Source organism: Hippoglossus stenolepis, chromosome 3 (genome assembly GCF_022539355.2).
Source record: "Hippoglossus stenolepis isolate QCI-W04-F060 chromosome 3, HSTE1.2, whole genome shotgun sequence".
NCBI classification, from domain to species: Eukaryota; Metazoa; Chordata; class Actinopteri; order Pleuronectiformes; family Pleuronectidae; genus Hippoglossus; species Hippoglossus stenolepis.
The window spans coordinates 25,553,424-25,625,512 of NC_061485.1; the positions used below are offsets into that span (position 1 = coordinate 25,553,424).

Consider the following 72,089-nt stretch of genomic DNA (forward strand, 5'->3'; position numbering starts at 1 on the left):
CACAAAAGCAGTCAAGGATTAGACATGTAGAAAAACATGTACACGTGCTCTATGTTGTTGTCCATCATGCTTGTATTCATTGAGTGGTCCATTTATACTTTGTCACTATTATATTTGATAAAGCTAGAGCACTTTTTCAGTAGATTTACCCTGTCCAGGATGTACCCCGCCTCTCACCAAAGGTCAAGCTCCAACTCCCCCGGCGACCCTCAAAGGTGAAACAATGAATGGATGGTTGGAATAAAATTAGTCTGAAGTTGGTCTAAGTTTTGATGCCTGGTCTTGTCCACAGAATCTATATAAGGTCTTATCTCCAATCACTGAAAGCAATCTTGGTGCAAGTAAGGATTTTACTAGACCTGTGATTCTAACTTAATCATAATTCAATTTAGCCATTTACCATTTGGCTGCAAAATCTAGTTATTGTTTGAATATACAGTCTCATAGTCTCATTGTTTTAAATTTATTTTCTTTTTGATTTAAAATGCTTTTGCTAAACCATATTTTGACATGCACTGATATAGGATAATATCCACAGATAATATTGTAATGACTATTTCAAACATAACTCAGAACTGATTGGTTTGGAGGTCCCGAGGAAAATATTTGGTGTAGTTTCTCTGTTTAGCCTCCTGCACTTCTTTTCAGTTTGTACAAGTTTCAAATAAATGTATTGCTCATATCAAACTCTGTAGTTTGTTTCCCTCAACACCCAGAAACTAACCTGCATCCGTAGCAATAACAGTACCCAGACTTAGGTTCTGTGGTTTATGGTAGTTCCAATTAACGAAAATGTATTCTGAATATATGCACAGTAATAAGAATATGAATAAAAACAATTAAACTGTTTTGACATGGGGCCTTTAAGTAAAATGCAAGACTCAAGATTAGCTCATAAAAAAACCCTGCATTAGTTGATATTGTACTTTAAAGGTTCAGTGTGTAAGATTTAGGGGAAAGGGATCTATTTGCAGAAATTGTATATAAAAAATTCCTGGTGTTTTCACAGTGTGTTTCATCTAAATTGTAAGAATTGTTGTTTTCTTTACCCTTGAATGGGCCCTTTATATTTAAATACTTTATATTTACATTGGGAGCGGGTCCTCTCTACGGAGGCCGCCATGTTTTTTACAGTAGCCCAAACTGGACAAACTAAACACCTTTTGAGTTTTTATGACAACTGAAGGCTTCCACAGGTTCTCTTTCATGTTTCGAAGGGTAGGGTGAGGTGAGGGGTATACAGCTGCAACTTGCAACTTCACCACTAGATGTCACTAGATTCTACACACTGAACCTTTAAAGGTTAAAATTGAGGGAAGAATTTGTCAAGAATAAAGTCACAAAAATCAACTGACGGACAAAGAGACCACTGGCTGGAATAAACATTTTTATTAAGTTATAGTTTTAGAAAAAAATCCAACACAAACTCACAAACAATTATTAACATGCACAATTTTAGTATACAAGACAAAACAGTTACTTTTCAATATGAAAATGCCATTCTACATGTCAGTATCTCACAGAGATCAGTGATTAATACAGCAGTATTAAGGTCAGAGAACACACTATATAAAAGCAATAAGGTTGTCTTTGATGGCCATGTTTAAAAAATATACGCAAGCTATTTACACTGCACCCGACACACTCTTTTCTTGCAACAACTAACACAGAAACCAATCTAACTGAACCGAACATGTGGATATTAGATATGTTGTTCTGTGATCATTTCAACTACTTCAGTTGGTGGCACTTGCCTCACGTCCTTTAGATTGTAGTTGTAATAATTATTAACGCACAAGGCCAGAATCAGTAGTTTTATGCTTTTCTTATGTGAGCAAGAGCAAAGGAAAGAAACATTAGGCTGAACTACAACTAGGCAATGTAAAATAAGAAAGCTTTGAGAAACCACACATTTAAGCACGGTAAATTAATAACCTATATTAGCCAGCCGTTTGGCGGTGAGGTTACCTTATTTGGATATCAATGGAAATATTAACAACACTTGGATCAAGTATTTGCACACACAAGCTACTTTAAGGCCCAGTCACACCAGAAAGTGGCACAGGGAAATTTATCCACACATATTTTGGAAACTAAGCTAGTTTCTGAGCTAGTTATCGAGCACGTGGCTACACGCCAGACAGCTGTAAACATACTAGTGCTAGTCGTGCACAACAGCTTTTTATCTCTATCACCTTTTTATTTACCTATATTATCCTTTTGTATTAGTTCTATCCTGTGCAATTAAATTTTAGTTAAACGTTTTAAATTAAATAAAGAATTATTGAATGGCAACAATAACTCTCCAAACTAGCTAGCTTGAGCTCAGTTTATAAAGGGATATTTAGTTCACACAGTTTATTCCAAAGATGTACTTCTACCATCAAAACATGTCTCATAACGTATTCCTCTATCATGGAGCAGTGTACACATCCATAGAGGAGGGTTCAAAGTATATGGACACATCATTTTTCTGTTCCCTCAACGGAACAACAGTTACAGTTAGCTATGGTAATAACACGAAAAAACGTCACCAACAAAGTTACAGCTCGGCACTAATCGCATCAATTCCATAATTTGGTCATGATGTCCTGGTGTGACTGGGCTGTTATGCAGTTGCAAAGAAAGATACAGGTGTACTACTGCTGGAGCCCAACAGCCCAACAGTGGTTGTGTTTGACTTGTTACTCAAAAGAATCAAGTAGCCAATCAGTTGCAGGTCACTGCTCCAATTCAAAGTCACAATCTACCACTACACTACAAAATACTGGTACAACCTGTGAAAATTGAGCAAATAGAAATGAGATTTCTGGTAAAACCAAAAATACAACAACAAAGAAAAGAATGCCTTTGAAATCTTCTTGTAGCGGAGGGCATCTGAAACATCAATGAATGTAACACAACAGAACAAGTGCAATAGTAACACGGCCATCAGTCAATCAAGCAGCTGAATTGTGACAGCTGTAATAATGGGGCAGGAAAATCAATATCCCATTGACTGGTCTGCAGCAGTCTAATCAACGAGCACAGAGCTTTATGAAACCAGTCAAGGAGCAGATAGGACAGCCTGATTATGTCGGCCGTTTGGACTTTTTACGAGGCCTCTGGGGTCTGCACACCTGTCCAGATGGCTAAGTGAGGACATCCAGTCACCTTGCATCAGTTCCTTGTGCTTTCATTCGACTTTGGGGTTGGGTTCGGGGTACGGAGTGCAAAATACAGACAACGACGACAGCCTCCGAGCTAATGACGGTACACAGCCCCATGTTCCGCAAAGGCACAGTAATGTGTATCAGTTCAGTTGACTTTATCCCTCCACGTCGACATGAACAATGTCAGAACCCCAGTAATCACACCTCGACTGGGTGGCTTTTGACAGACTCATCCACATGATAAAAGGGCGTGGAAATTAGCTCCCTCAGCAGAGCTGCAATGTTTTGTTGTTACTGTTCAGTCTGGTATACGTCCAATAGATGATTATGATGGCGTGGGGGTGTAAAATGACAGCCATGCCTTTCGCTCCATTTCCAGTCAGAGCTCTATTCACCATGGTATTGGCATAATTTATTCTGATGCCTTAATAGTCCATAAATTATGTTACGGATGGAGTCATACATTTATTATACCACAGACCATAAATACTGGGACCCAAATGTCCACCATATATCTCAATCCATCGCGGCTTTCCTCAAGCTTCCAACCCATTTTCTCTTGGGTGCGCCGGTGTACTTGTCTCGATGAAAATTTAATCAATGTACCCTTTCCAATAATGGGCTCCCTCTACATCCTGAGTTTCCTGTCCCTTGTAACTTATTTCTATGGAAACAAAAGAAAACCACGCCGCCTCTGCAACATGTAACTTTCTCCTAAAGTATCTGAAAAAGGACGGAAAGAAAAAAGAATCAAGAGTGAGCTCTAGTGAAGGCACTGTTATCCTGGAGTCCATTGTGCACTCTGCCAGCTGGTCATTTGGAGCGGAGATGGTAGAGGTTCTGTGGTATAATATACGTATCTAGAACACAGGTCATCTAAATGCAGAGGAGGAACAGTACACATGGGATCTGTTTGACATAGTAACATCTCTGTTCTCGGCAATCCCATCTTTTTCACTCGACGAAGAATGCAGGGTGTGATAGGCATTTATTATTTAGTGGAGCATGAGATAGAGAGCAAAATGCCAATCAGAGTATTCTACAGTAGCCTTGAGCTCAGGAGCATGTGGCTCTCCGACAAACCTAATTTTATTTCCGAATGCAGAGATAAGTCAATTTGAGGCAGAGTTGATCAATTTGCTATGCATCTTTCATATATTTGACAAAGCCTGGTAAAACTTTCGAGTCTGTGATGGATGTTACTTTTGGCAAAAGCTGCAAAAATGGGATGTGTGTCAGCTGGTGATGTCATATAGAAATGGTTTAGTTTAAGTTTCATTTTGAGATAATAAAATATGGATGCACCCAATGATTATAGAGTAGTCTTTCTGCAGAGAAGTTGATCTTGAGAAGGTAAGTTCTTGTGAATACAAAATCTTGTTTTTTTTTACATAGGGTTAAAGAAACCATAGAGCAAGCAGCCTCTGTCACCTACTTTGGTATGGACTGTATGTGTAAAATGGGTTTTTAAGGCATTAGTATCTGCAGAGATACCACGAAGATAAGTCATATAGACATCATAACTTCTAAAATGAAACCTTTAGCATGGCGGCACTTATGACACTGGAAGAAATACCAAAAGATATCATGCACGCAAATCATCATCACATCTCTGTCTGATGGTCCTTTTTAAAAGAAGTGGCGTGGTCCCTTTAAGAGTTTGGTGCAGTCCAATCCTTTCCAGTCTTTCCCAGTCCTGCCACTGAAGACCGGGCCTCGTGCCAGTCCAGTGGGGGGTTAGCGTAGGACAGGCTGACTGAAGGGACGGAAAGGGGAGGAGGAGGGGGGGGGTTGGTGCACTCTGTAAGCTCTGATTAGACATCACCAGACGGAGCAGAGCAGTGCACTGATGAGGACTGCAGGGAGGTACAATGGGCTGAGGGGGCTCGCTCCTGAGCCTCGCGCGCCCATGCCTGCAACCAAAGCCAGCACAGCAGCTCGTCAGGAACCAGAAAAACCCTCCGATCAAAAAACATGCACTCTGCTGCGCTAGCCTCTAGATTTCTGACACGTCATCATAAATCAAAACCCAACTGTGCAATTTTTTCCCCCCATATCTACATTATTACTTGCTTTCAACAGGAGAAGCTATTTAAGTATCCTGAGAAGATAAAGTTCGTATCACATCAAAGGGGAGAGTGGCAAACTGAGCCGCCTCACAATTTTGCACCGCAGCAGGATGGGAGCACAGCACTGCTTTATATGCTGCAGCGCTGTGCAGCCAGTCAACAAGGAATAATAACCCAATGGCAGAGATGGATGACACCGCACATGCATTTCTAAAAAGGTCGCTTTTTCTCGCACTTGAAATAAGTCTATTACACATGGTTGGAAAGGATGCAATGAAGCCAAATTAAATATTCTCTTTGAATTATTGAATCCTCAGTCGAGCTTTATCAGGGGTCAGAAAGGAAGCGATTTGAAGAAGGAACGAGAACAGCAAACTCACTTAATTTGTGGATGTGGATGGGTTCGCTGCCCACACCTTCACCGCCCTCGCTCGTGGCCTTGATCTGAATGAGATAGTTGTCGTTGGAGGAAAGGCTGAGCTCCACAGTGGTTTTGTTGGTCAAGATAGTGCTGATGTCGTTGTAGCGATTTCTTTTCAGCAGCACCTGAGGCAGGAGAGGGTGATGCAGGAAAAATAAGCTAATGCAAAAAGTGTCATCCTCGATTCTGAAGATAAAGCTTTGCAGCGAATTAGGACGTACCAAATATCCAGTGACCTTTGACTCTGTCTCCATGGCTACTACGGGATCCCAGTGCAGCGTGAGTGTGGAGCCAATCATGGTCCATTGTATGTTCAGGGGAGCCCTGTCTGGGGCTAGACAAGGAGGCAGAGGTATACATACACCACGGTAAAGGATATGAATCACTATTTTTTAGGCTCTCTCTAGATTACACATGTTAACACAAATAAATTCTTCCCCTGTTATAAATAGCTCCAGTTGGAAAGATTTTGAAAAAGAAAAAAGAAGAACAATAAATTGTGGATTCAGCAGAGAGCCGCACTAATTAAGGCAGTGGCCCTGAGAGCTCAACGTTACTTAGAAAGCACGTGCAAACAGACAAAACAGGAGCAAATGAAGAAAAACAATTTCACCAATCTGACAGAACAGGCGCAGCATGTAGATAGAAGTGTGGCAACGTAAGATGGCACAATTCAAATAGAGAAATGCTGTGTTAAAACAGATAAAAACTAAACCAAATCCAACAATACTGTAGTTATACAGAACTAAACCAATGTGAGTCATAAAATAACCATGGTTTAGTCCAGGTGCCCCCCGTTTTTATGCTGAGCATGAACTTCCCTTGTTCAAATCCTGTCATCTCTCTACGATTGCATCAAAGTGAGGGCATCAAATAAAATTCTCTCTTTATTTTCTTGGGCATTGTCTGTTTGCATGTGATTTTTTGGGAGCTGCAGTGCAGTGGAGCTCTCAGGGCCGTCACAGGACTTTCACAGCTTCATCATACAGTCAGTATGGCAGTAAAATCCCTGGTCACAGGAAAAGAAGCAGAGATACCTGACCCAGCCAGAGGAAGCTGAACCCTACTGCGTTTGCTGTCGTGAAACAGGGTCATCCCACGGTTATGTTTTTGAACTCATATTCACTGAAATCACATAATTTCTAGATTCAAGCTTTAACATCCCTTGTTCGTTTTAAATATCTAAATTGTCGCTGCTGCTGCATTCCGCTCAATCCTAATTTATATGAATTTTTTTTCCCATCCTTCTTTTCTACCAAGGTAAATGGAAGGCTCTCTTGTCAGATTAGATTTTATGAGCGCGGCCAACAAAGCCGAAGAAAAGCTATGCATGTCATGTTGAGGACAGCATGACGTCACCTGAGCGGGGCTGTCATGGTTCATGAACGAGGACCGTTTAGAAATGATTTCAATGCCCGCGGGGGACGCACTCACGTGGTTTCTTTGTGGTGGTGTTGATGGGTGCCGACTGCGGCCCGGGGCCAGCTGTATTGAAAGCAGCCACAGAGAGGTAGTACACTGTGTTCGCTTTCAGCCCTGTGATGTTAACCAGCGTGTAGTTTCCAGATATGCGCACTTTGCCAACAGTGTCAGGCTTGGTGTCGTCTTCCCAGTACACAACCTGTTGGTGAGAACGGAAAACAAAAGAAGACGATGGAAGAAGTCATGAGCCCGGACACAAACAGCCTGATTCTAGTGGTGCATTTCACTGCATTATTGAAATTCATATTCCACCACGAAATCCGAAATGCTGTTTGTATAACAGAAGGAGAGGGAGGGAGCAACGATGAATAATAAATTTTTCACAAGTGGAGTCTCAATTACTGATGCACATCCTCTCAGCCACTCCGGTTATATAAACAAGACATTACTGGGTCATGGGATAAGTGACCCAGGAAGAAAAATTCATGACTATTGCTCATTTTGTTCAATAAAACCAGCTCAGCTCTTAATTTTGTCTGAGGAAAGCGAGACGAGTGTGGATAAATACGTTACAAATATCTCGAAATGCTTTATCGGGACAAACAAATCCCCACTTTCTGCAGTGAAGCAGGATCGTGTGCCGCTCTGTAAAACAAGATGCAGAATTTGCTTTCCTTACGGGCTATAAGCATCCAATTAAGGGCGCAGGTGAAGTCATATTCGATAACGCAAACGGACTAATTCACCACTCGCTTTGGGTCATTGTCAATATTCATGTGTGTGGTATTAAGTGACACAAGAATTAAGTCTGTATAATTCTAATAATTAAATTTGAATGTGAAGTCTACCCTCGAGGATACTCCTCTGCTTTTCCATCTCCCATAAATGACTGTATTTTTTAATTTGTTATCAATTAACGCTATGTGTGATGAGTAAAGTTAACAGTAATGCAATCTTTCTACAAGTAATTAGTGATTACATTAAACTCCAACTGGAATGGATTCGCAGTCCTACCGACGTCTAATGACAGGCTCTGGACATATACTGTTGGTGGCCTATTGAGATTCAGCAGCTTAAATCCACTTCAGAACGCCGTTTGGAGAAACGAGCTCCGTTCTGAAAGGACAACGGAGCCAGCGCTATGGCAACTGGAGAGCTTTGTGCCCAGGGCCAGAGGTGACAGATATTGAAAGAGCACCGGGGGGGGGGGGGGGAAACAGCAAAGCCCTCTTTGCATTCTTGAAAGGATGAGGGATTTTATTTTCCTCTTGTGGGTTTGCTGCTGGTGCGCCAAAGTATTAAGGTCATTTCATGATATTATAGCGCTTAAAATACAATTTCTGCAGAGATACTTGAGAAGATATGGAGGAATATTAGAAGTTTAAAGAAAACTACTCAAAGAAACAATGAAAGGAAGGTTATGAGCGGATAAACAAGCCACAGGGAGAAGCTCAATTATCATGTTATCAAAAAAATAATGGAGAAATGAAAGAAAGAAGAGACTGATTTCTCCTCAGGTTTAACGTACCTCGTATCCAAGCACTCTTTCAGGGACGGCAGGCAGAGTTTCCCAGATCACTTCAATTTGTGCTGCAGACACACTTCTCGCCCTAACCCTCTTCGGAGCTACACTGGGGACTGCAGAAATAGAGCACTGGTGAGAATCCCAAAGACTCATCCCACACCATCACACACACTAATAGCAATAAGAGGAAAGGCACAGAATAGACCTGTAGTTTCACTGAAAAGCTATTTCCCCCGCTCTCTTAATGGGATCTGTGACTGACATAAGGGAAGACTATCTGCCCAGCAAATTCAATTAACAGGATACCTCCCTGACAGCACGGTGTGGTAAGTGTCTGCTAGGATTTCCTGTAATCTACCAGCATGATAACTAATATCAAGTTGACATTCCCAGCTTGAGAGGGGAGGGAAATAACAGCACTGGAGGTACAAAACTCATTTCCTCATTACTATTCAAGGTCATAGTCGTAAGGAGAGAGATTATAGCTTTTTTTTTTAAGCATCGCTCTCTGCTGCTGGGCGGTGGAGTCTGTACCTTCCTCTGCTGAGTACACGGCGCCAATCGAGCTGAAGGGCCCCTCCCCTCGGTTGTTGTATGCCCCCACTTTCACATCGAAAGGCGAGAAGGGCGGGATGGTGTCATTGCGGAAGACGTAGCGTGCCACGCCCGTCGTGGAGATGGCCGCCCGCGTCCACGTGACCGTGCCCACCGGCCTGAAGGCGATGATGTAGCCAAAGCCCTCTCCATTTTGCAGTTCCTCTGGCACAGGCTGGGAGCGAAACACAAAACTATAGTGATATTAAAACACATACAGACAAAGACACAGGCAGGCCCGTCTCTGCACTGTACCTCCGCGAGGGCTTCTGTGATTAGTCACAGCCTCTTTCTTTTTCTCTGTTATCACCCAGAACACTCCGCAATCATCTTTTACCTTATCTTTTTGCTCTCGCTTGGCTATGTAATTGTGGCTAAAGTGCAAAACTCTTCAAAGGAAGTGCTCTCTGTCCCAGCTTTTGGAGCGAGCAATGGCACTCGGAGGCTGAGCCGGAGAAGAGGTGCCTCTCTCTAATGTGGGTCATAAAATTGCTCCGTTCAATTCTGCACAATTAAGCAAAACCATTACCCGGCGATAGAGAGAATAGTAAAATGTGACAGATGACTTACCTCCCATGTTATCACTAATTCAGACTTTGTGCCGCCTCCACCTCCAACATCAGTGGGAGCTGTATCAGGAACTGAGAGGTAAAGCCCAGAGGGGAGCAATTAGAACACAGTTTACAAAGCTCAGCGACAAGCCTCAACTGTACTTGTAGTCTTATGACAAGGCTGCCTGCTGAAGATACCGTCGTCTGTTTTACACCCCACAAATCCCTCACTGTGTGTAAACACAAACACGTCAGAGAGCAGTCAACTACCGATTTTGCCGGAATGTCACTGTACATGAAGATTTGTAATTTTCTGCAAACGACATTCGACTCAACCCACTTCACTCCTGCTCCCACTCGGCTGTTTGTGCGCGGCAGTGTGAAGCTGATAGTGTAGGTGGAGGAGCAGTTGTGCATGTCCTAATAGTCACATTCAAGGTGTCATAACAGCAAATGGGTGAAGCAGCGTTTAGCAGGGTTCAATCCTGAGAACAAGGATCCAGCTTTTCCTCCACTCTCGCCTAAATATGCTCAAATTTCCTGGCAAAAAATACCTATACAGGAACCTGTGAGTTTTAGCATGTGTCTATGCAGCTGTGTGTTTGTGTAATGTAGGCAATGGAACAAACCCTCTGAACCCGTCTCATGGAGGCATGTATTCTGACCTAAGCTATGTCACACAACATCAGGATTTACTGCACATCTTGGCTTTGACATACATTTACTAACATTAAATAAAAAAATGTAAAACTACTTCTGATGTGTCTGGGACTTTTCAGAAACATCATAAATTCCTGTTCATGCACGTTTTCCCCCTCTGACTTTATTTAACACATTCAGCTTCTCTACCACACGTGTGAATCTCCAAATTGAGAGAAGATGCCGTGTGCGTTTTACGCGTCTAATGCTGTGATCACACCAAACCTGAAACAAAGTTTTCGCACAGCGACATTACATACAGAGTCAATGAAAAGATGCAAATAGACGCAAGTTTCACGTATCTCGTGGCGTGACGTGATAGACATGAAGGCGAAATACAGCCAGTAGTCTTCTTCTCCTCTTTTCCAAAAGGGGAACAGGCAAATATTTGTGAGCTGTTTTTACTTGCGTTGCTATGTATGTATTATGCCATGGCAAATTCGCGTTTGGTGTGACTGCACCATAAAACAGCACCGGGACACCACTTCATTTTCAATATCTACCGAAATGGCCACAGAATCAGTATAATCAGCATTCAGTTAAGTCAATATAGTAGACATTAATTTACCTCCAGTGTATGTGGATGGGACAAAAAAAATCTACTTATCCATAAACTTTTATTTTATCATCCATAGTTATATTAAATTCATGGCAAGAAATCCTGGAAAAACCTAGGAAGTAAATTAAAAAAGTTTTACATACTGGCATCCTCAGTCCTGGTCTTGGCCGAGGCCGGGCTGGGCTCCCCCAGGCCCACGGCGTTGCGAGCCACCACCCTGAACTCGTACTCCACCCAGGCATTCAGACCCACCACTGTGGCTGTCAGCATGTTCCCATTCACTACCTCCGGCACTGCAACAGGGAGATGAGATCCTCAGAAAATCAGGCTACCACACAACTGGACTCAAATTGAATGATGAATAAATAAAAGGAGCCCACATGAATATTAACAGAGAGCGACAGGAGGAGAAGTTCGTGCTACCTGTGTCAACAGCCTGCCAGCCCACCGTAAAAGGCGTCCGGGCCTGGATGATGTAGCCTGTGATGGGGCTGCCGTTGTCTCGACCAGGAGTCCAGGAAAGCTGGGCCGTGCTGTCTGTGATCTCCTCCACCGACACCTTGTCCGGGGGACCTGGTGGACCTAAATCAATTAGGCAACAAGGGGGGTGAACATGAGGTTAGCACCAGCTCATAAAGATTCTAGCACCATGTAGCATATCAAGGCCATCGGACTCTCTTTAATTAAGGGCTACGTCCTCGCTCTGTGCGTACTTCATTCACTGCGTGTGTGATGTGCGGGGCTACAAAGTGATTACTGAACATGGGATCACTCGCAGTGGAAAGATAACCTGGATAGGTTCATTCTTGAGGAAAGGCGAAAAAGGGAAGAATCAAAGATGAGTCAATTCACACAGTAAAAGAAAGAAGCAAATGTTTGTAACTGGCTTTACAATGTTGTTTGCTCTGCTGTTCCATTATTCAGATGCTTTCCATGATATTTCGCCGATGTGTAAATGAGCCAATTATAGTCATTTTCTGTGATAAACATTGCCTTCTCAAAGCACCTGGGACAGCTATTACAGTTTGTTAAGGGCATGAATACCAATGCAAATCACCAGGGGAGAGCCCGCACGCTGAGCCGGATACACGGAGCACATACAAACAAAGCTACCTCAGCTGAGCCCCACGAGTCACACATCGCCTGTGAGCGTGCACAGCAACGCTCACTGTATGTAATGTAAACACAAGCTGACATACCTCTGACTGAGGTAACATCCAGTTTTTACTCCCCCTTCACTATATATTTACACAGAAGCCTCAGGGGTTGTGCGCATCTCACTCTGTCAAACTTCTGACTCCTTTCATACTTCGGCAGATGCTTCAGTGTCACATTACTTTACAGTGTATACTTGGGTATTTGTATGTGAGCAAACACAAACAAGCCTTTGAATAGAAATTGCCTCTCTTACCTTTGACAACTAAGATTGCAGAGGTGGACAGGCTCTCCACGTCAGTGTCTATAGCGCAGACGTACTTCCCACCGTGGCTTAGCTGGATGTTACGAATCATCAGATCCCCTGATATACTCTAGAAAAGAATATTATTGGGAAAAACACTGTGAAGTAAAAAAATGTAGTTTTGTTTCATTGTTCCGCTTTTGGCTCTGGGATGCTTTAACATTTATAATATGCTTTGCACAATCCCTTCGACTCATGGCCGCTGTGTGTTGTGTGCATCTCTTCAAACACTAACAACAGACATTGCAGATGTACTTTGCACAAATAATGCCATTGGCTGTCCTTCAGGCGCTACCCGACCAACCAGCCACCCACCCCCCCACAGCCCCCTACAAACAGCTACCGGCTAAACAGAGAACACGCAGAACAAACAAAGTCTGGTTAATTGGCAAGACAATCCTAATTATTTTGTAATTACATAACTCATGCAAGTATAGAGAGTATAACTCTGGGTGTAAAGAGCAAATATTATTTTACACAGGCTGCATGCTTGCGATGGCCATGAGGGAAAATAACAAAACACCAGAACAAATATTATTAACTTTGTAAGGACCAGTTGTATTATTTATGGCTGCATGAAGGACAGTTTTTAAAGGGTAAGGCCAGTTCTGGCACTATGACTGAAGAATACTGTATTTTTCTCTATAAGAATAAATCCCATGAAAAGAGCAAAACCAACAATGCATCAGTCAGTTTCTCAATTTTGAACATCTTCCCTTTACTCACTCCAGCCCGTTGGTTCAAAGTGAAAGACATGCATATTTGAGAATTTAAATACAGTAAATTAAGCTAAATAATGTCCTATAATAACTGGGCAATGTAGTTTTAACCAAATGTTACACAGAAAGGAAAAAAAACTGATCATTGGTTGAGGAGTCTTTTCTTCCATGGATTAATTCACATTTAATCACATTGTGGTGGTGTATTCACAGTACAGATGGTATGCGAGGGGGTGGACTCAGAATAAGCAACAGCGCCCATGTTCATTGTAATGCAGTAACATGTCATCCAGGACAACGGAGTGACTCACTGGAGTTTTCTTGTCGTTGGACAACAATAGAGCGCAACGCTACAGAGGAATAAGCTGTGTCAAGCTTTGAATGGAAAGACAACACAGAGGCTTGAGTCCTCCTGCAGCGGCCGCGGGTTCGGTTCCGACCCGGCCCTTTGCTGTGTGTCTCCCACTGTTCTCTCGCTCCTCATTTCACGCTTACTGTCTGAAAAATATCTTTTTAATGAAAAAGAAAGACAATACTTGTCATGCCGCTTTTCCACTGCAATTTTGAGCTTTTCCCAGACAATTACAGAGGTTTGGTTACCAAAGATGACTTTTAGGATGATTTAACATGCCTTAAATTTTATTTTACAGCACAGTATTTTCTGTGGCATTTGAACATACAAACAGGAGAAATATCAAATGCCAAAGATGACTACAGACATAAAAAGTTCTGTGTGGAACTTGGAACTCCTTCAAAAAGAAAAAGAAACAAAGTTGAGATGAAGTGCAAACTCTGCCAGATGAAGCTATCTAATCTTGAGTCTACCACAGCTATGCCAAGACCTTTAAGGGTTTGCTCTCTACATCTGTGTGTCTCTGTTTGTATTTGTGCACTTAGTACAATAGCAAATGGTTCCTGGTAATTATCGAGTAGTAGTATAAAAGTAGTAACAGTATTTTTTCGTGAAACATCCATCCTCATCACCAACTTTGTCCTTGAAAATGACATATGTACAATGTACCAAGGTAAACAGTGATTTCCAAAGACGCATTAAACTATTCATTCAAACAGAATTATTCAGATCTCATTTTGACTGAGCTTAGGGATCTACCTCCTGAAAGTCACCCCTCGAGTCGGCCTGTCACTAAGCATGTCAGCGGGTGAGAAGGAGTGAGTTGCTTTATAAAGGAGTCACCTGGGGGTTAGCCAGGACTCGCTGCAGTCAAGGCAGATTTCATCACCCCCTCAGTGGCAAGTGGATCATAGCTTCACTCCACAGCAACTGGACAAGAACGCCCGTGGATCTCCAACTCTCTGAAGCTTCTGACAAAGCAGAGTGGAGCTGAATGGCACTTCTATGGAGCCATGGGCTAAAGAGACTCTCCTCCTCCTCTCCCTTTCATCTGCTCTCCTTTCACCTGACAGTTTTTTACGCAGTGTTCGCCATGTCTGATTTCCCCTCCAGTGTCAGCAGCCACCTGGCCGACCTGAGAGCTCGCAACTGAAAGCAAGGCGTTGTGCCTTGGCAAGAAGGAAGTGATGAGGCATATTTGCTTTAATTATGCTAATTCATTCATCAGAGGCTGTTGAGCAGGGGGCTGTTAATCTCTATGGACAGGGGGAACAGTTTCTGTGAAAACTATATCTCATCGTATTCCCAAGCACAGTTCAGTGTCGTTAGTCATTTGCATTCAGATATTATGCCAACCTTTAACATGTGAATGGCACTGATCGGGCTAATGACCTTGGATATGATAAAATACATTATAATATGCAAATATAAAAGACTGAAACTTTATTACGACAAGCTATGAACAAATGGCTTTGCCCTTCATCAAAAGGTACAAATACTCAACAAAGAGTCACCACTTATCATTATTTCAAGACATAAGCATTTCAAATGAACATCTACGGGTGGCGGGCCTGCCCTTGGTGAATGCCAGCCCGCTCATTACTTAATTATTTTGGGGGCTCAAGATTCATAAATAGGTATGCAAATTCAATTATGGCAGAGGGAGATGATAAGAAAATGTTCTCCCTTGAGGTGCGGGAATTAGAAGTTGAAGGGAAGAAAAGTGTAAAGACTTCATTAATGAGGACCGTCCGTATGAATGAAATGGCATTTCACTAATATATTTCTAGGAGTGTAAAACACTGAAGCTCACACAGCTAATTCAAAAACTAAAGATCCCGATTACTGACCGGATAGTGCCATTCATTGAGGGTTTTACAGCATATGAATGAAAGAAATGAAAGATTCTACTTTTTTTGATATAACATTCTGCAGTGAACACAGGGAAACTTTCAAATGGATAAGTCTTGGCATAAATCTCTCTGCTTCGGTATTATCGGTGTCTAAGAAGCCCTCTGCAGGGCAGTAGAGCATACCCTTGCACACCACACAGTATGTCCCAATTAATCCCAGAATAGCCAGAAAGTAGCTGAGTTTAACGCTTGAGATGACTCACCCCGCCCACTCTTTCGAAATGATCGCTGTCTCGCTGGAAGTCGATGAGCTGGCCGTTGAATGCCCACGAGAAAGACACATCCAGCGCTGGATCGCAGGCAATCTGGCAGGGTAGCACGATGCTCTCGCCAACAATAATCTCCATGTTAGTGGGCCTCATGGTGATTCTGGTGGGCTCTGGCCAGACAACAGACGATAGCATGCATGTTAATATCACTGCCACGGGAACCTTTAACACCGCTGTGACCTCTGCAACCGCCATCTCACTCCGACTCACGGCCAAATCAAGGCGCCATCATTAAAATCCCCATGGATGTGTGCTTTTCCTGATTTTTAATAAGCACTTAAATTCCAAACCTGTCCATTAGAAACAATTAATGACATCTCGTCTTCGCAGTTTATGTTCCAGGATCAATTTGGGAGAAAATGTTTAAAACAGGATTACAGAGACGCGAGCACGCTCCCACTTGGAGATGGCGGTGGATTGGAGGCCTCACAGTATGTTGAGTAAAGGTCAAAGTAATTAAATTCTATGCCATTAAATGGTTCAGCTGTCAGTGTACGAGAAGAATAGAAGCTAATGAGAAAAATAAGTCAGGTGGCTACACACACACACACAAATATACACACACTGTAACAGGTAAACCAGAGGGCTGCACGAACATGTTATGTCACTGAATCCACAAATAATGACCTTTAACTAAATCAAGGATAATGTTTTGCTGCTTTGCTGCTATTCTGCATAACATATACCAGCCTTTTTAATTTGATTATAAACTGGGTTATAAATGGATTTTAATGAAGTATACACTGAAGAGCCACAGCATTAATGCTGTTCCTGCAGATCTGTGTATATCCATTGTTTGTTTCAAAAGAGTTTATTCTGAACCATCAGCAGTGTGATTTCCCTTCCAACATCAAACCCAGTTACCTGCTTCAATAGTGATTGGATTGACCGTTTGGTTTAACTGAAAGTAAATTGGTAATTTTCCCATTTTCCAGTCTTCTTCTGCTAAGCTACATAACAAACAACACAGTTTAATTAATCCCAAAGGCAAAAGCCCCCTAAAGAAAAACACAATAAAACACAATTAAAGACTTGCTCAGTTGCATCAAACCTAAAAGTGGAATTTCCGAAAAGAAAAAACATATAACTATACTGAAATATATAAAAGTTAACGTAAATAAACAAATTAATTAGATTGTAGTGTGTGTGTTTTTTAGCTAAGCTCAGTTAGCCCTCTGCCGATGGTCGCGTCACATTTAACATACAGATATGAAAGTGGAGTCTTCTCATTTGCATCTGTAAAATAAATGCATATCACAGTGAGTTTCTTATAATCTGTGAGCAAGTTTCTCATTTTGAATACCTGGAAAACATGAGTGAACAGTTCACAGGCAGCTGGTGAAAGTAAGGTCAGAGGCAAATCTACCATCGTTCTCAGTAAATGCAGTTGAAGAAGACAGAAGAGCTTTGATGGTGTAATGTAAAGTGAGAGGTTAGTGGGATGTGATTTGCTTTAGTAGAAGTTGATGAAGAAGAGCGGCCCTCACCAGTGATGAGCAGCCGCCCAGTGGTGCTTGCTGTCCCAAACTGGTTCTTAGCGATGCAGGTGTAGCTGGCCGCGTCCCGTCTGGTGACATTGGTGATCTTTAATGTTCCGTTGGGAAGCAGAGTAATCCTGAGGGAAGCAGAGCATCTTTTAACTGTACTGACTATAAGACAAAAGAGCTGAGCTTTGCATGCATCCCTCTGTATTCATTGTTTTGTGGTCATATTCAATATCTTCACATTTACCTGCACCAAGGAGGTTTTTTTTTTATCTGTGTTTGTTTATGTGTGTGTTAGTTAGCAGGATTACGCAAAAACCACAGGATAGATTCCCACAAGGGGGAAGGATGCAGTATAGGTCAGGAAAGACCCCATTACATTTTGGTGCAGATCTGGATCAGGGGGTGGATCTCCACATTCTTCTTCACTTTCATCAACATTGTGAGATGAGTGCATTTTTCAACATTTTCGTTAATTTATCAGAGAATAATTCATGGATGGAAAAAATGCATTGAAATCAGGCATTTTTAGAGAAATTGTATTTATGATTGTGTGCCATTTGTTGCAGATACAAATAATAACACCAGGATCTAGTGAATTTAAATGTGGTTTCATAAAGGGACTGTTTGGCCTTGGCGGAGGTATGTGCTCCACTGAGTGCCATTTCTAGTTTTTATTATTCTCCGTGATGCAGTAAGTTTACAGAGTGGAGTTTCTACCAGATTCATGTTCTTCTCAAAAATGTAAAAGCCTCTGAAAAAGCACTTTGACCCGGGTGCTATAAAGCTTTCCTCTAAATCCCAGTAAAATGGGATTCTTTGATGCAGGGTAGCAGCGGGCAGCATGACCCATCACCCCAACTCAGTGGTGAGCTAAACTCACCAACACATTTCTAAATGAGGAAGTATTTTACACACAGCGTCACTGAATAACTCAATGAATAAATGAAATGTGCTGTACGGGCTTTATGTGCTGAAGTCAGAGAGGAAGCTGTGTCATGCTGGGAGGTCACTGACTGACGGGATATCTAATAAAAGCCCAACACATGCTATGATACATAATATAATACAGCACTGCATAAGCACATAGCCCTGTGGCAATATCCCACATCCTCCAAATTTTATGAGAAATAATAATCATGGAATAAACATAATTATAGCTGAATATAATTAAATTGAACAGTAACTAACACTATGCAATGCAGTTGATTTGTACGTGTGTGTTTTATTTGAAAATAGCCATCTTCAGTGAAGAGCATCAGAGTGTGACACACTGATGGTAGGTTGCCCAAGGCAGCTGCACTACTGCGGCCAAAAGTGACAAATAAAGGCAGTGAGTCAGAGGAAGCTCTGAGGTACGATTCACAAATGCGTGCTTCAAAGCAGACATATTCTTGACTTGTGCAAACAGTTGTATTTCTGTATTTTCTGATTCATCCGGGCCGGTTCGAGTTCCTCCACACCAAACTGTGTCTTTGTGGACGAAGGCGTTGTCGTCTTGAAACTGAAAAGGACCTTAACTGTTCGTACAAATGGTTAAAGCAACAACTTTTGCTGAGTCCATGCAATATGGTTTTTGTTGAGAGAAAAAACAAAGCCTATCCATGTGTGTTGAGCTCTGACTGCGTCGTCCCTCTCACTGAACTGGAACACAACTTAACATTTCTTCACAAAGAAATGTGTTGCCCAGTGCAGCACTCATAGAGTTGATTGTAAGGCCTGGTTCATATTGAGGCTGCTCCTCCCCTATAGATCTCTCTGTGCTGACTTTAACAGTTTCTTCATCCTACCGATCAAGTTGCCTTTCGGAACCTATTGCGTTTAGACTGTACAACGATGATTCACATTTAATTACAGCTTCCGTATCAGATCTAATCAATTTATCTTTATTAGCCGCATACATACACACCAGCTTTAAAGATTGCTGTAATTAAATCTCGACCCAGATGTTTTAGCTAATTATGGAACTATGTCTTTCCTCACCATTCAATTTCGTAAAAAAGCCTTGAAAAATCTGTTGAAAACCAGTTATGTAACTAGAAGGGCACTTGGAGAGCACGTACCTCCGCTAAGGCTGACTGGCCACTTTATAATTATATGCATTTACATAAATTGAGATCTGGATCATTATGTGGATCTACAGCAAACTGGGTCTGTTTATAGCTAGCAGCACCCTAAGTAATGTAAGTAAACCCAAAGTAATCCTTTTAGTAATTTAGAATGTTGAAAAACAGATGTCTTTCTGCTGCATTTGATGCCATCAATCATAAGATGTTATTAAACTGATGACTGGAACATGTCATGACTTTAAAGTAACAGCACTAGGGCTGCTTCAATAATCATATTTAGGTCAAACACTGGGAACACTGTTTTCATTGGAGCCACTTTCTGTCAAAGGAATAGTCCAGATTAAAAAAACTGCTGACTGCGAGTTCAGTAGATTATCCAGGTCAACAAGGGACAAGGGGGTGGAGGCAGATATTTCCGAGACTGATATCTAATTACTAATCTAAAGCTCTCTGCATGGATAGACACCACGGAGGGTAATTAGGAACTATGCCTTTCATAATTTAGGTGAAACTACCTTTAAATGATGTGATATTTAGTGACACAAAATGTGAATTCAATTCATTTCCCAAACACTGCTCCAATTTACAGCGTGACTGCATATATGAGAAAACATTCCCCTGCCGGTGTCCCTGTACATCCAGCATTATGCACCTTGAAAGGGTATGTGGGCTTCACATGCACTGTGCTAAATGTCATTCAGCTTGGGAATTTGAACAATTTTCTGCTGCTGCAGCTGCAGCTCCCCATCCTCAGCCGACTAAAGAGAGTCGGTGCTGTTTTGACAAGATGCTCGGCTCGTATTGTTCCCTTTCAGACTTCCTTTTGAATTACCAGCACAGGGAATAATTCAAACAGCACAAAGTTAAGCATTTCTTTAGAACGCTGGGATGTGAGCGTTTGACTTGTTTTTGTTCAGTCTGTCCTGCCTGTGTGTGTGTGTGTGTGTGTGTGTGTGTGTGTGTGTGTGTGTGTGTGTGTGTGTGTGTGTGTGTGCAACAAATTCCAAACGTGCGTGCATGGACTTGCAGCAGGGTTTATTCACCAACCCAGCTTTTCATCGCTCTCCAATCACGTTGATGAAAAGAGTGCAGATGGATTGCTTAAAAGTGTCACTTCTTGCCTCTGATTTTTCTTTTGGATTTCTCCACCATCAATTAGTTGCTCTGTATTTTGTGGAATCTGTTCAGTAGCTCAAATTCAGCTCCTGGTGTATTCAACGAGAAGTCAGACCTAGAAGGACAACAAACCAACTCAAGCACCACTTTCTTCCGCAGTAAGTGGTGCTTGAAGTTTGCTCATTATCTGTGTCATGTCTGCGTTTGGAGTTTTGTGTCTGGTGAGACGTCTCCACTCGCAAATATGCAACAAGGCTTTTGTCTTTGCATCTTCAGTGTTTGCGTGAATCACGTTGTATGTCAAGATAAAGTCGAACATTTAACCTCAGGTTATTACAAGTGCAACAGCCTCGGTTTTACTGCTTTCTAAAAGCAAATCGACTCATCTTCAACAGTGGCTTCATTTGCAAATCTTGTATCTTTGTAAATATTGAATGCATGCAGCGTTGATAAGACCAGTTAGCATCAGAATTCCTCACACCAAGCTCTTTGCACATGAAGGTGCACGGAGTAGTTTAGCCATGTGCAGTTTAAATGATGGCCTTGCTGCCCTTAATTATCCTCATTAAACCTCCATTCTATGCATCTGCACAAATGTCAAATACACTATTCAAACAATTCCGCTCCCAGTGAATGTGAATAAAAGCTGCTTGGACATATATCCTACCTTTCACTTCTCTGCAGGATCTCATTCCCTTTCTTCCACAGGCTAATTGCTGGGGGCGAGGCCTGAGGCCTGCATTCGAGAGTGACTTCGCTGCCTGAGCGAGCTTTTAGCAAGGCCCTCAACGGACTTTTGGAGAAGCTGGGAGGTGAGGCTGTTTGTTGGGGGGGCAGAGAAAGGGTGCGAGATTAAAAAAATATAGGCAACATAAAGCTTTTCAGATCAGACATGCTATTCGGAGATGGACTCCTCTTCAGTGCTCAGTTCAATTTTATCAGAAATGCCCATTGGACCTACCTGCTACCCTTAAACAAAATACACACACTCACACATGCACACACACACACACACACACACAACCTGCAGAGGTGGCAGCCATTATCCATACTCATCATTACATTTTGTCAGCCACCATTTGGACCTAAGTGTCATCGTATGTATCAAGACAGCATTGAATTTCGCATCGAGTCAGTCAGATGGAAGTCATCAAAGCTTTGCAAATAAATCAATACCCCATCTACATGAGAAAGCATGCACAATGCAACAAAGCAAGGCGTTTGTAGTTTCCAAATCAATACGATGAAACGACTGCGAGTAAAATGAGACACTCCATCAGATTCATATTTTTGCTAACGGAGCCCATAGTGACATCAAATGAGGCTGCAGACTGATTGCTGAGGAGCAGGCTCCAGGTTTTTTTTATCTTATCTTAGGAGATGATCAAAAGCACAGACAGATAAGCAGCATAAAAGCACAGCGAGGGAGGCCATCTTACCTAACACCATTAGTTGGGCACTGGAATAAATAATGCCATGTTTGTTTTCAGCCACACACTGATACATCCCAGAGTCTGACACGTTTAGCGCTGCTATAGAAAGGGCCCCGTTTTCGATTTGCACCCGGCCCTGAGGAGGAAAGAGAAACAGTTATGCATATCCATTGCAAGGCCAGTCTATTATGTCCAAAGGCACAGCAGCAATTACTGGTGCACCATGACGGGAGGAGGACAGCAGGAGAGAGAAAAGGAAAAAAAAGCGCAAGGAGCCAAAGTGGCATTGTGGCGTATGTTCAGCTTGGAATGGGGGAAGAGATGAGGGGTGAGGGCGAGCTGAAAAACTGCGAACCTGCATCTTAGATACACAGAGAGGAAGCAATGTTGACAATAACACCAGCAGCAAAAAAAGTGATTTATTCTCTGGGGTTCAGTTGAAAATATAATATAATAAATGGCTTCGATAATTATGTTTTCTGATGATTTTGACCCACTGAGCTAGTTTGAGATCCTTAGTGCCGCAGAGGGAGATGTGGGCTCATCAAAATTGAAAACACTGGTAGGTGGACAGCATTAACTACTTGTGTATTAAAATACGTCCTGAATGTGTCCTGTGACCAGCTGTGAACGGATCTCACTTCCCTGCTCTACAAGCAAAACATCATGACTGTCATTTGTGCTCACAAAGACCAAATTATGTTGTTTTTACGTGTGTCAGAGTGTTGGCGTGAGAAAGAGAGAGAGAGAGAGAGAGAGAGAGAGAGATTTTATCAATTTAAAGTATTAATTATTATGTGGTGGTGGTGGTATTGACATTGTGGCTGTGGCCACAAACAAATAATTGTATGGACACCGAGAAGCGTAAAAATGCATTTGATTCATTTTGAAACTGTAGCGGGTCAAAGGGACGTTAGCTGAGTAGGCGGACCTTCATATACTGTATGGACGAGGACATATTTGTGTTCACACAGCAAAAGGAATGTGGCCACGTGTCCCAGACCACCTCTGACTGTGGTTTCTGTGATAGGATCTCAGGACATATTCAGAACACATTTGAGTGCGTTTAGACCTGAACTTAGCACATGTGATCAAATCGGGACAGATGTTACTACCAGGGTCTGCATGATGGAGAAAAAGGCGAGTTCTCGTGACCTTTTGTCATTCACACAAAGGTGACCACTGAACAATTAGGGTTTATTCCCATCCAACAGCGGAAATTAGCTACAATATAGCTAATGACAGTGTGTCTGTGTCTGTGACCGAACTGTCTCTCTGCAAAAATTACTGGGATTCATATAAATATCTTGTTCAAGTTTAAACATTTATAGCTCAGACAGTTTCCACCGACTTTGTGAAAAATACATGCTGCCTCTAAAATTGTGTCCAAACACTAAATCTTTTGTATTTGTATATATAACCTAGTTAGGAACAAAGTGCATGTTAAAGGCATTAAAATGCACGGAAAACCCATCAGGTCGGCCAGATCACATCTGGAGGTAGACTAGCTTGCACTGTGCCTGGATCTCAACCAGGTTTTAAAAACCATCTGTACAATTGTTCTTGAGGCAAAAAAATAAATCCACCCATCTGTCTCTTCCTGCAAGCTTAAGCAAATCTGGCAAAAGCTACAAGTCGAATCCGAGGCTGGTCAGTCCCTTGCAAAAGTGATTTAAGAATGACTGCAGATTACAATGGTGGGGAGAAGGAACCAAGATAATGTGGCAGATGGATTGGATGTCATCATTCAGATAAAGTTTTCCATCGGGGTGAGATAATGTGGATAATACACACATTCATCTTTACTCATTATGTGTCTCCCCACATACAGTATATTCAGGTCCCTCGTTGTACATTTCACCTGTTTGTACTACAACCAGAAACTGAACAGGTCTTCTTACCTCACCCAGCACCTGCTCCCCATTCTTCAACCAGCTGTAGGACGGTTTAGGCTTTCCATTGGCCTTACACTCCCAGAAGAGGTTTTCCTCGATGGACAAAGCCGTGTCCGTCATTGTCTGGAGCCAGTGAGGTTTAGCTTGAGGGAAATAAAAAGAGATTACCTTTTTAATTACACAGGCAGTGGATTAGTAAAGAGCAGTATCAGAAATCATAATGCTGTTAAAGCAGCCTCGCATTGAATCACCAAAGTTTAAACTTAACAAGTAGGATTAGAAACATAATGAAAAACACAGGTTTGTAAACAGAATTACATATTGACGGGGAGTTAATTGGAAATAATATTAACTCTTTACTTTACAAAGCCATCCTCCATGGCCCATCCTGCAATTTCATGGATTATTATATCTCTCACATTATAGACAAATAGGTTTTCTGTCCAGCAAATGAGATTCAAACTGCTGGTCATATGCACGTTTCCCATCCAAATGTGGAAATCTGTTACAGGAACACATTCATTTCTGCATTCACTCTCATTCAATTTGAAATGCTTCACTAACCATGGAATGAAATACGGCCCCGCGCCGCATTTTTGCCTCGTCGATTCTCTGCCATGCACTCGTACGTCCCCGCGTCTTCCTGCTGGAAATTAGGGATTTCAAGGATGGCGTTTGAATTCTTCATCTTGACTTTGCTGGGGAAAGGGACGCCGCTGGTTCTCCTCCAGCTTATTTCTGGGACGGGGCTACAAAAGAGGAACAAAAAGTTCCCATGACGGCAAATGTCAGTCGTTGTGATCAAAGTGTGATTAAGCACAAAACAAAAAGTTGTTGATGCAAAAGCCCGGGGAATTATTGTTCCCTACGAATCAAACTGCTATTGCTCAGACCTCAGACGCTCTTAAAAAAACTTTGATTTCTGCTCCCTTGTCTTTCCTTGCCCGAGTATGGATTGATGAATCAAAGAATGAGTAATGTTACGCTTTTGCATCCTTAAATCATCTTGAGTAGCACTAATTCATGCATGAATGAGCCTCCAGATTATGTCACATGCACACAATAGCGGCTGACTTACTTTCCCAGAGCGAAGCATTCCAGTTTCACTACCGATTCCTTCGCAGCTGGAACTGAGTCAGGAAAATGAACTTCTATTTTAGGTTCGTATTCACCCATTACTCCTGCAAAAAGGAGACAATAGATGGCAAGCTTTTTACATCAATGATTAACAGCACACATTACACATGCATTGGATCAAAGAGAGAGCAGTAACACAATGGGACAGCTATCACAAAAGTCTTGTGCTGAGCAAAAGTGACCACTGAAGGGCTGGGAGGGGAAATCAGAGGTGGCTTATAAATGATTCAGGGAACACATCAGGGTAAAGTCTTACTGAGCAGAGATTTATCACCTGTGGCAATGTGACTTCATTTATGACTTTATTTATATTCACATCACTAGAAGGGGGTCAAAGACGTTGTAAGATATATTAATATGCCCTTTACTATTACCAACCCAAAGTCTGGCAGCAAGAGCTGACCTGGGGTCCTGTGCATGTTTACAGATTTAAAAGTCACGGAAGACTTTGAAAAGCTTTGATCAGTCTGAGCATCAGTGAGTGTGCGGAACGTGCAGAATATGAAAATTGCATCTCCTTGAACAAAATATATCATCTAAATGCTTAGGTCGGACATTTTTGTGACATTTTCCGTAGGCATGTTTCTGATTGACTGATACATCACAATTCAAACTCTCACTTCACTCATGAAAGCGCTGACATTTTTACGTTTTATGCTTCCTTTGCCGGAAGACGGACAAAAGGGATTATTCACAACCTGGTAACCCCGAAGGTGCTCTGAGGAATGTGATGTGACACATCGATGACGTTTCCCGCAAATGTTAAATCACACATTTTTCAGGGCATAGTTAAGTAAAAGAAAGAGTTGGTTTAAAAAGTTGATTTTCAATCTTTTTCTTCAACAGAATTTTAAAGATGTGAGGCAGACTCGACCATCTTGTTGAAATATAATCAGTGAAACTCTGTTCAAAGAACTGTGATAAATAGAAACTCTTTTGATATGAGGTCGATTTTGAAGAGAGAGCAATTTTCAGATTAGAAGTAGCAACTTTATTTGTGCAGAAAACTCCATAATAATAATTCTTTGAGATGAGCAATAAACAGAAAAATTGAGTCTCAAACATTGTCCTGTCAAAATGCTTTCGGAATGCTTCAGTCTTTGCTTGGCCAAAAATTGTTCAATGGAAGAGGTAACACCACTTATAACTTTGTGAGGACAATTTTAAGCATAGACCCTACAAAGTGAAGACATTTTTGGAAAGTGAGGACATTTTGGCCAGTCCTCACTTCTTCAAAGGTCTGTTTGAAGGTTAAGACTTGGTTTTAGGATTAGGTTTAGGGTTAGGCATTTTGTTTGGGTGGTTAGGGTTAGGGGGTTAGGGGCTGGGGAATCCATTATGCCAATGAGTGTCCTAACTAAGACAGAAGTACACACTTTTTTGTGTGTGTGTGTGTGTGTGTGCGTGTGTGTGTGCGTGTGTGTGTGTGTGTGTGTGTGTGTGTGTGTGTGTGTGTGTGTGTGTGTGTGTGTTTGTGTGCGTTGGTGCAAATAAGACAGTCGAGAGAGGAGTAAGGAGGGGCTGAATGAATCAATGAGTTGTGCACAGATCCACTATGAATAAAGATTTTACCCAAATTAGAAATCATTATGTTGTGGTCAGTGTTTATATCGTGGCCACAAACAAATCAACCTATGGTCACTGAGAGCCATAAATACACGATTGATTCTGACATCAGCTGGGTAGGGCGGCCCCCTCATATGTGGCGAGTGTGGCCACATGCGTCCCAAACCACCTCCCAATGTGTTTTGAGGATTATTTCCAATACCTCTGTATTACTTTCTTTAAAAGAGTAATGGTGAATGATATTAAGCTAAAACACAGCATAGGTTACTGTTGGCTCTACAAACAAAGCCAAAACATTAGTGGATAGTAGGATGAACCAGTGGGTAATGGTGTAAAGATTCCCTGTGGCATTTACCATCACTTCTGAGGACCAGGGGTGTTGGAGAGCTGAGCACCTTCTCCCTCGTGACGGTGTTGTTCACCACACAGGTGTAGTTCCCAACATCTGAGGGCTCCACTTTAGTGATGTACAGACTCCCAGTCTCCTGAGAGATGAACCGACGACTGTCTTGTTGGACAAAGAACGGGTATTCGTTGAAGATCCATGCAAATGCCAGCTCTGGAAAGGATAACAGAACAATTTTATTGCAGTGCTGATCTACCATCACTGCTCATTCACTGACAGATTCCATTAACTTCAGACTTGAATTCACCGTAAGGTCAAGACCTTACAGGGTTATAGAGAGAAACCCAGCAGACAATTCAGCACATACTTGGCTTTGTCTGTGTCGTCTCTGTGGCTCGGATAGCTGGACCAAAAAGAAACCGACTTATGTGTGGCCTAAAAATGTTAGCATGCCATTTTCCTTCACTTATCTCAGTTTCCTTGGTAAGTGATACCAAGACATGGCAAGTGTAATAGTTATCAGTGCAGAATAAAAGGGAGACTTAAGGAAAGGGAGCGAAACAAAATGGATTACAGTGCGTCAGTGGCCCTCCCCTGACACATGGCCTCCTTTTTCCTGGGTCCCTGAGTGACTTAGTTCATGGGAGGCACGAGTGGAGGAAGGGATAGACAGATTGATGTACGGAAGTAGGAATATATTGTCATGCCCTTTTGCAAGTAGCAGGTCTACCATAAGAAAGGAGAGACCTGCCATGATGAATTACCATGTCATTTTGAGAAGTGCACGCTTCGCAGACTTGCAAGACTGAGGAGATGCGCCGTATAATCTTCCACTTTGGTGGTGAGGGGCTCGGAGTCAAAAGGTGTATGCAGTAACTGTCAAGCTTATCCGATGCCCCCCAAGGGAGCAAGCCTCTCTGCCTCGGCTGGGATCAAGCGTCCGAGCTCGGTGCAGCGACGCAGATACAAAGCTCATTCTGATTAGGCAAGCCGGAGCTACATAGTTCAGACTCAGCATAACCTCCATCTCAACTGTAATGCGAAGTGATAGAATTATTGTAAATGAATGGCTTTTATGAAACACAAAAAGGGACTGACGTGGCACAAAAAGGCCCTTTGAGTAAACAAATGTCTTTGTTGGAGAACAAAAGTCACACAAGAACAATTTACTATGATAATATTATATCAGAGTCATAGCCGAGAGATGTGACCATGAATGTGGTAGTGGAGGGGGAAAAAATCAGCTCAGTCTAGTTCAAGGTTATGTAGCACATCAATATTTTCTAAATTCAAGAGGGAAAGAGAAAAGAGGAAAGGGGAGAATAAAAGAGAGAAACAGGGAGAAACGGGGTGAGGAAGGGAAGAATGGGACGGCCGGCTCACCCTGCTTTACCTTCATTCACTTGAGAAAATGTGAGAAAACACAATAGTGCTACGGTTACTGCAGCCAACCGCGTATAAGCCTATGTCAGAGAGGCAAGCTGTCAAACTGCATTTCACACAGAGTACTCTGACCCATTATCCCATAGACCAGCTGTACACGGCACTGTTCTACAAACGCCTCCCTTGTGAAGGAAATTGGTCGTGCAAGCGACTGTATCAAGAGGGGGGACAAGTGAGGCAGCAGCCATTGTCCATATGTTCTCAGTTGTCTGCAGGGTGGTGGGGCTGAGCAGGCGGCATCTTTATCTCCTGTTCATAGAGTCTCAGTCGTAATGTACTTTTTTTTTACCATTAAAACAACTGAGGCATTTTTGGAATGTGTGACTTACGCAATTATAAGGCGACTGTCAGCAGCTGGTTATCCGCCTCCAAAATCAGCCTATTAGTGGACAGTATGTAACCCCCTGTAAGACTTGTTCCTATCTACATCTTGTTCCCTATAACATATTCTATGACATATACCATATTAATCAGAGATTTAATCTGGGCATAAAATGTGAGACTTTAAAAATGTTGTAGTTAAATTCCACCTGACTCTGTAAAAGTAAATCGTCTGAGATGTGAAGCCAGAGCTCACGATTTATGTGCTCACACTGCACGGTCAGATTGGCTGACACATCCTGACTGCTCCCACTGTGCGTTACTGTCGGCTCCTCCGGACCAGCTCCAGGCCGATGTTTGTGTCAAAGAAGGAGAAGTCGAAGTTTGTTTGCTAACAATGCCAACAAGGAAGAAAGGCACTACCTTGACCATATGTTCTCTTCCATGTGCTGAAACGTCCAACAAAGAAGCGTCGCCACATGGACACGCACGTGGCTTGGAAGACGTGAGTATTTTGGTTTGGCTATTTTGCAGAAAGACATCAAAATGTTTCAGACTACTAATTGACCACTAGCTACACCCTCTTTTTACTTACTCCCTCAGCAATTGCTTCCAGCCAGACGCAATGAGGGAAAAGATGCTGGGTTTGGGGAATAGAAGTGTAACTATGCTTTAACTGCGCAAGACCTTGAAGATGGCCGACCAACATTTCTGACATGCAGCGTCTGATTGCTCATCCCACCCCCTGAAAGACTCTAAAATAAGTTGCGCGTCTCAGAAAGCGGTTTGAAAAACTAGCTGAAATTCTATGCCCCGCTTTAGAGAAGTAAACATGCCAATATCGTCACCCATCTTTTCAGAGAGCCTGCAGTTTCCCACCCCGCTGTCACACTTTATGCTAAGCTCAGTTAACATGCTGATAATTGTAGAGTAGCGTCACATCTAATGGACAGCTCTGAGAGTGGTATCGATCTCCTCATTTGAATCTCAGCAAGAAAGAAAAGAATCATGTTTCCCAAAATATCAAACTATTCCTATTAGACCAATTTGATAGACACATTGCCTTCATTAGAAAAACGTTCAAGATAAGCGGGAAAAACACCCAGCTGAGGATCGACATAGTAACATTCTGTACAAACAACATAAGGCGAGAATTATTAGGAGCATCTGCGCACATAAATGGGTGTAAAGAGAGATTCATTTGGAGTAAAGGAGTAATCCCTTATCAAAGGTTGCCATGTGGAATGGGTAGAGGTAATTACTCTGAGTCAGGTGGAAATAGGAAACGATGGGCGCAGGCACAAAACTTACCTCCAGAATATGCCGGCGGTCCACAAAGCAGTACCACTCCCTGGCCCTCACGGACGTTGACAGCACTCCTTACAGCTTGGGTTTTGAACTGATCAAGATCTGATGAGTCAAGTAAGGTGAGAGTAGAAGTTAAACCAAACAGCATAGAACTAAATATTAGACATTCATAACGTATATTTTTAAATTGTCTATTTTGCCAAGGGTGTCTTACAAAAGGATATCTCTATCTCTATCTATCGGGGGACACATTCCCAAACTCCTTCCAGTGATGCACCCAAACATGTTTTTGATGTGATATGTTGAGCACTGGGAATTTAATAGGGCACCATTGATTGTCCTGGAACACCTCCTGATAGCCTCTGACACTTTCAAAGGCCTCTGGGGGTGATGAAATAGATGGACCCGACTTGGGGATGTTTCCCCGCAACACAACACTTAACACAAGGAAGAGATTAGGCAAAATTGGATAAAATGAGTGTGTGGGGGGGGAACGCTGCGCGCGGACTGAACAAACACGGGGGAGTGTGCATGACAAATGACAGTTTTCAGTGCCAGCAGCAATAAGTAACATCATTATTAAATGTGGTGTAATCTTGCACTTAAAAGCATTAGCTTCCCCATCAATACTCTCAGCACAATCTATCCCCCTGCAAATGAATGAACAGTTGCTGGCAGAAGAAAAAAACGGAACCTGGGATGATAAACCATCCCTGGCTTCATGACTGATGGAGGGAAGCTGCCGCAGTCCGCTCTGTACTCTGTCTGCACCCTCTGGCTAACAGCCTAGAGTAAGCCTTCCAAACACAAACAAAAGAAAGTCAGTGTGACCGATAAGGGAAATTAGGAGGAGGAAGATTATGGAGAGAAGTGGGACAGAGCGCTGGTAAGATTAATGAGCAGCTCTCTGATGACCGCAGCGGAATCAAACAGAGCCAAGTCACGGCAGGACACCAAGGAGGCCACAGGAGGAGATGGCCGACTTGAAATACAGACAGAGGCGATGTCCTTCTGATCTCTCCAGGCTGCTTTAGTAAATACAGAGTCCATCTCCTCAAGACATTTACTTACGAGAGTGGGGAGCGAGATGCGCACACGTGGTTGATGGGAAAAAAAGCCTGGCATAACAGCAGTTGATAATTATAACAGCAGTGGTTTTGGAAACGGTGGGAGGTGAAACAGGGAGCTACTAATAATTACTTAGTAAGCGAGGACAGGATGACTCCCTTTGCCCAGATCCCGGAAGAAAAAGGCACAGAGAAGGTTAGAGCTGTAGCTGGGCTCGGTGCTGGAGGGGATACACTTCTGTTTTCTCCGGCTTCTGTGCAGAAGAATAATGGGCTTCACTGGAGTGAACTGACCACACACTGTAACTCTGAGAGCTAGAGGCCAAACCCACTGTAGCTGCAGTGATTCCTTTGTAGGCAGAATCAGTCTCTGCCATATAAGAATAGGCGGCCTGGAGATTACAGAGAGTGACCATTACAGCTCGAAGATGATTGGTCTGGGCAGTGGCGCCACCACAGAGACATTTCCTGTTATATATTGCGTGCAGAGTTCCAGATTAAAGCTACGTTTACCTGCTCCAGCGGGATAACGACAAATCCTTCTCAATGTTGCTATTTTCAATAAATCAATCAATTAATCAATCAGATTATATTTGTCTAGCCCATATTCACAAATCACAATAAGCATGATAGGGCTTAACAAGCTGCGACACCCTTTGCCCTTAACTCTTGACAGGAGGAAGGAAAAACCTCAAAAGAAATCTGTAAATAAATAACATAAAACTGTAATCACATAAGCTCACAAAGGGAACATGATGACGTGACTACAGATTCCAACAGGGATCAAAGTGGTTGATGTGGTTATAATAAATTATAACCATATAACCACATCAAACAAATAATTACATGTCCCTTGATTATGTCAGTAATGTAGCATGTAGCAACACATGCATTAATTTAGCAATGTTTCAAGTCAAATATTAAATCCCTCCATATAGTTTTATATGTGCATCTACCAGCTCTTTCAAAGCGCTCCTCTACATTCACCAGCTATTTGCTAACTTTGTCTGTCAGCTGTTTCACGCTGAGCAGGTAGTGCACCGTGGGTTTGTCAGACGTTTTACACTGAGAACAGTTGCCTGCTGCAGCTGGAAACAAGGCAGATGAAAGTGGTAGGAATGAAAAAAACATTAGCTTTGTGGGCTGTAAAAAAAAAAGGAAAACAAAGAGTTGAAAGAAAAACTTTCTGTGGAGTCAAAGAGAACTGCAGAGCAGGGTGACACATTTTTTCTCTTTCCACTACAAGCAGACGTTTGACCCCCGTGTAAAAATATTGATGTCTGCAACTTTAGATCACATAATTTGGCGGAAAATCAAAAGCGAGGGAAAAGAATATATCGTTATTGCCCACCAAGGTGGGAGTTTGTCTAAGGCTCACCAAACGCTTCTCATTCGCTTTGAATAGGGTGGCGCCATGCGCTACCAAACTGTAATGGTCTTATAGCATTACGGCAATGTGTATGTGGGAGTCCAATGTGAATGACTCCCACCAGGCAGTTCCTCTTTCAGTTGCATTGATGTAAATGAGATTCCGCTCCATGTTGACATGACTGCATCACGTCATATCTGCAGGGTTGGCAGCTGCACATTAATGCTCCCAATCTCCTGTTCTACCACAGTATTAAAGGGCCAATAAAGCCCATTTTCCACTGGGAAAAAAAACCTCTCTCACCCACTAACATCTGGCTTTTGTCTGCAATGCCAATGGACAGCATCAACATTCATTTTTTTGCAATAGACACTGTTTTTTATCGGCTCATGTCATGTAAACATAGCACCCGGCTGAGCGTGTTAATTTCTTCTTTATTTTAGCAGTTGAGATACTGATGCTGGATTTTTTCCTGCGGGACGTTTTGATGTGCGGTTTAAGGTGTTGGGGTGTAAATTGCCATGACTGTTTGTGTTGTATTGAGACAGGTAGGTGACAGAGCTTTGCCGTTTCCAGCGTGTTTGTGACATCGAACATGACAAACTCCACTACTGGCAATGGGCAAGAAGTCAATCGCCTCACTTTTAGCGGGATTACCCGAAACCTGTGTGTCAAAAAATATTCCCCAAACCATGACACCACCACCAGTAATCTGCGCTGTTGACACAAGGCAGGTTAGGTCCATTGATTCATGCTGTTGAGAGTCATCAGACCAGGCTACATGTTTAAGGCTTCATCGTCCAGTATTTGTGAATCTGCGTCCACAGCACTCTCAGATTGCTGTTCCCATATTTCAGGAGTTGAAACTGATGTGGTCCTCTGCTGTTGTAGACCATCCACCTCATGTTCTAACATGTGAGATGATTTTCTGCTCACCCCTATGGGCGTTGCAACAGGGTAGGCAGAGTAGGCAATTGCAGAGAATGACTAATAATGTTCACGGCAATGACAATTGTGTAGGGTCCCCCAGCTCCATTTGCCTGGAGCCCCCAAAGTCCCTGCTCACCACAGCTGTAAGAAGTAGTGTTATCCGAGTTACCATGGCCTTTCTGTCAGCTCCAACCAGTCTGTTCGCCTCTGACCTCAATCATCAACAAGACCTTTCTGTCATTTTTGTGGCACCATTCTGATTAACCTCGAGAGACTGTTGTGTGTGAAAGTCCCAGGAGATCAGTAGTTTCAGAAACTCTCAAACCAGCTCCCCCATTTTCACTGAGATCATGTTTTTTCTCGAAGAACATTAACTGAAGCTCCTGACCTGTATCTACTTGAATTTGCGCATTTCACTGCTGGCACATGATTGGACAAATGCATGAATAAGTGTCCAGGTGTTCCTAGTACAGTCCTCGACAAGAGTATGTTGATGCTGCACATTCTTATTCTTATTTCACACATTATTTTGGTTGTTTTTAATTCACATATGAACTGTGTGAGGACGCGTTGGCTTATAGTGGGTGCAGCTGAATTCTGGAGGCTGAGCAGCAAAGAAGCACGCTATGTCTATCTTGGGGCAGTGGCCTCATTACACATACAAACAGAGTATCAGCCATGCTGATCTCCTGGACCTTCCTCACTGTGCAGTAGGCAAGGCAATAAATGTCAAGCAGCTCTGCTCCTCACCCGGTCCCCACAAGTGAGATTCATTGCTCAGCTATGGGGATAATGGCAGCCCATCTCCTGAGAGGAAGTGAAAGGCTCTCAATCCTTGGACATGATCAATAGTCAGCAGGCTTGATCAAGAGAGGAGAGGTGGCTCTGCAGTGCCTGTAAGGAAGGTAGAACCCCACCCCACAGCAACACTCTGCAACCTGCCTTTTGTCTCTTATGCTGCCGGGTGCTGCATGACAGCCTGTCACTGTCTGATGTGCCCACAATCTGCTGTAATATACATAAAGAGGTAACTGGTGATTAAAAAGATACAAACACCTCTTAAGCATTATTCGTGTTCATGTGCTTTAAAGTCTGGATCACAGGGGCTGGGCAAAATATGAGTCAATTTAAACCCAGCGTAGTTGCTGTCAGAGTTGGAACCACTAATGAGAATCAATGGAGTTGTAAGGCAGTCAGAAGCTGCCTCGCCCACTGTGTATGTTGCATTTGACATTTCATTCGATTACCATTTCCCTTCTATTCCCCTCTTAATCTATTCCCAGGCAATTTAAATGAGGAATATATATACACATATGTATAAATTTAAAAGTAAAAAAAAGAAAAGGTTTGGTCCACAAGCCTGTTCTGATGACAGGCTGAGACACAACAGATACAAAGAGATGCCAGAATGTCATAACTGTGTCAGAGCAGTGCCAGAAAGCTGTTAGCAATTGTAGGATCACTTACATGCAAATTGGAGGCTGGCTCTGCGGCTGAGGATGGAGCCCCATGTGTTGAAGGCCGTGCACTGGTACAGCCCGGTGTCTTGGTCCTTGTCCAGTTTGCTAATGATCAGGCTGCCCCCAGACATGTGACGCCGGTAGTCATTCCCCAGATCAATGAGTGTTCCGTTTAGTGACCATCTGGAAAAACGCAAACACAATCAGTAGCTGAACCCCACCCCCCCCCTGGAGATGCACGCCCGCAGTGTTTTTTTTTACAGAGATCAATTTGATTTGATCCTGCTGAGAAGATAAAAGGTGCCTAGTGGTGAGCAAGAGGTGAGTGTTATTAACAGAGACGAGTTAGGAAGGCGCAAAATACTACACAGCTCCCAGTTATCATCAGTTTGATTACATTTATGTATTTTTGCTTTTTTGCCATTAATTTTGGCAAGATTCCAAAAACTTGAGCAAATCCACTGTGGTGTACATTGATTTTCTCCTACTTGCATGGTGAAATGGATTTTATCTCATCTCATATTTTATAATTTAAGCTAAGGGGAACGAGTTATTTCTTTTTTTGTAAGGCTGCCATATCTGAACAAACACATTAAGAGATTCTGTTGCAGTTTGGAGGAAATGGTAGAAGGATATATCTCAAAAAAACCTGCTGACAGATTTCAATTACATTTGGAGGAAATTTAGACCACGAGCGAAGGAGCAAGTGTTTTTGTGCAGATAAGAATACAGGAAATTAGGCTTCATGCTAACACTGAGCTGCGGGAAACATAATAAGATCTTTTACTCAAGTAAAAAGAGTCACACAGCAATTAACAAGTGTTACTGGAGAAATTGTTGTTGGAGAAAATGTACTGAAAGTGTAATAAAAGTTTGTGTCAATCAGTGTCACATTATTGCCTCCGCTAAGGAAGGTTGTACAGAAACCAATTTTCTTGAAACCTGGTGGTGGGATGGGGTATGAGCCAAGGCAGAAATAATAAAGCTTTCGGATTTGATTAAGGGGGCGGATCAAGGCTTTCACAACATCTTTGTAAATTTCTCAAAAACAATGCAGAGATCTTTATAAAAAACATCTTGGTGCAGATCCGGATAATGATCTGGGTTTTCAGATACTGTACAGTAACAAAAAGAGTAAATTTGGGTTTTGAAATTCTTCATATTGATATGCGGCTATTGTATCTGTGTTTAGTGTAAGCTGTTGTAAGCTGTAAGCAGAAGAAATGTGTGTACACAGTGATAAAGTGGCCTTGGTGGCTGTAAGCTTTCTCCAAGTGCCCTTCTAGTTAAATACCGTACTGTTTTTTGGATTATTATTATGGATGCAAAAATATTTAAACTGTATTTTAATGTTGCAGCCGGCCGCAGTAGAGCTACTTTTACTAATTTGATATACTAGTGTTTTTTTTATTGACTAAACAATACTTTATATTTATATGCCTATATATACGTATGTACAGATCTTGAGTCCCTTTCCAGGACTACTAAGAGACTAAACTAAGATGGTGAACACAGTCAACACTATTTCGGCTAAATGTTAGCATCTCAGCTCAAAATACCACTGCACTGTGCTGGTGTAGATTCACGGTCTTGTTTTTATTTTTTCAACAATCCATTCACTGACTGTATGTGCAGTTTGATATGAATTTGAATCCCGAGTGCAGATTAAAAATGTCTTAACCTTTTGTGTTATTACCATTGCAAACATAAGGGATTGTGCAGCCTTGGCAGAGTTATGCTCTCTGTGAGTGATTTCTAATTAGTTTATGCCTTGTGCGTTTTCGTTTCTGAATTATTGCTTTGACACCTTCATATTGCATTGTCTACAGACCATTTCCCGCAAGGAAAAGGTCATGAGATAGTCGGTCATGCAAGCTGAGTTCAGGAAGTGACAGCTATTAATCATGGCTACCAACAGAAACACTGAACAATGTTCACGCCACACAATGAAAACACTTATATCTCCTTCTCTGAAATCTGGAGTGTGTCAGGCTTATGGCAGCTCTCAGCACTTGAAGGAGATGCAAAATGAGTGATACCTATGGGAGCAGGCAGGGTAGCAGAACTTTATCTCACAACATTAACGCAGATGAAAAATTACTTTTCCTTATAGAATCTGAAAAACAAAGCGTTATTGTTTTGCTATGTTTAAGTCTGCCGCAGCGATAAGACCGTGAAATGACAATGCCAATGCTAAGGAGGGGGGGAAAAAAAATCAATATCCTTTTTTTTTATTTCCACTCCCAGGCAAAGTAATAGGCAGTTAGAATGATGCTTCATGCAGTCTTAAAGCCAGTCATGGCTCTCCCTGGTTTCCTGCCTGACAGGCCAGAAAAGACAAAGCTGTGTTTCATCTTGTATCCTCCATTATTCATGTAACATTCTGCTCTGTGCCACTCTCTTAATCGGACTGATTTTGTAACACTTCAAGCAATAATACTACGTTGGGACGCTCTATACTACGTCATGACAAACTAGGGCTGGTCAATATGACTTCAAATCAATACCTTGATTACGATTAATGAACGATTATTTTACAACCCCCACAATGGGCTGCATCACTCGGCACATTACTCAGTGTCGGTCAACAAGAGACTCTGCTCCTCTGCTCATTTCTAATCACTCACACGTAGAGTTGATCTTTATAAAAACCTGCTGAATTCCTCATCCCTGTCGGACGTCATACAAACTGACCATCACATTTATTTGTTGAGTAATTAATCGACGATGTCGGATCATGAATCCGGATTGTTCCGGTCACTCTAACTCTGATGTCCTGGCTGTGCTGTGTCACGTCACGTCTTGTGTTGTTGTGTAGCAGTTCACCTGCATGCCCGCAAAGTGTTTGAGTGTTTTTCAATGTGTTTTAAATACGTGTCTCCTAAAGTTTAGAGCAAATCAAACAAACACAAAGTTAACTTCAAGTCCTGTACATGTTATACTTACAAGGATTATTGTTAAAGTGTAACATGAGTGCAGGTCAGCGGTGGATTGAGGAGGGAGGACATGCAGCAGGGTGATACTGAATGTAGCGGATACCCGACAGTTTGCGAATGCACACTTTGGGGGAAGTATTTGTCGGATAGAGGTTATAAATATTGGTTTCGATACATTTTTCGATTAATTGCCCAGCCCTATGACAAACCTCATGCATATGTGACCATTTCAATGAATACTCTCTCAAGTGCTTCCTCATGAGGTACCTGTATATCTCCAACTGAATTCTGAATCTCCTGAATATCTCCTCCTGTTGTGCAAAAGGAAGGTATATTGTATGTTCAAGAGTGAGGGGGTCAAATGGGAGAGGATGAGAAGCTAGTTACACTTGCAGCCCCCCAGCATGATTGAGGGGAGGCAGGTGGGTAGCTCGGGGAGATCACACCCCCCCCAGGGCAGACAGCTGGACGGGCGCAATGGTGTCTGTGCCCCGTCAACACAATCAGCAAAGCCACCTACCTCTGGCTGCTTTGAGACACTGATATTAGAGGACACGGAGGAGGCTGTCACCGCAGGTTCACAGAGATCAACAGGAGCAAATAGACTGCTGTCACATTGTCACAAGGGGTAAAATGCACAGCCTGATGATCCATAATGACGCCATCTGAACATCCAGATGCGGGCAAAATAATAAAACTACGCTTGCAATTTCTCCCAGAGTTACAGTGAGGGTTACGGAAAAGCAAATACCTACTAATTCCACAAACATCTGTCTGTCTATATGTGGAACGCATATCTCGCAAGCCTTTCATCCTATCGGCTTAACATTTGGCGTGTGTATTTTAAATTGCCAGTGGAAGTGCAGTGCTTAGTTTGGTGCGATGGAGTCACGTTCAATATTAAGGGAATTTTGAATAAACAGGTGAGTCTGTAGCAGTCAGTGGGGGCGGGGGTTGTGTGCCTTCGGTCAGCAGTGGTCGACAACTTGGTCAAGCTGCAGGATATTAGTTTATTCTTATTTCATCTGACTGACAAAGATATTCACAGCAGTCACTGGTGCTGTTCTATGTCCTGGCAACAACATTCATAAGATCACTTACTCTGTAGCAAGATGTCTTCAAAGTAAAAGCGCAAAATTGTTTTTGTTGCTGTAATGCTAGTGGTGAATTCAAGAGCTTTTATTCAGAAGAGTTGTTAACTTGGGTATGAAGATTGCGTCAATTAACAGACCGAAGAGACAGAAGTAATTTAAACTTATACACAAGCCTCACTCGTGAACAGTATGAAAGTAAATTCTGTTTCATTTTATGAAAAACATCGACTATAAAATCTTCATTGCAGATGAACCAGAGAGGATGAACACAAAGTTTTCTAACTTCACTCTGCACCATAGACTGTTCAAAAAAAGCTCTGCACACAAAGTCCAGCTCACAAACAATAAAAAGTGACAGTTTATTGTAGAACTGTTTGAGGAGGACTTACTAATGACAAGGAATAATTCTGAAGTAGCTCCAGAGCTTTAACACAGGACAAGAGATCAGTCCATTCCAAACAGGCAGGTTCAGAACAGGCACTGGAAGAGTATTATAACATTTTACACATTTAATGGACAACTTAAAGGACAATTTCCCCACCAGGTTTAAACTACACAGTTTTTATTTAATTAAGACAAATAGGATAAATATTAGTCTCAGTCCCTGCTGCAGCTCTTCTCTGTGCCTGACCTTCTACACCTACCATCTCACTGTGCAGGAAGTTCTATGAAGAGAACTGTGTGTTGCTAAATGGGGTCAACAAAACACAGGACTTACACAACATTCATTTCCCAGGTGAAACCAAGATTCAGCAATGACTGTTCCAATACCTACAATGTGCGTTTATTACTGTTGTCATGACAACAAAGATCTTTTACCCTTAAAGGATTGCTAATTTTAACTTAAACTATAGTCATTACCTACAACTAACCAAGTATATTTCTTTCCATAAAACTAACAAAACAATACCAACTGTGACTGCCTTAATCATCAGTACAAATGTACTGCCTGTTTATAATTGTTACCATGACGTACTATTGTTACTGGTAAGCTCCTATTGGTCGTGACAAAGGATCAGGACATGTGACCTATGATCGTTTAAATTGGAGGACTTGGTGAAAAGTTTGTAGATAATCTATAATTATAACAAACCACCACGTACGCAGTTATAAATATTTTAAATTGAATAGAGGAAAGTTTCTCAATATTGTAAGTCAGAATCTTAAAGAGTCTGATGAATTACATATCTCAAAGTCTGACTCCCGCAGCTTATCACACCCACTCAAACTCTTCTTTGTTCATCAAAATTACATTATTCCTCATTTCATGGCTGGAACCCATCAGGTTTGAGTTTGGTCATGTTGGCTGGGCTATCAAGTTGATGTTCCTACAGTGCACGCGGCTGTAATCGCAAAAAAACATCACGCTCGGGGTCAGAATGCCTTTCAGGCTCAGGTCGAGCTTGGTCGGGTTATGATAGAAAGTCTTCAGGATGAGCTGAACTACAGTCGGAGCCCTCACCGGGTACCGAGCCCCACCCACAAGTAAACCTTGGCTGTCTGAATCTGTTTTCTCAGAATGTTTGTTTACTGCAATGTTAGGACACGGTCACACATACACAAATGCAGGCTGGTCTAAGTTCACTAAAGTTGAAGTCCATGAAAGACCAAACTGCGGATTTGCAGGATGTTTACTTCACCTCTCACTTGCACAGCTTGGAAGTGGACGGGAGGCTCTCCATTTGGATATGTGGGACTGAGCCCTTAGAATGGAAATACTTGCTGAGTCGTTGACTGTTTATTGTGCTCAAAGTGTATCTATTATAATATAAAAGGCGCAAGGGGGACATGTTAACATGTTTGAAAACCTGATTTTCAACACAGGGGGTAGATCTTACACAAGCAAATTATTTATAACCACTAATAATGCCATTAGCTACAATGTATAACCTATTTACAAGATGTACCTTACTGGAAATTGGTACCAATAAGTCTTCATTAATAACTATTGATTTTACACCACTTTTTGGAAACATTAGAGTCCGGTATACAGGGTATAATAATTCTTACTAGGCATACTGTCTTGTCAGACACATGATATGAATGTTTCTCTTCTCAATACAGTAAATTATTTATAGCGCTGAACATTCTTTCCTGTTCTATAACCCGGGGGTTCACATCCAGCATGTCAGGACACCCTGAGGGGTCCCAAGACAAATCTGGGAGGTGACAAAATAATTCCAATGATAAGAAATGAAAAATATATAATCCTGTTACACAAAATAGCTTATTCTGATTTATTCTTGCCCCCCTGCCCCATATGATTCCTTCTAAAACTCAGCCCACTACAGTAAAACTGGGGAATCAGGCAGAGCAAGGGGTCTAAATGTTAGCGCAGCCCAAACGGACACACACTGGATACAACAGCATATCAGGCCGTAGAGCAGCTCACAGTAAGTCTGATATGCAGAGTCCAGGAGAACGGCCCTGTTTGCTGTGGTGTGCTGCAGGCGCGTGCTGGTCTGAGCATGCTCTGAATGAACTCCCTGTGACCTTGAGGTCCACATCAATTTTGCATGAGGTCTCCTCATCAAATAGACTGGGGATTGTACTGCAGCAGCGGCTCACCTGGCTTTGCTTGAGGCCAGACACCCACAGAGACAGCAGTGACCACACAGACCACATACTGCTCGCACACACACACACACACACACACACACACACACACACACACACACACACACACACACACACACACACACACACACACCCTCAGAGCTTTAGAGCTGATAATGGAAATTCAACTGCTGACCAGGGTACCATCTACAATTATGTTTAGTAGGTTATTGCTGCTGCTTTTTAATAAATTGATGTTCATTTGGCTTGAAAGCCCAATGTGACACAATAAATATTGTCTAAACTACCCTGTGTCAGCGTGAGTGCTTCTGCGTGCCCGTGTGTGTGCGCGTGTGTCACCTTTAAAATCCCTGTGGATATAGGCCTATTAACAAATACAGCACAGTATCTACACACTACACATGCGCAAATCTGCTCTGATGACATCAGAATCCACACGTATGCTTGACTCATCCGCCCCTCACCCAACCAGTGAAATATATTTTACCAATTTAGAGACCAGCACCCGCATGAACATTCCACTCCACCTCTACTGGTGATAATATGGTAACATATTACACCTAAGAAGGCTGGTTTTAATTAAATTCACATTTATTTAAAGTAAAGTTCTTGTTTTTTTTTGAAAAATTGAAATGGTAACAGGCATTTGCATAATTATGGAGCCCCTCTGCTGACTTCCATTATCCTTCCCTTTAAGGAGAGTGGGCCCCGTGCAGCAGTGTTGTGTCGTTTCGGTGAGGGCTGACTGTGCAAGTCTCAGAGAGAGAGAGGGGAGAGAGAGAGGGGAGAGGGAGAGGGAGAGGGAGGCTTTCACAAGGTAAATCTGTAAACTATCTCCCTTTGCATTGTTTATTTTTTCATAGGTTAAACTTACTTATAGGGAAGGATAAAAGTAAGAAAGCAATGTCTGTTTATTCCGCCGCTAACACAACCAGTACATCTCAATCTGTCCCCGTTATCAGATACGCCACTAAAATGGCGAAATGGCCAAATGCGCACAGACACGCTCCCTGCGCACCAGACTTTTGACTGCACTTTGCACGGTGCAATAAACAGGGCCCTATGTTTCATTTACTAGTATTCTACACATTAATGATGTATGATGCCTATTTCACCCACTGAACCCATCCGCTATTAACCAGAAATGTTTTTAAGACCCTACCCACCCGACCCGCGGATCAACCGCAAGTCTGCGGTCGCGTCACTACGACGCACAGGCACTAGCATTTGTCAACAGACACAATTATAATTTCAATCTATAGTGTGTATATTATGTTTTGTATCAAATTAAAAGTAGAGGAAGTAAATGTATATTCATCAACATATGCCTTATATCTGCCTTCTAGAAAAGCTGTTTATTCAGACCACAGACATAGAATAATTATAATTATCATTATTATTTTTATTAATATGATTACTATTGTAATAATACTTGTATTTATCATGTATACAGGCATGTGAATATCTAGATTTCTCAATGTTCCATGTAAACACGATATCCAGAATATGATCATTACTGGGATGTGCCTCGTAACCGGGAAACTAGTGAAATAAAGATCAGCTGTTTTTCTTTCTGTTACATGAGCACAGACACCAACCGGGGGAACTTTTTTTCCTTCCTCCTTTCCAATCACCGCAGTGCCCTTGATCCTGTGTTACAGCAGATTCATAGTAAACACAGTGACAGGTGTATTCATAAAGCTGGGCTCTGAGCCCTGCAGTGCGCTCTGGCGCTACAGCGGACTATTTGTCAACCGCAGAACTGTCAGGGTTCCCGAGCGTACATTTGCCGTGTCACCAAGTGGGCGACGTGAAGGTGAAGAGGAGCATCCGAGTGTTGAAAACAAAATCATCCGGTACTGTGCTAACGAGTGACCTGAACTCACAGAGGTTATTCTAAGCATGAAGACATGAAGTGGTCTGAGTTCTCATTTCATCACATCTGCTGTCTGCGCTGTAATATTTAAATCAACTACAAATTATTTTCAACTAATACAGATATTCTCCACTTTCATATCTTTTTTAAATTTCAGTATTCAAATCAAGATTGTTCACTTAATTACAGACGCAATTATGTGAGAAGAATTGTTCATTTAGTTTTTAGTTTGAACTTTCCATCTTCCTTGCTTTCTCCATTTAGTGGCTAATGAGATTTTTCCTCGTGTGATCACTGTGAAGTCTGTAAAGCTGTGACTCTTCTAATTGACGATCCAACATTGACACAGCTACTCATAATGATTAATGCCAATTAAAGGACGAGGATTGTGATACTGTATAATTTTTCTTACTGTCAATACGTTCCATGAAAAGAACAATGGATTGTTGGCGCTGTTCTGTGTTGCCAAACTCTGATATGTCTTATTCCTCTGAGCCATTGAGCTCCGTAGTTGTCCAAAACTATTAAAAACACATCAGCGAGCGACAATGTGGCACTGGCTGACATGTCTCTTTATTTCCATTAACACGGCCGCTGTCATTTGTTCTAAATCGATACCAAATTTGCAGTCCTGATGCTGCAAATACCCACTAGCTCACTAAATGTGTATTACTCCAGAGCAGAAAAAAGTCAGTAATTGATCCACTATTTCATCACATTTGAGTTACAGCTGATAAAAACTGCAGCCGCTGCAATGTTTTAGGAAACTACTGAGCCACTCTTTTACAAATGAAGTTCTATATTCGGGAACTGGTTCTGAAGATTCCCATCTTCAGTAAGAACCAATAGGTTTTGGGCTGAGAGAAATCATCACATTTCATTTAGCTGACGCTTTCATCCAAAGCGACTTACAATAGGTGCATCAACCATGAGGGTACAAACCCAGAACAACAAGAATCAAGAAAGTACAATTTATCCAAGAAAGCCAAACTACAAAGTGCTATACGTAAGTGCCATTTAAGTGCTAATAAATTGTTAGTTTAAACTTTTATTCAAGGTATAGTCGGATCAGATAGTATTTAGAGATGGACTGGTGCTTTATTAGTTTCGGTCATATTTGCTGATAGTGACAAAGCATTGAATAATCAGCCTTATTCTTTAAGCTCTTTCCCATTCTCCTAAATAATAAATAACACTAAAGATAATATACACTTTGCATTATAACATTGTAAAGATCTTCAACTGGGATTTTTGACGTAGACTCCAGAGGTGAAATATTTGTTTTGTATAAATAGTAGTGTAGCACTAAATAACAAACTATGTCTGACAAAACACCATACTTCATGTATCTGGTATAACTTCACATTAAACTGTGCTCCACTAAACAGCAGCAGACTATGACATTGTATTCATTTGGCCACACTGACAAACTGCTCCATATAATATGATGGAACCAGGTCATATCATCGCTAATAATATAAACTTTGCAAAATATAATGATTTATTAATGTTGTGATTTCAACACTGTTGGATATGGAGAGAAGCTGAAGCACCCAGTTCTACGTGAACTGACAGCCTCGGCTTGAGTGTGGTCACATATTTGCTGATAGTCACAAAAATATAGAATAATGAGCCTTATCCTTGAGGCTGTTTATGTACTTTTGCTATATTTATCACTATGAAGATACAATACACTTAACATAATGGTACAGTAAAGATTTCTCACAGAAATGTATGACATGGGCATATTTGAACTGTCTAAAACCTTCATTTTGTATAAAGGAGTAGTGTAGAGTAATGAATATCTATATTCTGCTGTATTGCAGCTGTACTGGAAACCTATGACACTTATAAAAGATAATGATACATTTGTAATAATAATAATTTTAACCTTGTAAAATATTATGATTTTTGAATGTTGTGATTTCCACACTGTAGGATAAGGAGAAAAGTTGAAACCCTCAGTTCTAAGTGAACTGCCATCCTCAACGCTACAAGCCTATTTGCCTCCTCCCTCTGGAGGGTTAGAATCATATTTTCTGACAAATTTAATATTGGGTGGCCCAATTCTCTGTATGGATATAAAACCAAATGAATGATTTTTTTTCTTAATTGCAGCAGTAACTAAGAAAATTAAGTGGGCAGCTCTGAATGTAATACCCTCTCGCTTGGCATTTCTAATTAAACAAACAGTGTTCGTTGCAGGGTGTAGGCCCGTGCATGGTTTGCAGACTCTGGAAAATCACAGCATGACCACTTCCTAAAGGCATTTTTTTCTGGTCTGCTCAGGACATTTTGAGGTTCTAATTACAGGGTTAGTGAAATAAATTGCCATGAATTTATGCTCTCTATTTTATCACCAGGACAAAAAAAAAAATCCTCTCCTTGCCTGAAGGGAAACAATTCAAGGACGATCAGTGTCAGAAAAACTGATGCAGCCCAAATAAAGCAAAAAAAAAAAGAACTCCTTGCTCAAAGTGAAATTAGGGACAAGAATCTAGTGTCTTTAAAAGCAATGTCAAGCCACAGTGTTAAGCGATTGCTCACTCAAACATCAGTTCTTCCTTTTAAACCTGGTTTCATATTTTGTTTTCGTATTCATGGAACTGATTCCAAAACACCACTGACCTAAATGACCATCACCAATGTGAGATACAGCAGAATGCTGTTTTGAAGCTGAGTGCTCAAAAACTACATTAGTAAAGCACTTTAAAAAAAAACATTCAGAATAAGAAAGCAACCAGACAAGGCTCACGAGAAAAGCAGGATGATATTTCTTGAAATCAGAGAAATAGAAGGGGCAGTCATTTTACTTTTATCATTAGGTCTCTTCAAGACATAATATCGATTTATCTTCATTCAAATCTTATAAGATAATTATTATTGAACAAATACTGGATTATATATTTGGAAATAAAAAAAACAATAGGCAAATAGCTATTAGAGTTAAATATGGTAAAAGTGCAATTCCTTAAGTAACTATCTCATGTTTGCACATCCAGCATTAGCAGACCAGCAACCTGACAATATTGTTTTTAGCTTTGTTTTGGTCTCGGCCCATTTCTGACAGATAAAACTGACATGTTAGCTGCTAAATGTTTTATACAGTTTATATTTGTCACTGGGTTTTACAATTGCATCATCTAATGTTTATAGTGTTGTAATTAGTTATTTTTGTATTGAGTTCCTTATTTATTTAAATGTACTTTATTTAAACCTCTATGACATTGCTCTTATTGAATGGCATAGCTGAGCTGACCTGTCCTTCTCGTCAAATACGTGACAAATAAAACTTGTAGTACCTTGAAATACTGTCCATTTATGAGAGTCTTTTGTGTCCTTTATGAACAACTGCCCTCTGCTGTCGGACACTCAGTTGATTGAAAGCGGTGAAACTAAACCAAAGCCCTTAAGTGAATGTTCCTGGATATAAAACCAAAAGCAGTCTATTTGATCCATTGATCAATTATTTATGTAACATATTAATAAGTGTAGTTTTAATATGAGGATAACACGTTACACTCTCATAGCAATGATCTCTGCATAGCTGCTCTTGAAAGATTACGTCAGACCTGTGCTCACTCAGGTCAGGAAAAAGTTGCAGATCCTCCGAACAACAAGACCATGTCTCACCGCTGCTTTACCACCAGAAGGAGCCGGAAAGAGAAAACCTCTTCGGCAACACAAGTGATGTTAGAATGCTCTAAGTTGCAGATGAAATAATACAAGTGATGGTTTTGGCTTCATCCTGGGATAGCTCGGGTTGCACAACAAGTATAATGATACCCCCCGCTGCTGTGCCTGGACCATGTTTTCAGCGCAGACACATTATGGGAAATGTAAGCATTTGGCAGAATGTCACTCACAAGGTTATTGCCTCTGTCCCCTGCTTGCTGTGCATCTACATGGTGCTGACCAAGCTCCGAAACACAATCTACCACAAAAAAAAAAAAAAACACAGCCAGCTGCCATTTTCAGGCGGGCTCCCTGTACCGCCAGGGAATTGCCAAGAAGATATCAAAGGATCTGTGGTGCAAATTAGTTGCTGGAATCTCCTTTTCTCCAGCTAATGATTTCTTAAGCCGCGCACCATATTATAAATCATCAGCTTCATCCGTACAGTGGCTTAAATCTTATCATTAATAAAGTTAACCTCGCTCATATCAGAGGTGTTGGCATATTCATCAACCACAGTGGCAGCTCCCTGACTCTTACCCTACATCATAGCTGGGGCTGAAAATAGATAGGCTTTTTTCATTTAGAAATGGATGCTCAATTAAGCAGTCACTCTTTGAAGTAGGTCTTTTTGTTGAATGGTGCATAACTGGTGCCCCAAAAAAGCGTTCTTTAACAAATCAATAGCAATCAACGTTATCGGTACCCTCTTTGATTTCCGCGGGAGCAGCAATCAAGATTCAAAAGCAATTAAGCAGCGATGGATTTTCACCATGTGATGGGAATATGGAGCCAAAGCAGAGAGACAGTTGAGCTTATGCACGTGGGTAATGTAACATGAACGTGGTCATTTACCTGTACTGCAGATGAGGACCCCCTTCTGCCTCACACGTGATGGTAGCCTGCTGGTCTGGGGAGTTGATTGGTAAAATGAGGTCACTTGGCTCCGTCCTCCATCTTGGCCCTTGAAATATGACATCCTCTGTACAGACTAGGGAAAGGGGAGAAAATCTATTGCAGTACAAGCCAGAAAAATTGTCTCTTTGACCTTAAGAGAAAATAGTGGATGGATTTGGCGAAAGCATAGATACTGTGAGGACAAATAGTTAATCTTGCTGAAATAGTGGAACTTTCTGACAGTCTATATTACTTTTTCAATACACAGTATGTTGTCTCCTATTCCCTGAGCACTGTGGATTTTTCCAAAGAAAATCAAAGGAATACATTTCCCATGATGTGTTGTGTACGTTATTTGCTTACCTTTCTATAAGGTGAAGTACATTCCATGTATCATTGTTAGGCTGCTAACAGTTAATGCTGACATATTTGGCATCATTTTTACTGTATGCTGGTGCATTTTTCTGATGAACCTAACACAAGAGAAAATACACTGACCAATGTAATTGAGTGTATTTTGTCGAAATTTTGTAAATAAAAAATACTGATAAGTTATGCACTGCTTTTATTATTGTATAATATATAATATATATTGGAGGTGTACCCCCTGCAGTAGATTTTGTAGTCGAATGCTAATATTAATCGATTATATAGACTATCAAGCCCCATTTGGTGGTTTTGGCTGGATATTCATGGTAAGAGCAACCTTCACGTAATACAGTAAACAAGCCAAGTTATCTGTCCGAGCTAACGTGTGCTAACTGTGCCACTAATGGATCATAAATAGGCAACATTTTTGCCTAAACAGATATCTAATAAAAAGTAGTATACCATATTAAATTGCTATGAGCTGTCGATTCACCACTTCTAAGCAGAGGGCAGAAGATACTGTGAGCCTGACCACGCAGTTTTCCTCTCTTCCTCTGGGCAGCTGCCTCTGTCTCATTCAGACTCACCTGTGTCCCGGTGTGCAGCTGCCTGTACCTGTCGCAAACATCTTCACCAACGACTTGACGTAGTGGAATGACTTTACCCCGGAGAGCAACGTGAAAGCTAGGAGCGCTCACTCAGCAGCTACTTCTGGGGATTGAAACGTCCCCTGAAGTACACTGCAGTGACCAAAACAACAACAAACAAAACGGATACTAGAATCCTTGTCGAGTGAGGGTCCCTGACTGATGGTTTAAATCTGAGGCTTCTTAAGGGCCACAGTGTAAATATTAAGCTTTGGGTTTCTCTGTATCCCAACCTGGTGGCGGAAAAGCTACAATACGCTTCTGCTGCTGCTGTTGTCAGCTGTTCTCACCGGCTACGGTCCAGCTGTGGTTCTGCAGCGGACCTGCTACTGCCAGCGCTATGTTTTTACAAAGGGTTTGCCTTGAAAATGGCCATAACCCTAACCATAGCCCTAACCCCAAGCATTTAACTTCAGTAGAAGCAAAGAAAAAAGCTAAACAGAGTAAAAAGATTATATTTCTCACAATGTTTCTTCTAGACTGAGTAATTCATGTTAATTTAACTTGTAGCAATAGCAAAACATTACAAATCTGGCACATCAAGATAAGTGTGGTCTTCAGTAATAATTACTTGCCAGGATCAAGAGCTTAATAATAGAAATTAACAGTTGAACTAACACTTGTGCTGAGTTGACGACTCATGTAACAAAAAGGCAGTTTTTAAATATTTCCTCCACAAGTAATGATTCCCTATAAGTGCCAGGTTTGATAAATAGAGCAGAGTGCTCTATTTCCAGAACATCTATGTCATACTACACATGCACCAGTTAATTGATGCCATAAGGATGTGCTCATCTGCCGGCAGCTTAAAAGGAAAGGATGCGTAACACAATCTGGTACTAAATGAAAGCAGAGTCAACAGACGGCCAGAGTAGGCCTAATTAATATCCTACTGCTAACAGATTGCAGCATGTGGCTAGCAGCTCTACACGTGGGTTTAACCAGTAAAAACATGTCAACAAATTAGCCTTTACTTCACTTTGACGGGTTGAGAAAAAAAGATTTGCAACTCTTAGTGTTTGTTCAGGGACACTGAGAAGTTTACATTTGCTTGAACCTAAACAAGAGGAAACCAAGGTTAAATTTAGGAAACAACAGTCACATTTTAAAAGACTGGTGCAGAATGGTCTATTAATAAATGGTCACACAGCTGCTACCACATCAAACTCATTCACCTTTGGTTTTAACAGCCTCTCCCTAATGTGAATTTAAATAAAATGTCACGCAAGCTAACATCTGAGGTGTCAGTTTACTTTGTGCAGGTCCCAGAATATAGAGTCAGACAAGATGTCTCTTCAGATATCATAATGATTGCTATCAGCTCAAGTGAATAACAATGAGCACCTATAGGCAGCGACCAAGGCCCTGTTAAAAACACTTGTCTGCTCGGAAGGTGAAGCTGCTTGGATCTCGCTCCCACGAGCGCCAGGCGTGAATTACCCATGAGCCAATTTGAATAACATTCATTGGGATTTACAATGTCATTTGAACACGAGTTGACATTCTGGTGCAGTGTCAGTGCTTCTCTTGCTCAAATCCCAGGTGGTCACACAAGGGCAGAGTGAGGCGCGGTGGCAAGTAGATTGTGCCAAAATGCAGGGCTGGATTCATTGCATGGATCCTGATAATGATCTGGACCGGTCATAAACAGGAATAGGATTGGACTCCCAGTCAGTGCACTGTCAACGTGCTGCAGGACTCTGGGGAGCGGTGAAGGACATCGCGCTGGAACGCTGTACATGTAATGACTGCAACTTAATCAGTGTAACCTTTTTGGTCAGGAAGATTATCTGAGGTTATTTACATCTGTTCTGATTATGTCTCTTCCTCACTAATAGATACAACTCTGTGTATAAACACTGCTCATTGACAAAGCTACTTCTAACCTCTAACCTTAGAGAGATGCTAGTTAGTCTATGATTGTGGAATAACACATTAATATGCATTGAAATGCAAATGTATTAGGAGAGATGCTGTTTTGACATAAAGTGCAGTGAAACTCAAATAAAGTATTTGTTAAAATATCTTACCTGCAACGCATCCAGTGATTGATAGCAGAACAATTTGTTTCCATGGTAGCATCATCTTTAGTTGCCGAGGGCTAATAGGACTCTCATCCAATTGCTTGTGAATGGGTTGCTCTCCCTTGAATTCAAGAACTTTAATCTGAAAGGAAAGTAATTATGGATGTGATTAAAATACGACATTTTGATCAAAATATGACAAGCATTCAACAGGAAAACATGATTATAGCACTGCTAAGTTACATAATTGGTTCTTTTTATTTTGAGGTAACTACAAGAGGAGGAAGTGAGAAACGACGGGGGGAAAAAACGCAGCAGACAAAAACCTGCGGATACAAGCCGGCGGTGCGACGTTCAGGTGGCACAGAAGAAGAAACAGCTGCTAAATGGGTGTTTTCTTTTACTGTGTGTGTTGCTCATCCTGCCTAACAAGCTCCATTCGGCAGCTTTAAAGAGAAGAGAGGAAGGAAATGATTGACCTCAAAAGATACTTCTCTCTCCCTCTTTGACTATTAATAGGAGCTGGCAGAGAGTGTACCACCACTCCACAAAATGCCACTTCACACTTTAACAAAGGGTTTGGTGGATGACTGATGAATGTAAGCAAACTGACTGTTTTCATTTTTTCTATACATCTTTCATATTCTCTTAGATCAACAAGAAGGCCACGAACTAAAACAATAAAAATGCCAGATTTCACTATCAGCTATTAGTGTTGAATGAGAATGCACACTGTAAGAGAATAGAAATCTGCCAACTTCCATTTCCACTGAGGTAGTTATCCATATAAAGGGGCAATCCAACAATTTTACACATTAAGATTAAGTTTGCATGTCATGGAGAGTAACTACTCAGCCTGTGAAATCAGCTGGAAGCTTTGTCAAACCTGTGACAATGACTCTGACTGTGTCATTAGCATTAATGCCACCAGCAGAATACAGTGTGTAAGGCATTACAGTACTGTGATTAAAAAGGGTGTAGGCGGCCACATTTTGAATTTTACTAATTACACTGCAGCTACTTATCTTAGTAATGCCCTAACTTTGACATTTTTGGGGTGGGCTTGTGTAACCAGGCACTGGACAGTTGATGTCATATTGTGAGGCTGTTCAAGGCCAAGCAGGGGGGGGGAAGTATATTTAGCTTCTGCAATAAGAGAGGAATATGATAAGGTATACATTTTCAAAGTTTTTTTTTACATTGTGAGTCTTTGTTGCTGACCAGCAAGATTCTGGTGAGCCTGGAGTTGGAGGGTGCATGAACTTGCAACATATGCTACATGCAGTGCTAAGAAGACGGTCTGGCACTAATCATCAGTTAATATTTAGGATGTCCTTTTTAATTTAAAAGTCGAACTGGCATTAAATCTGATCAAACTAATCTTAGTTTAGACACAAAGACTGTATATAAAGATGGACAACCTGTCTCCAGCTCCTCCCACTATTCAGAAGTGAATGAATCAATCATGTTTTTTTTGTATAGCCCATTTTCACAAATAACAATTTGCCACATAGGTCTCGCCGTCCTCTGCTCTTTACACTCAACTAGAGTGAGGAAAAACCTGGATATACGAACGCTGCCATCTTACGCCGAAGATGCCATTTTGAGTCAGAATCATGACTTTTCACAAGTTGTATTGCATCAAATAACAAATTCAAACAAACGTAATGGAAATTTTTACATTTATATAAGTCAGTGTGAAATGTGAACTAAAATGACAAAAATATCTTGGTACAATTTTTATTTCAGGTTAATTTTAACATTTTTTGTTTGGTCAATGTCCTATCCACTACCATGGTGGAAACAAAGTTTATGAACCATACTTCAGCAAGCCACCAGGAGGCACTCAACATGCTTTGGCTCCACTTTAGAGAGCTGTCATGTCATCCATCTTTATATAGTCTAGAGTCTCTAGACACTGTGAATGAATTCTTCTATTCTTCTGAAGAGAAGACTTGTGTATGGTGGTGAGGATGTTAGCATACTTTATAAAATGCAACTAACTGACAGTTATAATGTTAGCTTGCCACCAAAGTGAGGCAGAACAGGCACTGCAAATACATAGAGCAAATATAACATTAAGAAGTTCAAATTATTTCAACTAATTTAAATATTGAAAAAGTGACGACAACCCTGTTAAATACTCCCGAACTATAGACTGGCTTCTTTCTATAGTGAAGGAATGTGGAGGAAGGCACAGAGCTGTTGACCGAGCTGAGGTCAGGTTAGGAATAAAGTGTCTTCATTACTTAAGCAGATGAGTGATTACTAGGGATATGGAACTCCATCAGTGATGCTTATTAGAAGCACATCTTAATGTATCGCCAACCATTCAAAAATCTACTTTAAAGATACATCTGAAGCTCCTACCAAATACATATGATACAATTCATCTATATTATGATGCGAATGTGATTTGACACCATTTCAGTCAACACAAAGGGATTTTACCATGATATGATTTGATCCAAAAGACTATGATGCAATGCAGTCTAAACTGGTACTGATTGATTGATTTATATTTTTTTAGGTTCTTCCTAAAACAGACAGCAAATCCTAGATTAAACCCCAAAAAATTGTTTTACTTCACATATATGTTTCTCGAGTACTGCAGCTCAGTAAGCTTCACATTTATGCTCTTTCTTTTTGACTTCTAAAACAACTCTTGGCCCTTTCACAAACCTTTTCACAAGTTCTTTGTTGAGCCAAAAATAAAGAAGTCTTTGACAAAAGATAAAACAAAAGCAGGCCTGGACTTTGCCTTAGACCGCTCATTCTTTCCAGCAAACCATAGGGAAATGTGAAATAATACGTAATGAGTAATTAATTAAACATTTAAAGGACCTATTAAGGGTTATGATAGAAAGAATGTGTTACAGTTGAAAAGCATTATGGGAATTGTGTAACACAGCGATTTAGGAGTTAGACCTAAAAAAGGAACTACAAGTCAGGACGTCTCAATCTCTGTTGCATGGATTTGATCTATAAAAATCTCATTATCACATCATATATAATTTCCATATAATTCCTTCATTATCTCTCTCTGTCATAAACCAGTATTGGCAATGCACTGGCCTATGATGACCAGCAAAAGAAAACTATTAAACTTTTGTCTGGCATTTTGCTCAACATTCTTCATATCAAAACATAATGATTATACGCTTGATAGATTTGATCCACATCACTCACTTCACATACCTGTCATTATCACAGGGAATGATTTGCTCCATCAGATATCCCATCTACCCACTGATCAATGACCTAAATGGCCATTAAAACTTTTCTACTGTGGAAGTGGAACCGGGAGCAGTAAGACTGTAATTGCAGTATCAGTGGCACAGGAGGGGCTTTGCTCAAGCTATGACCTACATCACAGTAAGTGGAAAGTGATACGCCTCTCAGGATTAAGAATTCAACCCAGCCCCTCATCCTTACAAGACAACCCTGTTGTGCGGATTAACCCAAGGGCTATCTTTGGAATTCTTGAAACGGACCTAAATACTAACCACTCGCTTGTTTTGCTAACATGTAACTAGAGGATCAGGGCAGTGATTTCCAAAGCATGGCTACATAATCTGGGAAGCGCAGGGAGGAAATCGTCCCATTGGCCTGATCATAACTTATTGGCCAGTGTCGACTCGACTGTGCCGGTGCCAGTAATTGTTCCTCATCTCATGCAGTTGCAGACGCAGCGAGATCCGGAGTGGATTTCCTTGTGTCTTTCAAAATTTAGGGGATGCTTTGTCACTCTAAAAACCCATCACGTTGGATTACACAGTGTGAGATTCTAGTAGAGCCCCCCCCCCAAAAAAAATGTGTGCTGCATTTTTCACTGTGAGTACAGTATTAACTTCCATCCTCTTTCCGGAGGATCCGACTTCGTCATCTCAACCCGTCAGTCCGAAAAGCCTCCAGATTGTGAGAGGAAAAGCTCCACGAAAAAAGACTTTCTTTGCGAGTTGAGTTTTACACAGCTCACGGAACAGTGTCTCTGCTGAAATGATGGATGTTTGTCCCTGAGCACAGCTTCATTCTGCAGCCTGTAAAACCTGCAGTGACATTTTCATTCCAGAGCGTTTTCTTTGTGTATTTATTTCTGAATTAATCGTTCATTAAAAGGCGCAGTATTTGCCAGTGTTTCCAGCCATTTTGCATGGAGGATGTGTCACCATGACTTGAGAAATCTCATTTTCAGTGGCCCTCTGAGGAGAGCTTAAGGGTCTCCGGGTGCTCCAATAGCCATTTCATGCAGTTAAAACGTATAATTCTGGGGAAAACACAGAGCAGATGTCTTGAAATGTTTTGACCTTCAAGGAGCTGCCATTGTCGAACCGTGCCGACACTTTAGCAAATCCAAAAGACAAACTTTTCCCTGGACACAGAAATCACAGAAAACAACTCCCTCCGGGCTTTTTTTTGCCATCGAGGTGAGGAGGCATTTTCTGTCTTGGACTTTCGCAACTGAGCAAAAGATTGCTCTGCCAAATGTAATGAGGCATCACTCTCCCCTCTCCTCCACAGAAGCTAAACCTAATGGAAATCATTGGCTAAACACATTCCAGAGTAAATGAGACGACTTCTTGGTTAGTGGGGCTGTTGTTTGGCACATAATTGATAGGAAAGGTGGTTAAAGGCATCCATTTCCCCCCCCGAGGGCAGCATAATTGCAAAAAGAATCTGATAAAGGAGGGAAGGAAAGGAGAGAGCTGCTATCATAAGGGTGTTCCTGCTCACGGTCTTTATTCAGATCACACGCGGGCATCGGCAACACAGAGCTTGGAGATCCACCTCCCAGATCATGCCAAGAAAGAAAAAAATCCAGTCTGTCAAAACTGAACGCCAGTGGCACAGCAGGTATGAATTCACTACAGTCTGTGATGCATTCATTTCCATTTAGTGATTGTCTTTATGACTATCTGCAGCCATATCCATTAAGTCATTCAGAGAGAGAACCTGGGAGACAAGGATCCGCCACCAGGGACAGACTCAATCTCAATGAACAGCTGCTCTGCGCTTTTGTCAGCGAACAAGGAATTCACAATCAACTGTGCACTGATACCTCCTAATTTACTCCGAATGACTGAAGACCTGCACAAGTCAATTTTGCGCGAGGCAGGGAGAGTAAAAATAAATAAAATAAACGAATAAGGTGAGTAACAAATGAACGCAGAGCTTAACTGCGTCTGTGATTCACAGCTTAGGTCGCAGCCGAAATACTTGCAAAATGAAACGCGAGGAAGCAAAGAATGAGGAGTAATTGTTTGGCACTGATTGTGCCATAACACTGCATTAGGCCTCTCTGAAGGTGAGTGAATGAGCAATGCTTCCCATGGCAAATAATGCATTAAGGGTTGCGAGAAAAAAAGGCATTTCATGTAATTGCCCCGCTTCAAACCCAATCCCAACAGCTGCTACTTTAACATTCATGAAAGAATTGGATAAATGCAATTTTGTCTCTCGAGATGTTTCTTCCATTTCATTATGAGCAAGAGCCTTGCAGGCTAGAAAAAAAACGAAGTAGCCACATAACCTGCGAAAGACGTGTCACGCTGTGCACGTCTGAATAAGACAGTATGATTAGAGCAGTGACTAAGGTCAGGTTTGGATGCTGGAAGACAAAATATGAGAGGGAGCGGCACATGCGTAAAATACAGTATGTCTACTCATGAAAAGCACAGACACCACAATTAATTAGCTTTTTATACAAAGTACATAAAAACTGTAATTTCACATTTTGTCATATTTAACTGTTTACCACAGTCTATAGCCAAACATCTGGACAGGAGCTCTCTGCAGACATCATACAGATGTGTATTTTCATGCGAAAAAATCAATGAATCCCTGGAAGACAGCAGGACGCCCCCAGTGACTCCCTCTGCGATGTTAAACACGGCTGCATCCCTCAGCTGCTGCCTAACGCAGGGGCAGGAGAGTAAGTGCACTTAAAAGAGCGGGGGAGCAGCGATCCATTTCTCAACCCCCATCATCAGCCACGCACATCCCCAGACCCACATCCCCGATACAGCCGCAAACACATGACTGGAGGTCAAGGATGAGGAGCAGCAGACACTCAGGAAGCCTCTTTACATTTTCTTGTTTTCCTCCCCTCTGCCATTCAATCCAATTCCGAGCCTTTTCCAAAGAAGAAACTGTGCAGTACAATGCAATTTCCACTCTGCATCAATCAAAAGGGGTTTTCAACAGTACAAACTCATCCACATGCTGGTTGTTGCCTTGTTATAGGATAATTCACTGCCTGACTTCAAAAGATGTGTTCCACCTCTCATTTGGCTAATATGTGCAAAGGATCTATAAATAAACATGAATAGAAGGGGGGGGGGACGATTAAAATCCCAGATGAATACCAGGATACTTTGTAGATGAAGCAGTCTGAGCGTTTCTCTCTCATTGTTCTATCTTTGTACAGTCTGCGTGGAAGGAAAAAGAAGACGAGAGACCGCTGGTGGCCAAATATTTGGCTTTCCAGAAAAAAAAGTGAGCTGTTAATTTCTTTTAATGACACTCCCCAGTAGGCTGCAACTGTCATAATCCTGTGAGGGTCTTTAGTGGGGGGGGGGGAAGCTGCACAAATATCAGAATGGTATAACGTTAGAGGTCATTTAGACACAATTAAATGACCATTAAGAAAATCCACATGAGCTCAGGCCCCTGCTCCCTCTGCAGAGACTCTGATAATTGCCCTAAAACAAGTTGGAGAGAGAGAGGGGGGGATCCTGATGCTGTTGCTCTGTGTGGCTGAGCAGAGCAGCACCATATGGACTTCGTCCTAGACGAGGGAAATGAGCCCCAACAGTAGAAATCCCAGTAGGACCGTGCAAACCATTTGAGGCTCGACTAGAAACGCACTCATCAGCATCGTGCACGTGTGACCACTGGCATGACGCACACTGTGCCTCTGTGCACCCTTTGGGAGAATACGATAAAGACATCTCCCCACGGGGATGAGGCTTATTCTAATTTATTTTATTTCATCCTGTGTTAAATTAAGTCATAGTGGGGTTTTTTCTCTCTCTCTTTGCAAAGCACATGCAGCAAACTTAACGGAACACACATGAAAAATCCAGGAAAATAACGCGCAGGAGTGCGTGACCATTGGCTGAGCGGACACTTACTTGTTCTACGGGATGCGCTGTTTTTTCCTCTTCATGAAACTGCTCTGATTGTAAATCCCACTCTCCTCTGCAGACGTGTGAGACCTGGACCTAGTGAGCGGGGAACATCTCCCACCGCAACTCTTGCCTTTTCGGGAGCCAGAGGAGAGGAAGAGGAGATTGGCTCTGTGCTCCGGCTCCAGCGTTCGCGCTCCTCTGCACTTAATTTCTGCTCCTTCCAAGTGCGTCTTCTTTAAAAAATATATATATAAAACACTGCCTCGGTAAATTCCACAATAAGAAAGAGTGTCTGTGCTGTGCTGGTTTTCGCGGGGCGACGAGGCGCGCTCACACCGGGACGTTTCCTCGACCTCCTCGGATTACTCTCCTCCACCAAGACGCTGCCAAGACGCGCGGAGAGGACGAGCACAGCGGTGCCTCTGAGCGGAGACTCAACATTGTGCGCATCCCCGGGCTCTTTTCTCTTTCTGCGCAGGAAAGAAGCGCCCACTGGTGACGCGTGAAAACACCCATCGCATGCACAGTAATGCGCCACCAGCCTATGGGCACCTGCCATTCCTCCGCCTTCGGTGCGTGCACGTTTGATCGTGAGGATGAGCAGAGATCAAGAAGACATTTCTCACATTTATTGTAAATGAACCCAGTTGGATTAAGGAACTGAGCCTTGGTTCAACATTTAAAAAATGCACTCAATTTTAACGACACAAAATATGTCAGTGAGAGGTTTTTCAAGAATATTTGTGGTTTAGGGAATTTGCAGTAGATTTGGGGAATTTAGGCAGAAGAGAAGATGGATTCTTTCAACAAAAAAAAATAATAAAGAGAGAAAAAGTGATGTGCATTAGTGAAACTGGCCCCTGAGAGGTTTTTTATGAGGCTTTTATTCACCCAATCAGAACATCAAGAAGCCTCTTCATCGGAGTACAGAGCCCACATACACAGACAGAGGCTTTTTAACAGGGTGAGAGGTTTTCATGCTGAAACACTGCTGCACTAAGTAGCCTGTAGTGGAGGACCACACAGACACACAGGTGCTTCAGTGCTTTTTGCTCTATAAATACGGTGTCACCTAATTTCACTTTCATTGTTTTCATGATGCAACCTTCTGAAATCATGCAGCGCTTTTGTGGAGTTCATTTCTTCTTCAGTCTAAACTCTGTAAGGGGATTCCATCACATGCTTATTATAAACACAGTTTCTTGTTACTACAATCACCTGGAGACTGGATTGTTTGTCATGGGCGAGCAAATGAGACAATATGCCCCAAGAATGACCCGCGAGCTTAGAACTTTGTTTAAAGCTGCACTAACATATTTTGTGTGTTAGCAGTGCATGGAATTTCTGTAGGCTATGTAAACAGAGTAGTGACAAACCAAGAGAGAACTCACTGGCTCTGCTTTCTTTCACCTCTACAGACCATTTTAGCATCTTTCAGCATTGTTTTTGTGTTTTGATTTACTCACCAGCAGGTAGAGCAGTAGTTAGAGTGTAATTTTAAAATCTTATGTTATTAGCTTTAATCCTCTTGGATTTAAAAATTGTTTTGTCTAGGCCTAAATTGGCATCGGAAGTGCACAAACCTCAGCCAAGGGCAAACAATCTGACACACGTTTGTCAAATTGTGATTGTTATTATTTTTAATCTGCACAAAATCATACAAACTCATTTATCTCAAAACCATAAATGTGTTTCACGTTTTACAACCAGATTCAAACATTATTTCTTGAGAAATTGAAAAAAAAAGGGAAAGGAAATGCAGAAAATCTCATCATACTAAGGAGAGTGAAATAAATAAATCCTGGATCCACAACAAAAGTTTATATGTTCCCTTCACCAAGTTTGGTGGATATTGGTTTAGTATTGTGTGTAATCCTGCCAGTGAATGAACAAACAAACAGGTGTATAGGTGAAACCACAACCTCCTTGGAGGAGGTAATAACTGGACTGGTGCTGATGTTGAGGAGGTAAGGCAACGAAAAACAAAAAGAAAGACAAGATTTACCTTTAGATTTAAAACCTCTTACACCTTCTTTGTATATACAGGGTTTGTATCTTTAAGTTTCCAAGGCTTCTACTTTTGAGTAGCACTTAATCCAGCAAATTAAACATGATTCCATTGAAGTCTGATGTGTAACTTTCATTTCTAAAGTTCAGTAACACTGACACATCTTCCTCAGCAGAGTCTTATTGGTATCAGTGGCTTCTGCCCATTTTATCCACAGCAATCTTTTGGATGGCAGCACACTTATGAATAATTTTATAGTGACAGTAATTTTCGTGTTGTCAGCCAGTGTGAGAGGGTCTGTGTTGCTTTTTTTGTTAAAAATGGAAATCTAATTTTTCCAAACTCTTCAGAAGCTGTGCCAGCGATTCTCTTTCAAGTTGAATGAAGCATCGACGCTCTGTTATCAAGGAAAAAAGAAATGAAATAAAATAAATAGGCAAAGAGGAGAGCGAGGGCAGCCACACGTTTCAGCAGTTGTCACTCATCACATAAACAAATCTCCCTATCACTGCATAGATAATTGCTGTTAGTTTTATCTGGTGCAATCCATTTGATTGAGTAAAATATTAAAATGATGGAGTTATGAATATTTAATGTCGCTGGGCGCAGGAGAACTCCTGGGGGTGTTCAGAGGGAGACTGATGGAAAATACAGAGGAGGTGAAATGCCATTAATTAAGGTCATTTGGTATCTTATTGGCTTAGCAGAGGTGTGTCGGAGTGGGGGGTTGTCTCGGGTAAAATGACAGATCAAGGTCAGCAGAGATCTGGAGCAGCTGCATACATGGGTAATGCAGAGAATCCACCTTCATCCACAGGTAACCAGGGGGATGAAATAAATAATTTAACTAATAGTAACTATCCTGGGCAAGCATCCATTTCAGAGAGCACTGGTCCCGCTAAATCTTCTTGTAGCAAGATGCTGCAGGTCGAGCAGGTCCAGTGCCCCTTTCTAGTGGAATCTGAACTCTGACCCTCATGTGGAGGAGGCCAAAAGAAGACAAGGGCCAGTTCACAATTCAATGTTGATGTTATTTTGCAACTAGTGTAGTGCCTGTTGAAAACCTGCCTGTTTGGAATCAATAACATCAGAATTATTCCTTGTCATTAGAGAGTGCTGCTCAAACAGTTTCACAAGATACTGTCACTTTCTATTGTATGTGTCTATGGTGCAGACTGAAGTTAGAGAACTGTGTGTTCGCTCTACCTGGTTTATTTACAATGACATTTTTTTGTTAATGTTTTTCATAAAAGGAAACAAGACATGTCGGCTATTTAACGGGTTGTTAAGTAATTGACACAATCTTTCAAAATAAAAGCTTAGTGAATCCACCTAATATGAAGCAAAGCAGCAAAAAAAACGAACATTGTGTTTTTACGATGAAGACAAAGCAGAAAGTGATTGTGTTAAATGAGGTTTCCATGACAGACATCAGCACCTATGCAGTGTGTAAATTATCAAAACATATTGCCCGCCCCCACTGACTGCTACAATTGGTCGCCTGTTTATTCAAATTTTATCAATATTGATTTTGTCCCATGCCCAACTCGCACCATATTCAGCACTCAAATTCCCAGGACTTCTAAGAATACACATGCCAAGTGTGAAGCAACTAAGTTGAAGAGTTTGCGAGATATACGTTCCACATACAGGCAAACAGATGCATGTCGAATTAGTAGGCCGATTTTCCATTGCATCTCAACTGCAAATACGTATTACTTACTGAAATGGACATCGTCTCCATATGATCCGCATGTGGCCCCATTTTACAAAGTATGGCTTCGCATCAGATTTCACATTTGGAAGACAACAGCTTGCTTTTCTCTCTATTATTTACACGCCTATGGGTTTTCAGCATGCCATGTATAATCATTTTTAGAATGATATAGGCTGTGGCTACTCTAAAATATCATCAGTTGTTTCTATAGCATACAAGATCTGGGTTGGTGAAAACTTCAAAGTGAATGCCGAAGTGTCCAGTCCGCTCAGTCCACACTGAGACTGATGTTTGCTGAGCAGTCTCTCCGGGGGACCAGCTGTCCTGTCCAGCAGCACAGACCCTGAGAGCCACTGTTTTCACCGGACTGACTGATGTCAGAATTTTACTGGAGAGATATATTTTTCCGTCAGCCTCCATGAGGACTAAACACGAGAGAAAGTGCATTTCTTTTCATGCATTAATGCATTGATTTTACTTTCCCTGCCATTTGTTGCTGGTGTGAAAATCCATATGGTGTATTGAGAAAGCTCACCGCCGCACTGGGAGCCCTGATCAATCATTATATAGCATACTGTTAATAGGTTCACAACATACAGTGTAAACAGCAGGAGGATTCTGTCATTGGATCAACAGACCTGGAGCATATGAAATATGTCCTCGGGTTCAAAGAACCATGTTGAGAGATCATTGAATGACGACTCAGTACATGTACAGAAATATGTTGAGCATAAAGCAAACAAACCAAAAAGAAACAGCTGAAATGTATTGATTTCTATTGCTACCCCACCGGGGGTTCCCATCATGCTTTGAGAGTGTAACATTGTCCCAGTTCTCACACTTTCAGTCTAAAGTGTGTGTTTGTGTTCCCCCAAGTAGAAGGCAAATGTGTCACATGTCTTAAAAAGGGCGCATTATACACACAGTGTACTTCAGCCCCCTTGTGATACTTGTCCTAATAATGTGCTAAAGCCAATAGGTGATGTTTCCTTATCTTCCTCTCCCAACTAATGTATGTTTTTATATATGTGTATTTAAGTAACATGTCAAAACTTTCAGCCAACTGTCCTTATTGAGGCAGGGTTTTCTCATGTTTCTGATTACATGACTGCTTGGAACATTTTACAGTCTAAATTATGACAATGAACATTGTGCAAAATAGAAAGAGAACAGAGCCTTAAGTAGTCAGTCAGTCAATTAGATGTCTATCGATTGCTGCTGTATATAGATTGATTTTTAAACTTGGAGAATTGTTTGTTCATTTTAAATGGTTCTCATTATTGCCTCATTACCCAACAAACAGTATTGGTTTTCACCACTCTGGCTCTATGTATTTGTGTGTGTGTGTGTGGGTGTATGTGTGTGTGCCTGTTTCATGTCCTGCGGAGGAATCGGGGTCCGGACTTTCTCTACGCAGTTTGCCTTTCACACATGAACGTGGCAGCGGGAGGTTCTCTGCTCAGACACGTTCACAACAACAAACAACACATTCTCCGCAGGGTTCAGGTGAGGGCTGGGGCAGCAAAGGTAGGAAGTGGCATATTAATATTAAACATACTTTGTTTACAGCTCATCCACACTGACATAGGCTCTTATCACCACAAAGCCTCTTGACTTCTTTGTCTGTGTTTTCTACATGTGTGACACCGTTTTTTCATCCAGAAGGGGATCCCGTGCCGTGTGCTTACATTGACTTCTGCAGACGTTATACTAGGGGGCCAGAAAGGCCAGGAGAAACTAAGGAGGCTCTCACCCGGACATTTGCATTCGCATATACACCTCATGCAGAGAAAATGTAGAGGATCACCGCAGTTCAGCCCATGTCTGAAAGCAGTTTTGGTGTGAATATTACGAGGGACTTTATCTCCAGATGATACATTTTTGGAGATGAGCTGCCACGGCTGTGGGAGACGAGTGACTGTGCACAGCGAAAGCATTGTCTACAGAGTTTATTCTAAAATCATGCCTGCCTGCTGAAGATGGTAACATTTTTATGGATGGCCACCAGCCACTGACATCTGACTGTGACAGACTTTTAGTGTGTTTGTGTGGGGAGAGGGAGCATGAGACAGTGTCCTCCTTTTCTTTTCAATGCTATTAAGTTTCAACTTTAAAAAATACAGTGCGAATCCCATAATTTAGCTGTCAGCATTTAACTAGGTGCTCACCTGCACACAAAAACTCTCAATGTGCACACACAGCCGTCTCTCAGATAGCGGATGGAAGGTTATTAAGCAGGAATGGAGTTTGTTAAAGGTGATGGCATCCCTCTCATCGCAGTACTCAGAGCTACTGTACTATACATCACAATTCACTACACCTTACAACAACTTATAGGTGTATTCGCAGTAACACATATTTAAGTATGAAAATAACCTACACACATGAAGAGGCAGACATGCATGGATTATTATCATCAAGAATATACAAAAACTGCACAATTACAGCAGAGCCTCCGCAGACGGTTTCCATCAAATGTTGACATCTATCTTTCTTAATGAGACTGATGAGAACAAAAGTGCACATGTGAGGATTTCATTAGATATTATATTGCAATTTCATCAGTGCCAATGAAAAACATACTTATTTCCTAAGTGTTACCTGAGACAGGAACCTTTCAAAATAATACAATATACAACAGTAGTTGCTGATTTAATGTATAACTCCCAGCATGCTCCTTAATGTGCTTTTGTTTTTTGCTGTCATTAACTGTAATTCTGTATATTTTATTCAACATCTTTTCTCTGTAAGTTAAAATGTAAAAAAACAAGAGCACATTTAAGCTTGAGTGAGACATATAATTACATTGGAATGAGTGGCAGGAAGTCTTCATTAACCCCCTGTGCTTCAATGATCCTCTTGCGTCTTGTGCCTGTGCATACATCACACAAGTCACACTTGATTATTGCAGGCAATATCAGAACCCATTCTTTCAACCGTATGATGAATCATGTTATATAGATCTATGGCAAAGGCTATGCTCAATGATTCTAATGCCAGACTGAAAGTTATAAGCAGAATGTATTGAGTGATTTCTAAGAGGGTTTATCCTGAGTCGGCTTTGGAGAAAAAGGGATCAGTGGAAATCACTGAAGATGAGAAGAAGGGGTGTGATGTCGGAGCCATGTGTTTCTAACTGCTGTAGTGTCGAGAGGAGCTGTTGCACCAAACTGTAAAAATTCTTAAAAAGCCATATGGTGGCATAAACTTATGCAAATCAGTATACAGGAATAAAAAGAACTCCTAAAAAAGAGGTCACGAGGCTGGGAAGCTTTAGGCTTGCTACCACAGCTCTGAATGTTGAGCTGCTCTGTGGCTGAATGGCTTCTCTGACCCCCACCCCCCTGAGCAGGGAGTGTGCAAGGAAAGAAAATTGTTGTCTAATTATTAGAGACTCATGCTACTTTGCACTTTCTCACTCTTTTCGTACTTGGGCTTTAACTTGTTCCTCTGAAAGGACAATGTGTGCGGAGAGAGGTCAGAGAAAAAAGAAAACCAAGTGGAAAGTGATCAGAAAGATGAAAAGCACCTAGAGGTGCACAGTGCTTCCCAAGGAGATGTACAGCTTTGACTGAGAGACTGGTGATTGTTTTTTTAAGCTCCGGGCTTGGCAGCACACAGCACACTGCTCCCATTGTTGTTACTGCCAGTTCTCTAAATTTGGAGGTATAACAACATCCACTGGCGAGAATAACACTTTGTTTCATTGGTGCACTTTTGGTCCGCACTGCAAAGGCAAACCAAGAGATGTTGGTAACACCTCAGTGTAAACTTGTACAGGGTGAAAAATCTAAAGCAAAAACCAAAAAGAAAGCTGTGTTTTTACATGTTGTATGGTGTTTCCTATTCAATGCAAAGGATACGGACAATGCATGTACGTCTATGCTTTTATATTTTTATTTTATGAATGTATTTTTATACACTCAAACCATGACAATAATGAATGAGTACTCAAATATGAGTCTGTGTATGACGTGTCAGATAAATGCAATAAACAATGGCTTAAATATCTACATTACATGCACTTAAATTTAAGACTTCATGTTTAACAGACAGACAAAAAGAAAGGAGGAGAATTGACATATTGCAGATCAGGAAGTATGGGACAGCTGAACTTAAGTGTTTGTGGACACTTTAAATGCTAAAATTGGGTCATATTCATCCCTGGTGACAATTACAATTTGGGCTTTAACATCAAAACCCCGATATTTCACACAGCAAACAAAACACTGACACTTAAAAGTCTACAACAGCAACAACAACAAGGAATTGAAACCATTTTAGTGTAAAATATGCAAAATTGTCCCAAGTATACCCTGCTGCCTGTTCACAGCATCAGAAATATTGACAAAGACTAAAAAAGGGTTCATTTTCATTTTCAACTTCAAAAATGAAAACAGGAAGCTACTTTTTATTATTTTACATTCTGTTGGACAGTATATTTGGTCAGCTCGTTATTTCTTTAGTTTGTAAAATAAATATTTACTAAAGTATCTTGTCTGCACCTTGGCTGTCCCTCCCTCCTGTGTGTGTGTGTGTGTGTGTGTGTGTGTGTGTGTGTGTGTGTGTGTGTGTGTGTGTGTGTGTGTGTGTGTATGTGAATTAAAGGAATAGTTCACCCAAAAGTGATAATTCACTCATTATCTACTCACCACTTTGCCGATGGAGGGGTGGGTGAAGTGTTTGAGTCCACAAAACACTTCTGGAGTTTCAGGGACAAACAGTGTAGCAGCCGAATCCAATACAACTGAAGATATTAGTGACCTACCTTCGGACCAAAATAAACAACAGGAAAAAAACATAATATGCCTCCATACTGCTAGTGTGGTGTCATCCAAGTGTCTGCAAGCCCCGACATATTTGCTTCAAACATGGTGTAAATGAAGCCATTTCGAGTCAATATGAATGTTGGGGCTTGCAGACACTGGGATGACACCACAGGAGAAATATGTGGGCCAAGGCCATGTAGGGAGACTTCCAGTGTATTGTGACGACACAGTACACAGGAAGCTCATTCCAGTCACTCAAGCATGACGTTTCTGACTTAGAGGAACCATAACAAAACGCGTGAGTGGTTTTTTTCCAGAGTTTTTGGGTTGGTAGACATGCCAGATACCCACATTAACGTGTAGAAGCACTAACAAAGTGGAATTTTCATGATATGTCCTCTTTAAGGTTTAAATGAATTCTGCATGCAGTGGCATGCTTGGGATGAATGAGTGTGATTGGTATGGCAGGTTTGGACAAGGGCATGCCCACTGGGCTTCACCCACAACTACATCGCCATGCCATGCCACTTCAAGTGGTACGCCACGCCAACCGTTACAACCATGTCAGAAATATTCTATGACTGAATCCTGTGAAGTCCCCGCAAACCTTAATTATAACTTTCATTTTACTTTGATCTCTTGTCTCAGCTCATAACATACAGCTGTCAAATAAACTAGCCCTTTCATCTGAATTGGACAAAGCCAGAGAAGCAAGTCAAATAAATTAAGGGTGACCAGTGGGGGGCCATCAGTGGTATTGGTGGGTGATTGTACAGTTGAAGCTGCAGTAAACCAACCTACCTCTACATCTACAGACACACTGAGGGTTTGCAGTTCTACAGATTCTACAGATGAAATACTGGTTATAAATAAATAACAAGCAAGGTGGGAAACTCAATGCGTAATACAACACTGAGAACAAGATCAATTGGATCACACTACCCATAGCTACATAGTAGTTACTAGTACATTATTACATGAGTACTCAGTAATCATGGGTCAGACAGCACCCATCTTCCAACTTGGCCTTCATTTTATTCCAAACACACCTGTAACAGCATCTGGCACAGCTGTGTGACAACATCTCTCCACAGACACACAGACGGACAGACAGTAGCTGTACTCAAAAATACCTCTGTATTAGTTCCCACTAGAGCAGGTGTCTCCTCGACCATGATTTGCCACACACACACACACAAGGTGAAACAATATCTGTCACGGCCGGTAATAAATAAAATAAAATGGGGAGTTGGCACTGTTTTGATTTTTCACTTATGTGAGAAACATTGTTATTGATTTGACAGCTTGGGGTTTTAAATCATTTAGTGAGTGTTTGTGTGACCTTTCTTTGTTCAGACCAGCACAGTCCTGAAAGTTAAAACAGTAGCTTGGTGTGAATGTTCGCCCCTGCACTGCCCACCTGTATGGAATCTATCTATCTATGCTGCACTTGTCTGCACCCTGCTCCCGTGTTTTTCTTTTCTTTTTCAGTTTACTTCTCCATCTCCATGTGCAGAGCAGATTATTTGAGAAGGGGCCACAATCTTACTCCTCTACTTATAATGTGTTTTGTATTTATATGGACTGATTAAGAGACAATGGGTCCCTGGGTATCTACAGACACATAAAAGCTGCCCACAACTCCCACATAAGGTCAAGACCCACAGATAGAAAGAAACACAGGTCATTCTGTGTTTCTTAGTGGCTGCTTTGTGTCCAATCGTACTCGATGTGTGTCTCTTGGTAGCTCTGATATTTTCGATATAATTTTTTTTTAATCTTTGTGTCTCTTTTTGGTATTTTTCTTTAATTGTTTTAGTATTTTTGTATTTTTTTGTCAAATTCTACTCATTGTGTTTATCTCTTTAGTGTTTTTGCATCCAGAGACTTGAAAAACAGTTCTAGAGTCCCCTCGTCCCCTCGTCCCTTCCTCATTTTTCTCTTCTCATCACTCAAGGTCAGGTCTAGGATAGTTAAATTACAAACACTCACCTACAGACATTCCTAGTCTGTAACATCATGCAAAGCTTCAGGCCCATGCGACACTGAACTACTCGGGCCCCAGGGTGTGTGCCCTCTAGGAATGATCAATAATCTGTCCATGTTTGTGTAACACAGATTGACTGTAAGTGCATCAGCTCTATCGGCTCTGACTGATGCACCATGATTTATTATTGGTAATTAGGCCACAGTGAACCTGAAACCCACCAGGATTTGTCCTATTCATCATTACCAATCCACTGGCAAGACACTGCAAGCTATTTCTCTAGTTGCTGTTTTGCAACATATTGGGTAAGGTTTCAGCATTAGCATTGTCTACGCTGTGATGTCTGCTCAACAAGTACCCTGATAAACAGAAAGCGACTGTCAGGATGTGAACTTAATACTGAAATGTTCGGGAGTGATGTGATGTGAGTGTCTTGTTTCAGGCTGAGACAAGGGTTTGACAGCTGTTTCGTCACATTCTGCAGTACCTCTCATTGGGACATGTCTCAAGAAAACCCAGTTTGGTGTTGCACCATCCTCAATGCTCACATCGAGTTTCCACACACAACAACCACTAGCCACTGCTTTCAGTGGTTTGAGAATCTGTTGATATTTGATTCGTATTATTCCAGTTTGCATAAACTTTTAGTGGCATCTACTGCTTGAGGTATTGGGCCACTTGTTAAACCCTGTTAAACACTGTTTGTTTTACTGTCTTTTCAAGTGCAGCTGAATATTTTCGTCTGTGCATTTGATGTTGTGAGTAACCTCCGCCTCACCTAAATTGTTAGTTGTCATTTTCCTAAGTGAATAAAATTGAAAGCTTTATATTTTGGGCTGAGCACTTGGCTGAGCCTGGTGACGTTTATCATTTCAAAAGCAAGCAGGGGTATTTCTGTAATACTTAAGGAGACGGCTCCAGACCTAATTGGTTTGACATGGCCGTTTGCGTTCTTGCACCTTGAGTTAGACGAGAAGATTGATTCCACCCAGAATTTCAATGTGCTAAATATCAAACAGCCACCTGCAGATACTTAGTTTAGCTGCAAGCCAGAACATCCAAAGTTCACCGAATGGCACTTTATCTAATTTGTTTCATCTGTACAACTACACAAGTAAGAAAAAACTATTTGTGGTGTTGCGAGGGAGTTAGATTAAGAATTTCTCTCTGGCGGTAAGTGACTTCCTGCAGGCATCATAATCACCTGTATTTTTCCTACTGGGACTCATCAACATTTCTGCCATAAAAAAAAAAGCCTATTTTGAGTCTTTAAGTGCGTTCACAATGCAACATGTAGCACATGGTTGTGATTCTAATAACAGGAACAAGTTGCAATCAGTCTAAATCGTCACCATTACTGGCGAAACAACCTATTTTATGTCCATATTTGTAACGAATGGGGGCAGAGGAAGCTGTGGCTGTTGTTATGATAATATAATATATATATCATATTTTTTTTCCAATCATTTTATTTTTAGTAATGTTCTGAATTTCTTTTTTGGTTAGTGCACAGAATTTTATTTGAGACACTACCCTGTCGAAATTCATGAACACCAGAAGTAAATATTTTGTGTAGTAAAAGCGGAATTAAAAAGAGACAGTGTGAATATATTTAGTTACATGAATCCACTTTGTGAGAAAAAAGGTCCACACTTGTTAAATGTAGTTCCAGTCCTTTTAAATAGAATGAACTGGGATATCTGGAACATTACAGTCCCTACATCTGATCATCTTGGTCAGTGAATCTTATTTTACGGCTGCAGGGTCTGTCTTGCAATACAATCAAGCAAGCATGGTGGCTAGCAGCTATAGTTTGCATGGCTAGTATTGTAGCCATGTAATATTGTGCTAGCCCATATATTACGATATATTATATTATGATGTAGCCAAGCCGCTGTGTTTCTGGTTCAACAGCACCATGGTGGTGTTGTGCCATAATGCATCAAACGTGATACCATAAAATGGTGTGCCTTTCGGCATTCAATAAATTTGGTTATCAAGATAAAAATATTAAATATTAATATTTTATTATTAATATTAAATAATAACTTTAATTGATTAAAGGGCACCACCCTTCAAAGGAAGGGAAAAGATAGCCAATTTATTGATTAAGTCTCATAAAGGTTCTAACTACAAATTTGGAACTCTGATTAACAATTAAATTAATAACTATAACCAAAATTACCATATAGATAGTTAGCTAAGTTGAAAGATATGGGGTTCTTGACAGTGTAGAGGTTGGCGAAATTCACTTATGCAACATTAATGGAAAAACATTTGCGAAAGAAAAACATTTATTATGAATATAATAAAGTATAAAAACACAAATTACTAACGGTCTAATTGCTAAACAAAGATAGGTATGTGTGTATACATGTGTGTGTGTCTGTGTGAGTCAGCGTGCTTTCAAGATGGTGGCTGGCCAAAGAGATAACACCCGTCCCCCACCTATTGGAATGTTTACGACCTGTAGAGCTAATGAGGTGAAGAGTTATGCGTGTGTCTGTGTTGGTGCCAAATTAGAGGAAGTTACTAGATTGGATGCAACGAAAGACTGTGAAGAGCATAACAGACTAACATTACTTTCTCAATAACTTGTACCCAAAATATCACAACACCACAAATCAAACTTATAAACCTCACACAGAATCGAATAAACAGTCTTGCTTAGCCTAGTATAATTATTAAGCCCAGATGTGTTACCAGTCCGTGGAAAGGGGAAAACGGAAGTTGCTGTGCAGTTCGCAGTTTTGTGTCGTCTTGCTGGTTCCTGTTGAGTTCAGTTCAGTTGCTGGCTGAAGTTTGCAAGCAGGACATCGAGTCGCTGCTAGGACGTTGGTACAGCTTGGAGGGCGAGGAGGTTTCCTTGGTGAGATGAGCTGGAAGCTGCACCTTTGTGCTCCTCTCGAAGAGTTGGATGGGAAGAGAAGATGTGAGCTGGAGAAGAGGCTCCACAGCCTTCCCTCCTGTAGAAGGATTGTAGGAAGAGGCAGGAACTGGCTCGACAGCCTTCTCTCCTTGGAGGGAGTGAAGAAAGAGCGACCTGGCTCGACAGCCTTCTCTCCTTGGAGGGAATGTAGAAAGAGAGAGAAGAAGCTGGAGAACCTAGCTTATATTGGCCCGGTGACCTCACAGGTCATGGGGTCCAGAGTGACCAATGGGAGTTGAAACCTGTGTCCCTGGGGGGGGTTTCCACCCCTCTGTGTGAAGTTGATGCCCTCTTGGACATTGAGTTCCTTGCTCTAGTTTTTAATGGCCCCTGGGAGACGGAGTCCTGGAGGGACATGCTGCTTCAGGCTTTGATGGCACATGTAGGCCGAAGTGTGGTTTCACACAAAACCATGGCCCAACAGTGGGCAGGTGGAACGAGTGTCGTTGTCACTGACAGTCACAGCTGGAGCCATCTCGCTTTACAAACATGGGGAGTGTCAACAGTTTCACTGGAAGGCACCAACATGAAATTGGGCCTGCTCCAAAACCAAGGAGGAGAGAAGGTAGAATCACAACGTGGAAGAAGTGGGACTTCATTTCTCCACTTTATCTTTCCAGAGAAAACACTACTGCTGCTTTATTAATGTTTAAAGTCCTCTAGGCTATGTGGGCTAACCTTAAAAGATGTGACCAAGTCGAAAGAACATGAGGCACATGTGACTTGCTACCCTATTTTTAATCATTCGGAAAAATATGCCCTGCCAAACTGTAAAATCACACTACACTGTACAAACAGCTTAATTG

General features: G+C 41.5%; 1 protein-coding gene across 1 annotated transcript; it reads right to left on the minus strand.

Moving 5' to 3' along the window:
* Positions 1-1,370: 1,370 nt before the first annotated feature.
* Positions 1,371-58,333, minus strand: cntn3b (contactin 3b). Its single transcript, XM_035153144.2, has 23 exons — positions 57,877-58,333; positions 50,750-50,885; positions 47,662-47,797; positions 34,656-34,831; positions 29,826-29,924; positions 26,760-26,963; positions 24,780-24,882; positions 24,266-24,450; positions 23,708-23,844; positions 21,813-21,942; positions 21,041-21,191; positions 17,192-17,319; positions 15,639-15,814; positions 12,404-12,521; positions 11,416-11,574; positions 11,136-11,285; positions 9,754-9,824; positions 9,124-9,358; positions 8,593-8,702; positions 7,077-7,263; positions 5,864-5,976; positions 5,602-5,767; positions 1,371-5,065 (listed from the first exon to the last, which is right to left on the minus strand). Exons 2-23 carry the CDS (start codon positions 50,802-50,804, stop codon positions 4,974-4,976), a joined length of 3,081 nt encoding a protein of 1,026 aa, XP_035009035.1. The 5' UTR covers positions 50,805-50,885; positions 57,877-58,333; the 3' UTR covers positions 1,371-4,973.
* Positions 58,334-72,089: the final 13,756 nt, after the last annotated feature.

Bases quoted from the DNA above. Each gene is read 5' to 3' on its own strand.
- cntn3b (XM_035153144.2), bottom strand. From the start codon at position 50,804: ATGATGCTACCATGGAAACAAATTGTTCTGCTATCAATCACTGGATGC. The intron at 34,832-47,661 runs GTAAATGACCAC...GCGTTTTTCCAG, and splicing joins GGTCCTCATCTGCAGTACAG to ATGGTCACTAAACGGAACAC. The intron at 5,066-5,601 runs GTGAGTTTGCTG...CTTTGGTTGCAG, and splicing joins CATCCACATCCACAAATTAA to GCATGGGCGCGCGAGGCTCA.